The 71,461-nt window shown below is 45.9% G+C and overlaps 3 protein-coding genes across 6 annotated transcripts; 2 read left to right on the top strand and 1 right to left on the bottom strand.

Moving 5' to 3' along the window:
- Positions 1-15,870: 15,870 nt before the first annotated feature.
- LOC119337784 (26S proteasome non-ATPase regulatory subunit 13 homolog B-like) lies at positions 15,871-19,584 on the top strand. 2 transcript variants are annotated; one of them, XM_037609972.1, is made up of 7 exons: positions 15,871-15,970; positions 16,154-16,326; positions 16,528-16,974; positions 17,111-17,191; positions 17,847-18,043; positions 18,133-18,232; positions 19,048-19,584. In XM_037609972.1, the coding sequence occupies exons 2-7, from the start codon at positions 16,180-16,182 to the stop codon at positions 19,231-19,233; spliced, it is 1,158 nt and encodes a 385-aa protein (XP_037465869.1). In that variant the 5' UTR covers positions 15,871-15,970; positions 16,154-16,179; the 3' UTR covers positions 19,234-19,584. The 2 variants fall into 2 exon arrangements, with proteins under 2 accessions (XP_037465869.1, XP_037465878.1); XM_037609981.1 differs by lacking the exon at positions 15,871-15,970 and having other exon boundaries at positions 16,002-16,326.
- Positions 19,585-20,081: 497 nt separating this feature from the next.
- On the top strand, positions 20,082-27,083 carry LOC119337763 (putative pentatricopeptide repeat-containing protein At1g16830). 3 transcript variants are annotated; one of them, XM_037609961.1, is made up of 3 exons: positions 20,082-22,329; positions 22,418-22,583; positions 26,673-27,083. In XM_037609961.1, the coding sequence occupies exon 1, from the start codon at positions 20,257-20,259 to the stop codon at positions 22,138-22,140; it is 1,884 nt and encodes a 627-aa protein (XP_037465858.1). In that variant the 5' UTR covers positions 20,082-20,256; the 3' UTR covers positions 22,141-22,329; positions 22,418-22,583; positions 26,673-27,083. The 3 variants fall into 3 exon arrangements, with proteins under 3 accessions (XP_037465858.1, XP_037465851.1, XP_037465844.1); XM_037609954.1 differs by having other exon boundaries at positions 22,412-22,583; XM_037609947.1 differs by having other exon boundaries at positions 20,082-22,583.
- Positions 23,009-28,110, bottom strand: LOC119337754 (cellulose synthase-like protein D1). Its single transcript, XM_037609935.1, has 5 exons — positions 28,008-28,110; positions 26,715-27,657; positions 25,234-26,050; positions 24,103-25,155; positions 23,009-24,018 (listed from the first exon to the last, which is right to left on the bottom strand). Exons 2-5 carry the CDS (start codon positions 27,575-27,577, stop codon positions 23,311-23,313), a joined length of 3,441 nt encoding a protein of 1,146 aa, XP_037465832.1. The 5' UTR covers positions 27,578-27,657; positions 28,008-28,110; the 3' UTR covers positions 23,009-23,310.
- Between the last annotated feature and the right edge of the window lie 43,351 nt (positions 28,111-71,461).

The raw sequence follows: 71,461 nt of genomic DNA, 5'->3' as shown, positions 1-71,461 counted from the left end.
GTATTGATCTTCTTCCCACTCAACTCCATTGGCGTTGAACTTTCGTTCAAAACCAACACCTTGATTCTTTCGGTGCCTTCCTTGCTTGCGTACAATTTCCTCGAATTGCTTACTCCCGGCAAGGCTCTTGTAAACACCTTTCTCTATAATTCCCTTCAATAAACTATTTTCTTGCTCAAGTGTAACTTGGCTAAGAGAATCATTAGTGGAATCAAGAGAACTACTAGAAGCAACAACATTGGATTTGACATTATTATTGTTACTACTAGAGGAAGTGTCTTTCTTGTACTTGTTACTAGACTTGACTTGAGGCATGTAAGTAGATAAGAGTAAACACTTGGCGATGTAATAAGAATTTTTCTTGCGGAGATCATCATTGATTGCCTTTAAGAACTCATGCTCTTGCTCAAGATTGAGCTTTTCAAAGCGTAACTTCTCATGAGCCCTTAAAAGTTCTCGATGATCTTCGAAGATAGTTTCATGAGCCAACTTAAGAGTGTTTAGTTCTTTAGTTAGAAGCTCAATGTTCTCCTCATCATTGTCATTCGTTTGATTAGCATGATTAATTGACGTTTCATCATAGTATTCATCACTAGAGTTGTCAACAAGTAAATCATCATCCACAAGCAAGTCATCTTCATCACTATTAAAATCAACATACTCGGGATGTGTTACCTTTGGACCTTTGGCCATGAAGCATCTTCCAACACCTTCATTTGGTGAGTCAAATATGTCGTAGGAGTTGGTTGACACAAGTGCTAGACCGGCAACACCTTCATCTTGAGTATGTTCGGAGTCGGAGTGATAGCTTCTCTCGGAGTGATTGTCGGAGTCGGAGCCGGAAACCCATTCACCAACATGAGCTTGATGTCTTCGTTTTGTGTAGCTCCTTGATGACTTGTCCTTTCTTTCTGAATCCTTACTTCTCCGTGAGGGTCTTCATTCATAACGATCATCTCTACTCCTCCTCTCTCTTGGTGGTGATTCTTCTCTTTTGCTTCTTCTTTTTGGAGAATCTTCTCTTCTTTTGTAGTGTGTCGTACACTCATTGGAGTAGTGTCCAGGCCTCCCACAATTGTAGCAATTGCGCTCTCAACTAGAAGATCTCTTGTCATGATAAGACCTTGACTTGGAGCTTCTTTCTTTGCTTCTACTCTTGTAGAATTTGTTGAAGTTCTTCACCACTAAGCTCAATTCTTCATTGAAGGTTTGTTTATCACTTGATTATGTGGGGGCTTCACTTGAGGCTTTGTAAGCACCACTTGACTTGTTGTGAAGTTCCTCCTTATCCTTGAGTGACATCTCATGAGCAACAATCCTTCCAATGACTTCCGTTGGCTTGAGATTTTTGTAGTTTGGCATCATTTGGATCAATGTGCACACGGTATCATATTTTCCATCCAATGCTCTTAGGATTTTCTTGATGATGAATTTGTCGGTCATCTCTTCACTCCCTAAGCCGGCAATCTCATTTGTGATAAGAGCAAGCCTAGAGTACATTTCAGCGACACCTTCACCATCCTTCATTTTGAACTTGTCAAGCTGACTTTGGAGCACATCCAACTTGGATTCCTTGACGGACTCGGTACCTTCATGCATATCAATCAAAGTATCCCAAATTTCCTTTGCATTCTCAAGACGGCTGATTTTGTTAAATTCTTCGGGGCACAATCCGTTGAACATGATGTCACATGCTTGAGCATTATATTGCAGCATCTTCAATTCTTCCGCATTAGCTTCATGGTTCGGTTCTCTCCCATCAAAGAATTCACCTTGCAAGCCAATACAAATAATTTCCCAAATGGCGGGGTTATGTCCAAGAATATGCATTTTCATCTTATGCTTCCAACTATCAAAATTAGTACCATCAAAGTAAGGACCTCTACGGTGATAATTTCCCTCGCTAGACGCCATACTCTCCTAGGTTGTGAAACCAAGGCTATGACCACCAAAAGCTATGGACATCAAAGCAAATGGAGACCAAGGCTCTGATACCACTTGTAGGACCTTGAAGTATGTCTACAGGGGGGTTATTATACTACTTGACCAATAAAAACTTAACCTTTTCCCAATTTTAGAGTTTGGCAGATTTTAGCTATTTTAGGACAAGTCAAGCAATCATCACACAATTCAAGCAAGCATGCAAAGAGTGTATAGGCAGCGGAAATTAAAGCATGCAACTTGAAAGAAAGTAAAGGTAAGGGTTTGGAGGATTCAAACGCAATTGGAGACACGGATGTTTTTGGCGTGGTTCTGATAGCTGGTGCTATCGTACATCCACGTTGATGGAGACTTCAACCCACGAAGGGTAACGGCTGCGCGAGTCCACGGAGGGCTCCACCCACGAAGGGTCCACAAAGAAGCAACCTTGTCTATCCCACCATGACCGTCGCCCACGAAGGACTTGCCTCACTAGCGGTAGATCTTCACGAAGTAGGTGATCTCCTTGCCCTTACAAACTCCTTAGTTCAACTCCACAATCTTGTTGGAGGCTCCCAAGTGACACCTAGCCAATCTAGGAGACACCACTCTCCAAGAAGTAACAAATGGTGCATTGATGATGAACTCCTTGCTCTTGTGCTTCAAATGATAGTCTCCCCAACACTCAACTCTCTCTCATAGGATTTGGATCTGGTGGAAAGAGGGTTTGAGTGGAAAGCAACTTGGGGAAGGCTAGGGATCAAGATTCATATGGTAGGAATGGAATATCTTGGCCTCAACACATGAGTAGGTGGTTCTCTCTCAGAAATGGTAAGTTGGAAGTGTAGGTTCAGTCTGATGGCTCTCTCAACGAATGAAGAGGAGGTGGAGGGGTATATATAGCCTCCACACAAAATCTAACCGTTACACACAATTTACCAAACTCGGTGGGACCTAATCGTTAAACTCGGTCGGACCGATTTAGTAAACCTAGTGACCATTAGTGATTTTTGGTGGGACTGACATGCATCTCGGTCAGACCGATTCGGTTAGGGTTAGGGCATAACGTAATCTCGGTGAGACCGATTACACAAACTCGGTGAAACCGATTTTGGTAATTAGCTTTCCAGAGAGTTGGTTAGGTAAACTCGGTGGGACCGATTTGCTCTTTTCGGTGAGACCGAAATGTTACAAAAGGGAAACTGGGAGTTTACATTGCAATCTCGGTGGGACCGATCGCTCACTTCGGTTAGACCGAAACGTTACAAAGGGAAACGGAGAGATTACAATCCCATCTCGGTGAGACCGAGATCCCTATCGGTAAGACCGATTTGCTTAGGGTTTGTGGCAGTGGCTATGACTTTTGGAATCGGTGGCGCCGGATAGAAAGAATCGGTGTGACCGATTTTGGCTTTAGGTTTAGGTCATTTGTGGATGTGGGAAAGTAGTTGAGGGTTTTGGAGCATATCACTAAGCACATGAAGCAAGAGGCTCATTAAGCAACACCTCGTCCCTCCTTGATAGTATTGGCTTTTCCTATAGACTCAATGTGATCTTGGATCACTAAAATGTAAAATGAAGAGTCTTGAGCTTTTGAGCTTGAGCCAATCCTTTGTCCTTAGTATTTTGAGGGATCCACTTTCATCATCCATGCCATGCCATTCATTGAGCTTTCCTGAAACAATAGTCTTGGAATATCATTAGCTCAATGAGCTATACGTTGTTATGAATTACCAAAACCACCTAGGGATAGTTGCACTTTCACGTACCATGATGTCTCTTATCGAATTACCACTATCGTTCATGGGTTAGGCATTAGAGACAACCGCACTCACTTTAATAGGGCACCACGTAATTCCGTTGAGACGACACCGTTTGAACTATGGCTTGGAGAAACCTAAGTTGTCGTTTCTTAAAAGTTTGGGGCTGCATCGCTTTTGTGAAAAAAATTCAGGATGATAAGCTCGAACCTAAAGCGGATAAAATGCATCTTCATAGGACACCCAAAAACAGTTGGGTATACCTCCTATCTCAGATCCGGAAGCAAAAGTAATTGTTTCTAGAAACGGGTCCTTTCTCGAGGAAAAGTTTCTCTCGAAAGAATTGAGTGGGAGGATGGTGGAGACTTGATGAGGTTATTGAACCATCACTTCAACTAGTGTGTAGCAAGGCACAGGAAGTTGTTCCTGTGGCACCTACACCAATTGAAGTAGAAGCTTATGATAGTGATCATGAAACTTCGGATCAAGTCACTACCGAACCTCGTAGGATGACAAGGACGCGTACTGCTTCGGAGTGGTACGGTATTCCTGTCTTGGAGGTCATGTTGCTAGACAACAATGAACCTACGAGCTATGGAGAAGTGATGGTGGGCCCGGATTCCGACGAATGGCTCGAGGCCATAAATTCCGAGAGAGGATCCATGACTTTGGAAGAAATACTTGATGGTCGTAAGGCCGTTGGGTAAAGATGGATTTTAAAAGGAAGACAGACAATGATGGTAAGTATCACCATTAAGAAAGCTCGACTTGTCGTTAAAGATGTTTTCCAACAAGTTCAAGGAGTTGACTACGGTGAGACTTTCTCACTCATAGCGATGCTAAGAGTCTGTTGGAATTGAATTAGCAATTACTGCATGATTTATGAAATCTTACAGATAGAATGTCAAAACATTGTTTCCTCGACGATATCCTTGAGGAAAGGCTGTATGTGATACAACCAGAAGGTTTTATCAATCCTGAAAGACGCTAATAAGTATGCAAAGCTCCAGCAATCCTTCTAAGGACTGGAGTAAGCATCTCGGAGTTGGAATGTACGCTTTGATGAGATGATCAAAGATTTTGGGTTTATACAAAGTTTATGAGAAACTTGTATTTCCAAAGAAGTGAGTGGGAGCGCTATAGAATTTCTGGTGAGTATATGTTGTTGACATATTGTTGATCGGAAATGATGTAGAATTTCTGGAAAGCATATAGGGTTATTTGAAAAATGTTTTTCAATGGAAAACCTGGATTAAGCTACTTGAACATTGAGCATCAAGATATATGAGGATAGATCAAAAAACGCTCAATGGTACTTCCAAATGAGCACATACCTTGACATGATCTTGAAGGTGTTCAAGATGGATCAGTCAAAGAAGGAGTTCTTGCCTGAGTTGTAAGGTATGAATTTAAGAGTTAAAGCTCGACCACGGCAGAAGAGAGAGAAAGGACGAAGGTCATCCCCTATGCTTCAGACGTAGGCTCTATAGTATGCTATGTTGTGTACCGCACCGGAAGTGTGCCTTGCCATGAGTCAGTCAAGGGGTACAAGAATGATCTAGGAATGGATCATTGGACAGCGGTCAAAAATTGTCCTTGGAGTAAATAAGGACATGTTTCTCGATTATGGAGGTGATAAAGAGTTCGGCGTAAAGGGTTACGTCGATGAAAGCTTTAACACCTATCCGAGTGACTCTGAGTAGCAAACCGGATACGTATAGTGGAGCAACCATTTGGAATAGCTCCAAGTGGAGCGTGGAAGCAGTATTTACAATATAACCTAGAGATTTGCAAAGTACATACGGATCTGAATGTTGCAGACCCGTTGACTAAAACCTCTCTCACAAGCAAAACATGATTAAACCCCAGAACTCATTGAGACTTAACCACATGGTGATGTGAACTAGTTTAGATACTAGTAAACTCTTGGGTGTTGGTCACATGGCGATGTGACCTATCAGTGTTAATCACATGGCGATGTGAACTAGATTATTGACTCTAGTGCAAGTGGGAGACTGTTGGAAATATGCCCTAGAGGCAATAATAAATTAGTTATTATTATTATATTTCCTTGTTCATGATAATCGTTTATTATCCATGCTATAATTGTATTGATAGGAAACTCAGATACATGTGTGGGTACATAGACAACACCATGTCCCTAGTAAGCCTCTAGTTGACTAGCTCGTTGATCAATAGATGGTTACGGTTTCTTGACCATGGACATTGGATGTCGTTGATAACGGGATCACATCATTAGGAGAATGATGTGATGGACAAGACCCAATCCTAAGCCTAGCACAAAAGATCATGTAGTTCGTATGCTAAAGCTTTTCTAATGTCAAGTATCATTTCCTTAGACCATGAGATTGTGCAACTCCCGGATACTGTAGGAATGCTTTGGGTGTACCAAGCGTCACACGTAACTGGGTGGCTATAAAGGTGCACTACAGGTATATCCGAAAGTGTCTGTTGGGTTGGCACGAATCGAGACTGGGATTTGTCACTCCGGTTAACGGAGAGGTATCTCTGGGCCCACTCGGTAGGACATCATCATAATGTGCACAATATGATCAAAGAGTTGATCGCGGGATGATGTGTTATGGAACGAGTAAAGAGACTTGTTGGTAACGAGATTGAACAAGGTATCGGTATACCGACGATCGAACCTCGGGCAAGTACAATACCGCTAGACAAAGGGAATTGAGTACATGATCGATTGAGTCCTTGACATCGTGGTTCATCCGATGAGATCATCGTGGAACATGTGGGAGCCAACATGGGTATCCAGATCCCGCTATTGGTTATTGACCGGAGAACGTCTCGGCCATGTCTGCATGGTTCCCGAACCCGTAGGGTCTACACACTTAAGGTTCGATGACGCTAGGGTTATAAAGGAAGTTTGTATGTGGTTACCGAATGTTGTTCGGAGTCCCGGATGAGATCCCGGACGTCATTGAGGAGTTCCAGAATGGTCCGGAGGTAAATATTTATATATGGGAAGTCCTGTTTTGGTCACCGGAAAAGTTTCGGGTTTTATCGGTAACGTATCGGGACCACCGGGAGGGTCCCGGGGGTCCACCAAGTGGGTCCACCGGCCCCAGAGGGCTGCATGGGCCAAGTGTGGGAGGAGACCAGCCCCAGGTGGGCTGGTGCGCCCCCCTACCAAGGCCCAAGGCGCCTAGGGCTTTGGGGAAACCCTAAAGGGGGGGGGCGCCCCCTTGCCTTGGGGGGCAAGGCAACCCCCCTGGCCACCGCCCCCTCCTCAGATTGGATCTGAGGAGGCCGGCCCCCTCTCCCTTGCCCCTATATATATGGGGGGGTGGGAGGGCAGCCGCACCCAAGTTCTGGCGCAGCCCTCCCCCTCTCCCAAGTCCTCCTCCTCTCCCGCGGTGCTTGGCGAAGCCCTGCTGGATCACCACGCTCCTCCACCACCACGCCGTTGTGCTGCTGCTGGACGGAGTCTTCCTTAAACCTCTCCCTCTCTCCTTGCTGGATCAAGGCATGGGAGACGTCACCGGGCTGTACGTGTGTTGAACGCGGAGGTGTCGTTCGTTCGGCAATGGGATCTCCGGTGATTTGGATCACGACGAGTACGACTCCTTGAACCCCGTTCTCTTGAACGCTTCCGCTTAGCAATCTACAAGGGTATGTAGATGCACTCTCCTTCCCCTCGTTGCTGGTTTCTCCATAGATAGATCTTGGTGACACGTAGGAAAATTTTGAATTTCTGCTACGTTCCCCAACATCTACATCATGTCATCTTGCTTAATGTGTTACTCTGTTTTTATGAACTTAATACTCTAGATGCAGGCAGGAGTCGGTCGATGTGTGGAGTAATAGTAGTAGATGCAGGCAGGAGTCGGTCTACTTGTTCTGGACGTGATGCCTATATACATGATCATGCCTAGATAATCTCATAAATATGTGCTTTTCTATCAATTGCTTGACAGTAATTTGTTCACCCACCGTAATACTTATGCTATCTCGAGAGAAGCCTCTAGTGAAACCTATGGCCCCCGGGTCTATCTCTTATCATATTTGCTTTCAATCTACCTTTATTTGCATCTTTACCTTTTGCATGTATATTATAAAATACCAAAAGTATATTTATCTTATCATACTATCTCTATCAGATCTCACTTTCGTAAGTGGCCGTGAAGGGATTGACAACCCCTTTATTGCGTTGGTTGCGAGTTCTCAGTTTGTTTGTGTAGGTGCGTGGGACTTTTGAGGAGCCTCCTACTGGATTGATACCTTGGTTCTCAAAACTGAGGGAAATACTTACGCTACACTTACTGCATCACCCTCTCCTCTTCGGGGAAAACCAACGCTAGCTCAAGACGTAGCAAGAAGGATTTCTGGCGCCGTTGCTGGGGAGGTCTTAGCTCAAGTCAAGACATACCAAGTACCCATCACAAACCCATCTCCCTCGCATTTACATTATTTGCCTCTCGTTTTCCTCTCCCCCACTTCACCCTTGCCATTTTATTCACCCTCTCTTTCCCAATCTCCTCCTCTCCTTTTCGCTCGCTTTCTTCCACCTTGCTTTTGTTCGCTGCTATGTCTGAAATTGGGGAGATTATCGTCGATATAGACAATAAGGATAACACGGAAAATCCCGAGGCTCCGGCCGATGAACACCTTATTTTGCATACTAAAAGATTTCGAATCGGTAGTGGTAACATCATTGGCAAAGGTGTTATTCAAGATTTCTTTACTTGTGCCGGTGCTTTACCTTCCATGGGTTGTTCTATTCTTCATATAACTAGTAGTCTTGCGGATGCTATCGCTATGCTAGTAGTTGAACTTGAAAGACAATTTATGCATATGCATCCTTGCATACAAAGAATTTTCCTAGAATTCTCTAATATTGAGCATTCTTCTGTTAAGCGCGTTGTTACTATCTTTTTGGCTCATGAGTTTAGATTTATCATTAGAGAGGCCAAACAAATCTTTGCACACTATAGGGTGGATGCCGGTCGTCCTCCCATGGAAGCGATCCTCTATGATCAAGAGGAATTTAGACGTTTTCAATCTTCTGACTATGTCGCTTTTAATGAAAATCTTAGAAAAAAGGTTCCTACCAAAGTCTTGGTTGATTGCATTAATGAACTTAATAATGATTTTGCTCTTCGAAACAATGAGCTAGGATACTCTCTTGAGTATAGGCTCACGAGATTTTGCCAAAAGAATGCTTTTAGTGATGAAATAGTTGTGCACTATGAAGGGCCAAAGGAGGAACCCGTTCCTCCTGTGATCGATCTTGGGGACCTTTGTCCCACTAAATTTAGCCCTTTTGATTACTTTTGCCTGCCTCAAAGAAAACTTGCTGCCAAACATAGAGAATATGAGATGAGCCTTCAAGATCTATCTTATTATTATGGCACTCGTTAGATCTATCCTTGCTTTTATGCCTAGCTAGGGGCGTTAAACAATAGCGCTAGTTGGGAGGCAACCAAATCTTCTTTATGTTTTTTGTTTTTGCTCCTGTTTAGGAATAAATCTTGCAACTACTCTCTGTTTAGATGTGTTTTTATCTTTTAGTTAGTGTTTGTGCCAAGTAGAACCTATAGGATAACCTATGATGATAGTTGATTTGATTCTGCTGAAAAATAGAAACTTTGCACTCACGAGAAAAAAAATCAATAAATCACAGAAATGCGATTTTGCATTGATTATTTTTGCTGCTGATCAATAAACAAATTGTCCAGTACTTTCTATTTTGGTAGGATTTTTAGAGTTCCAGAAGTTTGCGTTAGTTACAGATTGCTACAGACTCTTATGTTTTTGACAGATTCTGTTTTTCGTGTGTTGTTTGCTTATTTCAATGCATCTATGGCTAGTAAATTAGTTTATAAACCATAAGAAAGTTGGAATACAATAGGTTTAACACCAAAATAAATAAAGAATGAGTTCATGGTAGTACCTTATGTGGTGGTTTTGTTTTCTTTCACTAACGGAGCTTATAAGATTTCTTGTTGAGTTTTGTGTTGTGAAGTTTTCAAGTTTTGGGTAAAAGCTTTTATGGACTATGAAATAAGGAGTGGCAAGAGCCTAAGCTTGGGGATGCCCAAGGCACCCCAAGATATTCAAGGATAGCCAAAAGCCTAAGCTTGGGGATGCCCCGGGAAGGCATCCCCTCTTTCGTCTTCGTTCATTGGTAACTTTACTTGGAGCTATATTTTTATTCGCCACATGATATGTGTTTTGCTTGGAGCATCGTGTATTATATTAGTCTTTTCTGTTTAGTTACCACAATCATCCTTGCTATACACACCTTTTGGGAGAAGCCTATTTGATTAGAATTTGCTAGAATACTCTATGTGCTTCACTTATATCTTTTGAGCTTGGTAGTTTATGCTCTAGTGCTTCACTTATATCTTTTAGAGCACGATGGTGGCTTAATTTTGAAGAAATTGCTAGTCTCTCATGCTTCACTTATATTATTTTGAGAGTCTTTTAGAATAGCATGGTATTTGCTATGGTTACAAAGTTGGTCTTAGAATGATGAGCATCCAAGTTGGGTATAATAAAAACTATCATAGAAAAAGAATTGGATGCTATGATCAACTTGATGCTTGATAATTGTTTTGAGATATAAAGGTAGTAATGTTAGGGTCATGCTAGTGGGTAATTATGAAATTGAGAAATACTTTTGTTGAAGTTGGCAAGTCCCGTAGCATGCACGTATGGTAAAAGTTGTGTGACAAATTTGTTGCACGAGGTGCTCTTTTGATTATCTTCCTTATGAGTGGCAGTCGGGGACGAGCGGTGGAATTTTTCCTACCAATCTATCCCTCTTGGGGCATGCGTAGTAGTACTTTGCTTCGAGGGCGAAGTAGACTTTTGTAATAAGTATATGAGTTCTTTTTTGACTAATGTGAGCCCATGGACATATGCACACTTATCCTTTTACTTTGCCAGCCTTTATTATTACCGTGCAACTCTCGCCGGTATTGAACCCTTTATTTACCTTCCTCAAAACAGCCACCATACCTACCTATTATGGCATTTCCATAGCCATTCCGAGATATATTGCCATGCAACTTTCCACCGTTTCGTTTATTATGACGCATTCCATCATTGTCATATTGCTCTTTGCATGATCATGTAGTTGACATTGTATTTGTGGCAAGGCCACTTTCATAATTTTCATACATGTCGCTCTTGATTCATTGCATATCCCGGTACACCACCGGAGGCATTCATATAGAGTCATATCTTGTTCTAGCTTTGAGTTGTAATTCTTGAGTTGTAAATCCATAAAAGTGTGATGATATTCATTATTAGAGCATTGTCCTAGTGAGGAAAGGATGATGACGGCTATGATTTCCCCACAAGTCGGGATGAGACTTCGGACTTTACAAAAAGAAAGAAAAAAATGAGAAAAGAAAAAATTGAGAAAGGCCAAAAAGAAAAAAAAAGAGGCCAAAGAAAATAAAAAAATAAAAAAAATAAAATGAGAGAAAAAGAGAGAAGGGAAAATGCTACTATCTCTTTTTCCACACTTGTGCTTCAAAGTAGCACCATGATCTTCATGATAGAGAGTCTCCTATGTTGTCATTTTCATATACTAAGTGGGAATTTTTCATTATAGAACTTGGCTTGTATATTCTAATGATGGGCTTCCTCAAAGTGCCCTAGGTCTCGTGAGCAAGCAAGTTGGATGCACACCCACTTAGTTTCCTTTGTTGAGCTTTCATATATTTATAGCTCTAGTGCATCCGTTGCATGGCAATCCCTACTCACTCACATTGATATCTATTAATGGGCATCTCCATATAGCCCGTTAGTACGCCTACTTGATGTGAGACTATCTTCTCCCTCTTTTTGTCCTCACAACCATCACCACCATAGTGTTATGTCCATGGCTTACGCTCATGTATTGCGTAAGAGTTGAAAAAGCTGAAGCGTTTTAAAAAGTATGAAACAATTGCTCGGCTCGTCATCGGGGTTGTGCATGATGGGAGTATTTTGTGTAATGAAAATGAAGCATGGCCTAACTATATGATTTTGTAGGGATAAGCTTTCTTTGGCTATGCTATTTTGATAGGACATGATTATTTGTTACTATGCTTTGAAGCATTATTATTTTTATGTTTTATAAGTTTTTATCTTGAATCATTTGGATCTGAACATTCATGCCACAATAAAGAAAAATACATTATGAATTATGCTAGGTAGCATTCCACATCAAAAATTTCTTTTTTTATCATTTACCTACTCGAGGACGAGCAGGAATTAAGCTTGGGGATGCTTGATACGTCTCCAACGTATCTATAATTTTTGATTGTTTCATGCTATTATATTACCCCTTTTGGATGTTTATGAGCTTTATTTTACACATTTATATCATTTTTGGGTCTAACCTACTAACCGGACGCCCAACCCGTATTGCTGTTTTTTTGCCTATTTTAGTACTTCGAAGAAAAGGAATATCAAACGGAGTCCAAACGGAACGAAACCTTCGGGAGCGTGATTTTTGGAACGAACGTGATCCGGAGAGCTTGGAGTGCAAGTCAAGAAGCTCCCGAGGACCCGGCGAGATAGGGGGCCGCCCCCCCCCCCCTTGTAGGGCGCGCCCCCTTGTCTCGTGGGCCCCTCGGGCGTCCACCGACGTACTTCTTCCTCCTATAGATACCTACGGACCCCGAAAACATCCAGGAGCACCACGAAACACAATTTCCACCGCTGTAACCTTCTGTATCCGCGAGATCCCATCTTGGAGCCTTCGCCGACACTCTGCCAGAGGGGGAATCGACCACGGAGGGCCTCTACATCAACACCCTTGCCCCTCCGATGAGTTGTGAGTAGTTTACCACAGACCTACGGGTCCATAGTTATTAGCTAGATGGCTTCTTCTCTCTTTTTGGATCTCAATACAATGTTCTCCCCCTCTCTTGTGGAGATCTATTCGATGTAATCTCTTTTTGCGGTGTGTTTGTCGAGATCCGATGAATTGTGGGTTTATGATCAAGTTTATCTATGAATAATATTTGAATCTTCTCTGAATTCTTTTATGTATGATTGAGTTATCTTTGCAAGTCTCTTCGAATTATCAGTTTGGTTTGGCCTACTAGATCGGTCTTTCTTGCCATGGGAGAAGTGCTTAGCTTTGGGTTCAATCTTGCGGTGTTCTTACCCAGTGACAGAAAGGGTTGCAAGACACGTATTATATTGTTGCCATCGAGGATAACAAGATGGGGTTTACATCATATTGCATGAGTTTATCCCTCTACATCATGTCATCTTGCTTAATGCGTTACTCTGTTTTTATGAACTTAATACTCTAGATGCAGGCAGGAGTCGGTCGATGTGTGGAGTAATAATAGTAGATGCAGGCAGGAGTCGGTCTACTTGTTATGGACGTGATGCCTATATACATGATCATGCCTAGATAATCTCATAACTATGCGCTTTTCTATCAATTGCTCGACAGTAATTTGTTCACCCACCGTAATACTTATGCTATCTCGAGAGAAGCCTCTAGTGAAACCTATGGCCCCCGGGTCTATCTCTTATCATATTTGCTTTCAATCTACCTTTATTTGCATCTTTACTTTTTGCATCTATATTATAAAATATCAAAAATATATTTATCTTATCATACTATCTCTATGAGATCTCACTTTTGTAAGTGGCCGTGAAGGGATTGACAACCCCTTTATTGCATTGGTTGCGAGTTCTCAGTTTGTTTGTGTAGGTGCGTGGGACTTTTGAGGAGACTCCTACTGGATTGATATCTTGGTTCTCAAAACTGAGGGAAATACTTACGCTACACTTGCTGCATCACCCTCTCCTCTTCGTGGAAAACCAACGCTAGCTCAAGACATAGCATTGCTCCGTACCGAGAGGCATTTTCCTTCCTAATGTCCTCAACCACCACTTTGCAGTCGGAAGCCACATGGATCCTCCGCAGATATAAGTCATCTGATAAAGCAAGAGCTTCTCGAATAGCCAAGGCTTCAAGTGTTTCCGGTTCTGAGATATATCTGAATACCAGGGTTGAGGCTCCCAAGAACACTCCCTCGGCACTCCTGCTTATCGCACCCACGGCACCATCTCTGTGTTGAGGTACCGCAACATCAACATTTACTTTTGCACTGTTCGCTACCAGCGGCTGCCAAACGATAGATCTTGGGGCCTTTGCTACCACCAGCTTCGACGACACTGTATTCAACACTTGTAGCTCGGTCAAATATCGTGTGATGAAGTCGTGGATTGGCAATGGTGACTGGAAAATATCCTCATGGATTGCTTTCCTTCTCGCTCCCCCGATTGCCCATGAAGTGACAACCAGCCGTACAAAATCTTCCTTGCTTAGTATCTCATGTAGTGCAAAAAGCCAATCCTTTGGGCTCTCCTCTTGTCGATCAACCAGATGTTGCACAAGCTGTTCAGGAGCCAACGCCCAAACACTGCTGGACATCGGACAAGTAAGTAGCGCATGCCTCCATGTGTCCCTTGCCCCGCAAAGGTTACATGTATCCTCTGTCGACATATGACGGTGCATCAACAGCTCCCCAGTAGGCATGGACTGCCTAGCTAACCTCCACACAAACATCCTGAGCTTTGAAGGTACTTTAATGTGCCAGATGCTGCTCCATTGCTTGCTTTCATGCTGAACATACGACGACCCCTCAGCCTCATGCAACCACGCCTCTCGATTGAGTTTTGTCCTCAAGATCATACGATATGCCAAGCGAACGCTAAAAATTCCACGTGGTTCCTCATGTCATGCCCAGAAGTCTGATACTACGCGTGTACATAGTGGTATCTTGAGAATTTCCTCAGAGTCAAAAGGGGTGAAGATAGACCGAACTAGTCCTTCATTCCAAGACGCAGTAAGCACTAATCAGTTGAGCAACTCTAGTCGGCGGATGTTGTACCAAAGATGTTATAGGCCTTTTGAAACTCTCCCTCGGGATCCAGTTGTGTTCCCAAATGTCTGTGGTTTCTCCATCTCCAATCCTTCTGATAATGCCCTGCGCCAAAATGTCCCGGCCATCCAAAATAGCCCTCCAAATCTGCGACGGATGAGGTCCCAGCTCAGCATCTAGCAAAGAGCAGTTTGGAAAGTAAACTGATTTGAGGGTCCTTGAGCTTAGTGAGAGTTCTGAGGTCATTGTCCGCCATGCCTGACGCGCCAGAAGTGCCAGGTTACATATCTCCATGTCACGGAAGCCGAGGCCACCCATATGTTTTGTTCTAGTCATCACGTCCCATGCTACCCAACTGGGCTTCCTTCTTCCCTGCTTACTCCCCCACCAAAATTGCCTTATGATTGATGTGATGTTCTCGCAAAGCCCTCGCGGCAATCGGAAGCATGCCATGGAATAAACAGGTATCGCTTGTGCCACAGACTTAATCAATACTTCTTTTCCAGCTGAGGACAACAACTTCTCCATCCAACCTTTAATCTTTTCCCATACTCTATCTCTCAGATATTTAAACGTTCCGTTCTTTGAGTGACCAACATCAGTTGGCATTCCCAGAAAACGATCAGACAAAGACTCATTTTGGACCTGTAGGGAATTCTTCACCTCTGTTCTCGTGGGGCCTGGACACCCTTTGCTGAAAAATATAGAGGATTTATCATGTTTTATCCTTTGCCCTGAAGCGTCACAATATTTCTCTAGCAGGTTTGTCACTGCAACTGCTCCCTCTACACTCACCTTGAAAAGCAACAGACTGTCATTTGCAAATAGAAGGTGGTTAATGGTTGGAGCCGTGGGGGCCACCTTGATACCTGCTAGTGATGACTGAGAACTGGATTTCAGGAGGCACGAAAGACCCTCTGCTGCAATCAAGAATAAGTAGGAGGAGATTGAGTCTCCCTGCTGGATTCCTCTAGTTGGTTTGAAAGAGCCAAGCTTCTCACCATTGAAAAGAACTGAAAATGAGACAGATGATACCATAGCCATGACTGTGTTTATCCACTGTTCTGCAAAGCCAAGTTTAGTCATGATAGCTCTCAAATATGTTCATTCTAACCCATCATAGGCCTTCATCATATTCAACTTTAGTGCACAAAAACTATTTGACTTTGTCGTAAAATGCAAACATTCATAAGCACATCGGGCCGGGCTGCTTGTGCCCTCGTTGGGCTGGGCTGCTTGTGCATTGCCGCATGGCTGGCTGGGCAATATAGTCTGCGATGACGCGTCTCCACCCCTCCTTCTCTTGTTTCTGGCGTCGCCTCCGTCCGGCTCCGCTTCTTCCACCCGTACCCGTAGATTGATTTCCATCCGGGTCCCTTCCGTTCCACGGCAAGTATCCGTCGCACGGTGAGCTACTGCTGCTGCTGCCGCCTAGTCCAATTTCCCTTCTCGTTTATATCGTCCAAAAAAAACTAGGGTTTTACTTTCATCTTCCTCGCCTCGCCTCGCCTCGCCGCATTGCTCTTGTTCTAGTTGGCGGTGGTTGTCGCCCTCTCCCTCCCCAAACCCTAACGGAAAAGGCTTCTCCAGATTCAGGCCCACCCTCGCCGTCGTCCATGGCGCTGCAGTACGTGGAGGCGCAGCGGCAGGCGCGGCCGGACCTCGCCGACTGGTACGCCGACCTCGCCGACCTCTACCAGCGCAAGCTCTGGCACCAGCTCACCCTCAAGCTCGACCAATTCCTCCAGATCCCGGCCGCACAGGTACCTACCCCCTTCCACTACCTTCTCCACTCCCCCCTTCCCTCTAGAACCTAGAACCTAGAACCTAGATTTAGATGCAGGCTCCAGATGCGCCGTTAATTGGCATGTGAGCAACTCATGCGTCTCACATGCTCCAATTCGATTTCGAGCGCTATTTTGTGTCTGATTTGGTCACCACGGCAATTGCTGTTTATTCTGCAGACTGGCGACACGCTCATACAGCTCTACAACAACTTCATCTCCGATTTTGAAACAAAGATCAATTTGCTCAAACTCGCCCAGTTCGCCGTCATAGCCTCGCGCCAATATCCCGACAAGGACGCCGCCATCACCTTCCTCGAGGGGATAATCACCAAGCTTCGCGAAACCAGGGAGCTGCGGATCAATGAGCCTATCCTTCACGTCAAGATGCAGATCGCGGCAATTCACCTCGACAAAGGGAACCACAAGGAGTGCAAGAACCTGCTGGAGGAAGGGAAGACCACCCTGGATGGCATGACTGATGTGGATCCTACGGTCCACGCTAGCTTCTACTGGATATCGTCTCAGTACCATAAGTCGCTCCAAGAGTTTGCTGAGTTCTATAAGAACGCACTTCTCTATCTGGCCTACACAACCGTAGGGTCTCTCTCAGAGTCATTCAAGCTGGTAAGTTTTGCAGTTAACAATTTCATCGATTGTGCAGCAGAAGAATGTGTTTTATTCAGTCTTTTCTTTTATATAGCCTGAAATGGGCCATGGATGTTATTTCTATGTATATTTGATACCTATTGTCTTGAAACAGGACTTGGCATTTGACCTTTCCCTTGCAGCCTTGCTGGGGGACAACATCTACAACTTCGGGGAATTGTTAGCTCACCCTATTGTAAGTATTGCTTGTCCTTTTGTCGAATTAAGTGTTGCTTGTTCGTGCACGACTGTATTGTTCCCAGCCCTGAATTGACGCATTTGTAGTTTGTTTTTTGCATAGTGCGTATGTCATCTATTCCACTTGCTTCTGGATGCTGTTACATGCATCTTTCCACATACTTGATCGTCCTGATTGCTAAATGACAATTTCTTTTGAATTCTACACTGCAAGTATCAAAGGGATGGATTTTGTAGTACCCACTGAAACAGAGTGCCTTTCACAGTATCAAACACAAATATAGCAGTATTAATTGTTGAACTCTCATTGGCAACTATGTTAGTTGGTGTATGCAGTTATAGGCGAGTGATCAAAATTAAGCTATGCAAAAGTTTGACAGAATAGTTATGAAGCCTTTTGTATACAAAGGCATGCACTATATTTACTCATTGGTTGTGAGCACAGATGATTCTTTTGGTTAACATAAATATAGCAAACTACCTTTTAGTTGGACAAGTAATTTGGGCGTACTACTACTAATATCACTACTAATATCTGTTTAAGACAAGCTGACTAGTAGCACATGAACGTCGTTCCTTCTGGATTTGAGTTAAACCTATTTGAAACTTCTCATTCCTGAAGTAGTGAAATTACTCTTGTTTGTACCTTATAGATCAATAGTCTTATTGGGACCAAGGTGGAGTGGGTCTATCACATGTTACAAGCGTTCAACACCGGCAACCTAGCTCTCTACCAAGAGCTTTGTGGGGTTCACAATGCTGCTCTTAGTGCACAGCCTGCATTGGTGCAGAATGAACAGAAACTGCTTGAGAAGATCAATATTCTGTGTCTGATGGAGATAATCTTCAGGTACCATTTTTGGGCTATTACTTTCCAATATCACCTCCATTTCCTGTCGTGTTTTTTCCTAATATTTTTTGTTGTGTTGCATTCTTTAGCCGGCCATCAGAAGATAGAACCATCCCATTAAGTGTTATTGCCAAGCAGACTAAGCTTTCAACCAGCGAAGTGGAATGTCTTCTTATGAAGAGCCTCTCGGTAACTTCATTTCCTACATTCTTCCGCCATAAGATTTCCGTTTCATGTTCATAGAAACTTGTGTATTTTGTTGTATGCCTCTTGTTTTATGCTTGCAGTATTTTATGTTATGGCTTGGGAATCAGAACCCAGCACATATTTAGACAGTGGGTTGTTATGGAACAACAATTTTTAATAATTCGTGATGTGTTACTGAATTGATATTCAGATCCTTTCTGTTCACTTGTGGCGTACTACTGTTTAGGTGCTATTTAAAAACTATTGGGTTTTGATTGCAAATCCAACTGTTGTTGTGTGAGGTATATACAAATGCCCGTATCTTGTTTTTTTTACGTCTACTGTTTGTGTTGTCTGTCCATTGTGTCATTACTTCCCATCTGTTTCAGAATGCTGGGTGCTACTCCCTCCTTCTGGTTTATTGGTCTCCCTCGTATTTTGGGTCAAACTTTGGCCATCTGTAAACCTAACAAAATATAAATTATATGAAACAAAAAATATATATTGTTGGATTTGTATTTAAGAGAGGTTTCCCATAATATAATTTTTACGACATGTAGTTTACATTTTATTAGCTATAAATTTATGGTCAAACTTTAGCCCAAAATAAGAGGGTCCTTGTAAGCCCGGACGGTGGTAGTACTTCAGATCTGTTTCAGTTTCCTTCCAGATTTTGTGCATCAGTTCCAGTAGTAGTAATGCTGTCCCTGAATGTTCTTGGGAGCCAAAATCGTGCTTCCCCTATAGTTGAAGCAGTAGTGGAGTTCCCTGAATTGCATATCTATTTGAAACACTCACATATTTCCTGTACATTGCAGGTTCATCTCATAGAAGGAATCATCGATGAAGTCGACAGCATGGTTCATGTTTCGTGGGTCCAGCCTAGAGTACTTGGCATCCCACAGGTGAAGGCGTTGCGTGAGCGCCTGGACTCGTGGGTCGGCAAAGTGCATACCACACTGTTGTCCATCGAGGCAGAGACCCCCGATCTCGTGGCGGCTTAGCTTGTTGGCCAAAAATGATTCTGAATAGGCTTTGGTTGTGAGCAAGGCGGCGGTGTAAAACGAGAGACCATCTGGCTGTGCTGCGCGTGCTAGCTGCTCTTTTCTTGATAACGAAAACTTGTTGCCTCGGGTGTCCTATTGGTCTGGACTTGTAACTTGCTTCTATCATCACGGATCGAAACAGAGAAATCATACCGGCAGAGGGCGTCACTAGTTTTTTTCCTGTCGAACTTTATAATCTGTAATCCAGCGATTTGACATTTCTTCTTCTTCCATTGTGCTATCGACATGGACACGCAGGAAAATCTTGCTCATTTTCTTATGTTTGTGCCAGACAATGAGCCTTTTGAATTCTGGCTGCGTACGGTTTCTAACCATACAACGCATGGGCCTCGTTTTTAATTGCATAAAAGAGCTTCATATTGTTGTTTCTCCCTCTGAAAGCTGCACCCTTGGCTATTGCTTGTAATGCATCATTGCTAAGCATGCATCAATTTCGATCGCGTGATAAATAAACCCAAAATGCAGTATCATACTCTATCTACTTGTGAAACCTCAAGATAAAGCAATACGACTTTGACAGAATTAGTAACGACAGCAACAAAGCATTTAGTTTCAACTTGAACTTGGATAGAGGTGAAACCATAAGATCTCGTAAGGCCTGGACTGAATTATCTTCACTGGAGGCCTGCACTGAGTATACCTGCGACGATGTTGGATAAGCTTCTTTGACAGATTTAATATACATCAAATATCATGTGAAATGATCCATCAATGTTACTATGTCCAGACAGGCAAAAGAAAATGTTACTATGTCCAGTACTCGTATTTGGGAATTGGGAGGTTTGCCTGCCGTTTCAGCCTCCTTCCTCCCCACGTAACGCAGCGCCGCCGCCGTGCCCGTGCCGGCGGCGTTTGCTTGCTCTGCTCTCCATGCAATTAGGCAGATATCACTGAGCTCCTCCCCGCCCGTGTTCGCGCCTGCAATGCCATCCTCGCCGTCCCCGCCCACTCGCTGCTTCTATGCTCCACGCCGCACGGAGGCGGACACCGCCGCTCCCTGCCAGGCTCGCCGCCGCCTTCTTCGCCGCCAAGCCCCAGCCACAGCCCCAGCCGCCCACCCTGTCTCCGCAGATCGTCGAGGCTGCCGTCTCCCGCTGCCCCTCCGACGCCCTCGCGCTCTCCCTCTTCCTCTGGTGCGCCCGCCGCCCCGCCTACTTCCACCCGCCCTCGTCCTTCGACCGCGTCCTCCCCGCCGCCACGCGCCTCGCCTCCCGCCTCGGCACCGCCCCGGCGCTCCTCCGCGAGCTCCAGAGCCTTGGCTGCCCCATCAGGCCCCACACCTTCCTGCTCCTGCTCAGGCTCTACTGGCGCGGGGGCCTGTACCCGCTCGTGCTCCACCTGTTCGACGAAATGCCCCGCTGGGGTTTCCACCACAACGCCTTCGCGCGCAATGTCGTCCTCGACGTCCTGCTCAGGACCGGCTCCGTCGACGACGCGCTGCGCTTCGTGCAGGGCAACCCGTCGCCCAACTACCTCACCTATGCCATTGTCCTGACTCATCTCTCCAGAGCCGGGGATTGGTCAGGGATGCGCGTCTGTTTCACAGCTATGCTGAGCCAAGGTTTTCTCCCCAGCACCACTTCGCTCGCCTCGGTGTTTGCCTGTTGCAGTAAGGCCGGTACCATGCCCGAGCTACTGCAGTTGCTGTCGTATGCGCTTGTCTCGGGCCAGCAGCTCACTGCGGCCATGTGGACGTGTCTCATCGCTCGTATGTGCAGTGAGGGAAGGCTAGACGAGGCCTGTAAAACTCTGGGAAATATGGTGCGTTCTGGCTCTTCACCAACAGTGGTGACTTACACACCGCTTGTCAGAGGTCTCTTCCGAGCTGGGAGGCATGACATTGCCAGTGAGCTCTTGGGATCCATGGCATCCAACGGTTGCACCCCAGACCTTGTTATGTATAATGTTCTGATGGACTGCATGATGAGGGAGAGGAGGTACGATGAGGCCATAGACATCTACCTACATCTTCATGGGAGCCAGATAAAGCCGGATGCATACACTTTGTCTACTTTGGTTCAGGTATTGCAGTTGTCACGGAACATAGATCTTCTCCCTAGGTTAATCCTGGGCTCGGATATCTCTTATGATCTTGTGGCTTGCAATTCTATGCTGAGTGCTCTGTGCAAGTCCGGGTTTCCATCCGAAGCCCTTCAGTTCTACATCGATATGATTGGTTTGGGCATCAGGCCAGACAGCTACAGTTATGTTGGATTGTTGGATAGTTTGTGTCACTTGGGAAGGATAGATCATGCAGTCAACCTCTACCGCAGTGTTGTCACAAGCAATCCTGATTCAGACGCCTACGTCCATGCAGCCATCCTCCGTGGCCTTGTTAGAAGGGGCCAGAACATAATGGCATTTAGGATTCTCAGGGAGGCTGTGCGTCAAAATTATGCACTTGATACCGTGTGCTACACCATTGTTCTGCATGGTCTATTCCGAGGTCATTTTGTTCAAGAGGCTCGTGATTTGTTTGACAAGATGAAGGATTCAGGAGTTGCTTCCAACACTTGTACATACAATGTAATGCTTCGTGGACTGTGTAGAGCCAGGGATATGCTTGCAGTCACGCAGTTACTAACAGAAATGGAAGGCGCCAATGTTCAGATGGATAGTATCTCATTCAACGTGGTAGTTGTGCTCTTAGTGAAATTGCAGCACATTAGTTCGGCAACAGCTTTGATCAGAGAAATGCTCAATCTAGGCATGAAACTAAGCACCAAAACTTGCTGGTTACTTTCTCAATCAATTGGTCATAGATTCGTTTTGGAGGATTCCATCAGTGCTGAAAGTGATGGGTCTGACTCAACATGCGATCTGCTTGTATGCTCAGCTTCATAGTCTACTTTTAGACGGAACAAGCATGCTGTTTCTGGTATCTCCACTTTGTGATGTAATTGATACAAAATATAAACTACTAAAGGCTGGAGAAATTCTAAATGAATTTCTACCGCAAGATCCTTGCTATAACATTTTCCCCTTGAAGCGCCCAACAAAAATTACCATAAATATTGAAGAGATGTTTACCTCGTAGGCACATACCTTTTGAATATCATCCCACCATTATTTTGATAAATTTTAAAATGTATCCGTAACTTTGGGTTCTACTCAGATGCAGGTTGGTGAGACATGTGCAGTTTGATTTAACACCGAGAATGAGGCAGTGTGCTCTTGGCAATATTGAATCTTTCCATGACACGATGCTGATGTACTCTATTTCAAGAGGCTTACACCTAAATGATTTTGCAATGCCGCTCATAAACTAGATTTGAAAGAAATTGCAGGTATACTTTAGTTGTTTCTCCAGCAATTTTCAAATTGTACCTTATGCATTCTCTTCAGAATATAGTTTAACAGTGTATCATCGTTACATAAGTTCCAACTATGCCATGCATGATTTCTTTTTTTAACTATTTGCATTCAGGAATTTCCCAGTCCATTTTTTAGTAATTTGTGTTGATGCATTACTTTTACAAAGAAAATGGCATTTCTGTATCCGTTTTAGCACTATCATGTCTATGTTTTATATGGAATACGCACACACATTTTTTTTCATTTTTTTTCGAGAAACTGGCAGGAGCGCTCCTTTCAATTAGAAGATATCACTATCGGTCTGAATAGGAGTGAGCTCCAACTCTGAATTGTAGAAGTTGTATCCCGAAAGGTCAGGTACTTGTAAGCTATGGTAATCATATTTTGTCAAGAAAGAAAGTAAGAGTTGTGACCAAAGAATGACATTCAGCTCAAATGCGAGAGATTGTGTAATGTAAATTATTGACATACTGACAAAACATTACAACCAAAAATAATGATAATATACTAGAGATATCCTATGCCAATTGTTGTGACGAACTTGATCTGGATTCAGCTGCAGATTAACCCATCATGTAATGCAGAATGTGGTTCATAGAGTGCCCTTTTGGCCTGCTAGGGAACCCAATATTGTACTGTTGTCTTCAGCAATCAGTATGTGAATCCAACAAGAGCTATGAAGCTTCAGCATGAATTGGGTCAAGGGAAAGAGAACGACCCGCCTAACTGTTGATTGGCAGCTGATGACGGAGGATTGATTGCAATCCAGAGCAATGAAATAGTGATGGAAACTAATCCAGCCCAGACATACACGATGGTGGGTGTCCTGCCTCTCCTGCCCATGAGCCCCTTTGCAAATGGATATAAATGGGCAAGCACCCAGAAGCTGAAAAACACTCCACCAAGAAGCTTGCTCCATTGCGGGATTGTGCTGTAAATTGTGCGGCTGAAGCCAACAGCAATGGCAACAAGGTTCACCATGATGATGGTGAGAGGTGGTATCATCAATGAAGTCCACTTTACTTCGTAGAGTTCTGCAAATTCATCATCGATATCATCACCCACCTGCTTTGATGTGAGTGTGAATGAGATCTCAATCCCTGCAATAACTTTCAGTAGACCTTGCATCACAGCAGCTAGGTGAGCACTAGTTCCACCAATAAGCCAGAATTGTTCATTCCGCCACCACTCTTCCAGTGCAATTCCAGACCACTTGATCTCCAGCATGGCCAGGAGACAAAGCGTGATGGTGATGATAAGTAGGTATGTCAGGAAGGTGACATTGAGTGTTTGCACAATGAACTGCCCTGAGAAAAGGGACAGTGCTGGAAGGAAGCAGTAGACAATGAGGAAGATGGATGTGAAGGGATATATGCCAACATTGAGGTATGCGATCCTTTGTAGTACCTGTGAAGCAAAAATGGTTTGTCATATTTTTGGTGAGTCTACTTTAGTAAGGGATGGAAATAGAAAGTCTTGAGGGGCTTGTACCTTCATTTTGGAGCTGGCAAACAATGCATTGTTCCGAGAGAAAAAGATCTCGACAGAACCAGTAGCCCACCGAAGAACCTGGTGAAGACGATCTGTGAGATTGATAGGGGCAGTGCCGCGGAAGGCATCACGCTGTGTGACACAGTACACTGACTTCCATCCACGATTATGCATGCGGTACCCTGTCACAACATCCTCAGTGACAGATCCATAGATCCACCCAACACGAGTGCCCCACTCTGTCTTCTCTTCATACCAACATGAAACTACACTGATTGCTTCTGCCACAATGGATGCATCCAGTATTTCACGTGGAATTGTTAGAGCACCAGGTGGACGCCCATTCTTGACAGATGGATGGTCAGCCAAGGGCCTTCCCTGGAACTCTGCTACTGGGATGGAGTCAATGAGAAAGCTGGAATTCCCAAACTTCTTCGGGAATGTGGCGAGGTTCATGCTGTCCCCGTCAAAATCACCCATACGGAGAGCCATTGTCTCCTCGGGATTAGCATTGGAAGCTGATGCCTTGCGGCGGCGTGGGAGGCAACAACCACAAAAGCCTGGGCTGTGATCCTTGGAACGAGGTGGGTCAAAGCCATATAGGGCGATTCGCCGGAACAGGCATCCAGTGCCGACATACACTGGTCCTTGCAGACCATCAAGAGCACGCATGTTTATATCAAAGAAAACAGTATTGTGGTTAGCATACCGGTCAGAAGGGTCAATGCCTTCAAACCTCTGAGGGAACTGCACATAGCAGAGTCGGTCTCCACCACGGTCCATCATGAAGCACATGCCCTCCCTGAAGGCCTTTGAGTTGTAGACGTAGTGATCACAGTCCAGATTAAGAATGAAGGGACCATTGGACATGATGGCTGATGCACGAACCAATGCATTCATGGCACCTGCTTTCTTGTTGTGATCATATCCTGGACGTTTCTCTCGTGACATGTACACCAGCATTGGAAGTCTTGTATCCACTTCTGAAAAGTCAAGAGGTGACTTTTCAATGTTCCCATACATTGGCATGTCACTTGGTGGTTTCAGCATAACCTGTGATATAGAAGAAACATGTAAATAACTAGGTCTAGACCAGAAATTGTGTTTACGCAATCATCATCGAATCAGTACCTGTATGATTCCTGCATGATCACCACGTGCATGATCTTGTGACGAATGAATCCATGTACCGGGCCAGTGAGTGCTATCAGCCATCCATGTTGCCTTGGGAATCTTCACTGGCTCAAATTGCTCATCACCTCCAGCTTTGATCTTTTCCCTTTGAAGATTCATTGCCTGGATTTCCTCACGGGCATGGTATGCATCAGAGCGGCGCCGGATGGAATCTGGCAAGCCATTAACGCGAACCTTGAACTCGTCATACTCACGCTTGATCCTTCTCCTGTCCTTGACAAAGTCGGCCTTCACCTTATTCTTGAAAGGATCTCTCTTCAGGTTGAAGTAGCTGTCTGGGTTCCTGGGTTCAATGTCATGCTTCCTGCAGAATGGCACCCAGAAATTGGCAAAGCTTGCTGCCTCAGCCATCGCCTCGAAGGTTAGCAGTGCCCCTCCATCATCTGACACATAACATGCAAGCTTATCGACAGGGTAGTCAACTGCAAGGATCGAGAGAATTGTGTTTGCTGTGACCAGGACCGGCTCCTTTTCTGGATCAGCAGTTGACACAAAGATATCGATTCCAGGGAGATCAGATTTGCCTGTTGGATTGCTCGGCGTTGGTGTCTCAAACTTTTCTTTAAGCACAGAGAGATCTGTAGCACGGTTGATAGGGCAAAGCTTTGGAAGCTGGTCCAACACCCATGAAAATGCGAACCAGAGCTCACAAACAATTGACATTCCCCAGAGCCAGATGGCGTCATCATTTTGATGCTTGATACGCCACATGAGGAAGAAGGCCAGTGCAACCAATCGGATTAGGACAAGGAGCCTGCATGCAAGAGACAATTCAGACAAGAGGAAGGTCTCCCAAAATAGCAATGCACCTAGATGTTGTCACGTGTATTAATAAATATCGGTATATTTTCTGTGTAACTGAAATTGGAACCAACAAGTAGTAGAATACTATGCAAGTGTGGGATCTTTGCATTTTCTTTTCAACTGCTATATGTGGATTTTTTTAAAGTTTTGTGACAGAGAACACATTTAACTAGTCTGTGTGCACATGCTATGGTATTTGGAAGAACTGTATAGGCACACTTTTTTACTAGTCTGTACACACTATTATCTTTGGCTGAAATTGACAACTCAGTCACTATATATGCATTTGATTGGTATTGAAACCAATTGGTATAGTAGGGTTATTTACTTGGCTTCCTTGTAGCATTTCTCTTTGCTAGACTACATTTACTTGAAGGTTAACAGCATCTGGCTCTAATCACTTTTTAACACCATCAATTTTATTAGGGGTTGGCCTAATGAGAGGGTAATGCATAACTGCAGTTCCTTTAGTTTAATGTAAAATCAACTGATTCATTATTCTTGTGTTAGTGGGTAAGCCAGCATACTTCTTGTTTAGGCATTAACCCGTACATATAACTTTTGATTGACAGGTAACAGTAATGGCACATGTTTTTAAGGAAAAAAGATGGCACCTGTAAGGACTGATGACAGCAGCTGGAATCTGGAGCTTGCGGGTGAGTGGCCGCCATGGTTTAGACATGAGCTCCTTGGGGTGCCCTGGTACTCCATTTCTGCCATCGTCGTCCACATTGTCGTCTGGCCAAATGGCATTACCATAGCCATATGTCCCCTTGGTCTCAAAGAGCCAGCGGTTATGGTCAAACTCACCGGACTGGTTGTTCATAGTGCCCTGCTTCACCAACGAAAGACGCCTCTCCATCTTGCCCCCTGGCCCATGTGGCAGCGACAGAGCCCGTGTCAGCTCATTGCTGGAGTTGGAGAGAACTTCTTCCCACTCGGTGTGCTTGTAAAGCTCTTTGCACCCGGGGCAGACACCGCCGCCACCCTTGACGGCGTCGGTGAAGCAGTCGACGCAGATTTTGAAGTCACACTCACAGGGGAGGATGTCCTCCCCACGGCCGTTGCGCATGATCTTGCTGTCGCACCCCTCGACCATGCAGATGGAGCCCTTGGGGCCAGATCGACCAATGTCGGAGTCAGGGCCCTGCTTGTCCATGACATGGGCACGGGTGACGCTGTTGAAGCCGCCGGTGAAGAGCGAGCTGGAGACGTACTGCTCGTCGGCCTTGGTGCCGTCCTCCTCCATGGGCTGGTTGTCGGGCGTCATGGGGATGTGGACATGGTAGTCCTGGAAGTCGACGCTGCTGATCTCTGAGTCGAGGTCGTCGCGCGAGTAGCTGATGAAGCGCCCAGACTCAGTTCGCCGGCCGAAGACCACCTGCGGCGCCGATGTTGGTGCCGTGGGTGGCTTGCTGGGGCCGTGCGGCGGCATGCGGCTGGAGCCGCTGTTCTTGAGGATTCCCTTGGACCCCATGGCCTCCTCTGTACGTGCTCTTCACTTTGACTCTCTTCTTCCTCGTGATGTTGTTATTATGCTGTTATCTTGTGGCTGATCTGCAGGATGAATAATATGCCGAAACAAAGGAAAACATTGACATTAGTCTCGCTGTAGATTTATTTTTGCCAAGACATATTTGGAAAGCACAGCATACAGGAAATCAAATCGTAATCGGCAGATCATAACAACCAATAAACGCAGCCTGGGTGACGCAAAAACGAAATTCAAATGGATGCATGCAGGTTGTTTCCCTCTTTTTTTTTCCTCCAGGAAAAGGGGGAGAATAAATGGCAAGTGTATTTTGCTTTGTAAGGAAAGGAAAACGATGAATCAGTAGATTACATAGAGGGTGCATGCAATCAGGAAGGCGAATTGGGAATGTAGAGCAAGAGCAAAGGAAGGTTACCTTTCCCCCCTCATCTGTTGTGGTGCGGCAATGGCGATGGAATGGGGAGAAAGGTAGTAATGAGGAAGCGCGTCCACGGCCATGGCTGTATTTGAATGGTTCCATCCAATCAGCCAACTGGAGTGGAATCGAAGAGGTGCGTCAATACTGGGGAGGCGCCAAGGAGAGGGGCGCACGACTACTCGGTGCTCATGCATGATGCATACACACATATACATACTATTACATGCGATGCAATCATCAGTCCCGTTCATACCGATGGATGCCTGCTTGCTTAGTTATAACTTAATCATCCACACCTGATACCTGCTTTTACTACTAATTCTTTTATACATCTGCCACTACTATCCTTATTTTTTTTTTGAATTTTCACTACTATCCTTATTACTGCAACTTGGTTTTACCTTGTCCATCAGTCAATGATGTCTTTCTCACCTAGACACTGACCGTGTAATTTGTTTTTGTCTTTTTTCTTTGCACCAGAGGGCCCAAGTCTTGCAGTGAAAACTGAGTCAACCCCCCCAACACACGGTGGGTAGCTTCGCGCAACAAACGTCCAGGCTCGTGGTCAAAGCATCAACCAAATGCATCGTGCTCGCTACTCCGACTCCTCACTGACATCATACACCCTGCAATCCAACCGCCAAATTCCGATCATGGACAAATATGTAGAAAAGAAGATATGTATAAATAGATTCATTTTTGATACGCTGTACATGCAAATCATGCAATTTCATGCCTCTCATGACTTTTTTTTTATCCCTACATTATTTTTCCTGTGCCAGACTTGCTTCAGATTTGAGCATTTGTCGTACGTACGCGCTGTTTTGCTTCTCCCATGCCCATACACCTGCAGGTTCAGTCACACGGGTTTGGTTTCCATAAATTTTGATAATATGCATGCACGAGGCCACTTCAGCAACCAACGGACGGATACTCTGAGAAAAGATAACACGTTCCAGAGGTCAACTCCGTCGAATTTTTCAAGTATCAACAACATGCATGGCATTACTTCACATGCATCCTGCGAGTTGCGCACACGACCAGTCTTGTTTCCAACTCACGTTTTATAACATGATCAAATCTATATACGGGCACACTCCACTTGGTCTTCGTATACTGTTGGGACACCCTCGTCCTCCACAGAATGTGATGGTTTCCGAGTCTGAGGAAGTGATCTAGCTCTTCATTGATTTTTCGGGTCAAATTGTGATGCATATGCTTGAGCCAGCACTAGGTGTGCCAACAGAAATACAAGATAACACCCGCAAGAAAGAAGAAGAAGAAGAGATATCTCCCCTCTACCCCCCCGACCCCCGCCGGGACCCAGATAGGATCAAGGGGAATTTGGGACAAGAAATCGAGTAATCAAGGGAATGAGGTAGGGTTTAAGGCCAAGACCAGAGGTGAAAGGGCATGTAGCCGCTAAGTATGGTTTTGGCAATTAATGACTATCTATGGACTAATGCTTTCACTCAGATATATTTGAAGGGATATTACATAGGTGGAGCCTTAAGGATGATTGCCATAAAGATGATTGCCATAAAGATGAAGATTTGCTCTTAGCTTCGGTATTGAATGACAATTCCTATGGAGCATCAATGACATTGTATCCTACATGAAGAAATGTTTCATAGTGATGCATGAAGCATGCTGGATTTATGTGGGAAGAGTTCCATCAAAAGCCTCTCGAAGAAGTCCTCATGGTATCCTCTCTACTTACCCCGTGCGCACGGGGTCCAGGGTAATCTCTCTGCACACCTCGTGCACAAGGGCTTCTTGACCCGGCGCACACGGGGTCGAGTGTTAAACTCTCTGGATACCCCGTGCACACGGGGTTTCTGACCTCCATACCCACGGGGCCTAGGGTCTGACTCTTGGGGTCTCATGCCTAGTGAGAATACTAGTTGGTCTTTAGATGTATCTAATGAAGCCATCAAGATTGATATCAATGTCTAACCAAATATGTTTAAGGTGGAGTCCATTGGAGGATCTCAAAGGTTGACACATTTGGGCTTATAAGGATCAAGGTCTTGAGAGTATAATTGAAGACAAGAATTCAAGCTATGGTATCAAGAGAAGATCATGACGGGCTCATGTGTTGGATCTTGGTTAATCATGTCTTGAAGCAAGCAACTAGAGTGAAGAATTCATCGTACCTCTCAAGAGTTTGTGATGGGGCATTTAGGAGAGCAAGTGATGACCAATATGATGTTCATGGTGAAACTTGATATGGTCATGAAAGAGTCATTGGTGATCTAGTCTTGAAGCAATGAAGTAAAATGATGAGTTCATTATGGCTTTCAAGAAATCAATATAGAGCTTGAAGTAAAGATATTGGTTGACCAAGATGAAGCTCGAAGATTGTATCTAGATGGTCAACACACAAGCACAAACAATGTACCACTTGGGATCAAGGGATCTAGTGGTATGGTAAGTAATTGTGAATTGCATTTTGTGCACTAACCCATGCTATGTGTTTTCTATGTCTATGTGGGTTAGGTGTTTGCCATGGGCTTGCATCAAAAGAAAGATTTCGAGTAGCCTATGTAAGGATGACATCAAGTGGTGATGATCATCGAGTTTGGGGAGTCCAAGTGCAAGATGAGAAGCCGGAGGTTATATGCTTTGAAGCTTGTGGTACACATTTGGTCATGTACATGTGAATATGTGCTTAAGAGAAGGATTCCATCATTGCAATATGGGAAGCAATTCGAATATCTTCACCAAGTGATTGTGGTTAAGAAAAGGATTCCAACTTGAGGCAAGCATTAACGCCATCAACACAATCAAGTGAAATGTGCAAGGGTAAGGTATAACTTAGCTAGGTTTTCCTAGTTTTGCTGGTCTCATGGTGCTTGGCGGGACACCGGATTATAGGTTTGATAACCGTACTATCAAGAGGGACTTTTGGGCAAGTAGCTTGATCACATCGCATGTTGAGAGCTCAAACCTTTGCATAATTTGCATCACTATTTTTTTTGATCTTGGGTGGTTCTCTATGTAAGTACCTTGGGCTTTTCCATAGCTTTAAAATGAGCCCCAGATCATCAAATTCGGAGTTTGTATGCCAAAGTTATGCATGTTTCAGTTTCCTGCTTTGGGTTGTTTCTGGGTACCTCGTGGGCATGAGGTTTTGAGGCCGTGGGCACGCCCCCCTCCCCCGTGCACACGGGCTTGTACTGTGGGCATGGGACCCCGTGGGCACAGGGTGTTCAGGAAGTGTCCGTTGGAGCCCCAACAACTAGTTTTGGGGGTTGGCTATAAAAGAGCTCTTCTTCCCCACCGGTTTGGGTCCTATTGATACACATTACAACAATCATTTTGAGCCACAAACCACCTCCCTCAAACCCCTATCCCCCCTCTAGGTGAAGGGGGATTTTTGAATGGATCTTGGAGTCATTTGTTGATTCCCTCCATTGTATCATCTCTCTTCAACCTCCTACTTTCTTGAGTTGCATCTTATGAGATTGAGAGAGTGTAGGATTGAAAGTAGGTCTAGAGGGGGGGGGGGTGATTAGACTACTTGACCAAATAAAAATCTAGCCTTTTTCCAATGTTAAGTCTTGGCAGATTTAAACAACTTAGCATAAGTCAAGCAATCAACCTACACATGCAATTCTAAGAGTATAGCAGCGGAATGTAAATCATTGCATATGAAGGTAAAGGGAGGGGTTTGGAAAGGCAAATGCAATGTAGACACGGAGATTTTTGGCGTGGTTCCGATAGGTGGTGCTATCGTACATCCACGTTGATGGAGACTTCAACCCACGAAGGGTAACAGTTGCACGAGTCCACGAAGGGCTCCACACGAAGTGTCCACGAAGAAGCAACCTTGTCTATCCCACCATGGCCATGGCCCATGAAGGACTTGCCTCACTTGGGTAGATCTTCATGAAGTAGGTGATCTCCTTGCCCTTACAAACTCCTTGGTTCAACTCCACAATCTTGACGGAGGCTCCCAAGTGACACCTAACCAATCTAGGAGACACCACTCTCCAAAAGGTAATATATGGTGTGTAGATGATGAACTCCTTGCTCTTCTGCTTCAAATGATAGTCTCCCCAACACTCAACTCTCTCTCACATATTTGGCTATGGTGGAAAGATGATTTGAGGGGAAAGCAACTCGGGGAAGGCTAGAGATCAAGATTCTTGTGGTTGGATTGGAATGTCTTGGTCTCAACACATGAGTAGGTGGTTCTCCCTCAGAAAATGAATGCTGGAAGTGTAGGCACGTTCTTATGGCTCTCTCACTAATGGAGAGGAGGGTGGAGGGGTATATATAGCCTCCACACAAAATCTAACTGTTACACACAAAAGAGCCAACTCGGTTAGACCGAATAGGTGAACTTGGTGAGACCGATTTAGTTGAAAATGTGAACATTAAGATTTTTGGTGGGACCGATGTGCTAGGGTTAGGGCAAAACTTGATCTCGGTTTGACCGATTACCTCAACTCGGTGATACCGATTTCAGTAACAAGCAAATAGAGAGTTGGTCAGGCAAACTCCGTGGGACAGATTGCTCCTTTCGGTGATACCAAAACATTACGAAAGAGAAACATAGAGTTTTCACTATGAACGCGGTGGGACCGATCGCTGACCAAAATGTTACGAAGGGAAACAGAGAGTTTGCAGTCCCATCTCGGTGAGACCGAGATCCCTATCGGTGAGACCGAACTGATTAGGGTTTCTGGCTATGGCTATATCAAGTGAACTCGGTGGCACCGGATGAATCAAATCGGTGTGGCCGAGTTTGACTTTAGGTTATGGACATATTTAGAATTGAGAAAGTGGTTGAGGGCTTTGGAGCATATCACTAAGCATTTTGAGCAAGTAGACCATTAAGCAACACCTCATCCCCTTTTAATAGTATTGGCTTTCCTATGGACTCAATGTGATCTTGGATCACTAAAATAGAAATGAAGAGTCTTGAGCTTTTGCCAATATTTGTCCTTAGCATTTTGAGGGGTCCACATCTTTAGTCCATGCCATGCCAACCATTGAACTTTCTGAAATAATCAACTTGAAAGGATATTAGTTCAATGAGCTATATGTTGTTATGAATTACCAATACCACCCAGGGATTAGTTGCACTGTCAATCTCCCCCTTTTTGGTAATTGATGACAACATATAGATCAAAGCTTCGACAAATAATAACAAGAATGAAATATATCGTCGCTTTGAGAAGTATGTGATAAGCAAGAGCCCCCCTCCTAAATTTGTGAATTATTTATGATTTGCTTTTGAATGCAAATGCACAATCGATTAGGCTCATGGGTTACTCTTCCATGTCACATACATCTTGGTGGAGCGCTCAAAATGATAGGATATAAATAGCATGCACTCATCACCAAGACAAATATGATTGATCATACACAAGTGATAGGATAGCATCATCCAAGCACACATAATAAAGCATAATATGATCAACCACATGATCATACGAGTATCTCACACATAAGCACAAATGTTGTAGCAAACACAAGCAAATAAGTAGCAAGAGAGACAAATCAAAAGCAACACACACACTCTCTCTCTTGAAGCCTATGATCTATACACTTTTTCCCCTTTGGCAACAAGTTACCAAAAAGCTCGAAAATGCATAGTGCTATACGACACTCTAAGCACGATCTCCGGGAGCTCCAGAGTGCGAAGATGGCGTGGAGAGAATAGCATCTGCAAAGACTTCGGCTGATGTCTAAGGAACTGCAGGGGTTGCCACTGGAGGGACAACTGAGGTTGTGGCTGCAGGAGCTGAAGTTATGGCTCTAGTGTCACTCACTAGCACTGCTGCAGACCTGTGTGCTCTAGGCACCCTCTGATATGCATCTATAGTAGATCTTTCTCTCCTATCCTCTGCTTCTTCTTGGAGTTTCTCAACAGCAGGCTAAATCTCTATGACCTTCAAGCCAAGATCATAGAATTTTGTTTCAATGATTCTCTCAAGACTCTCTTGGTTTTGAGTCAGGGTAGCTAATCCTTTCTCAATTCTCACTGTGGCTTCAAGCAGATAGGTGAGCTGATCCTGCTTGTTCTTGAGATGTAATGCTAAGGGATCTGGAATCTTTGAAGCCTTTTCTGCCTTAGCCTTCTCTCTCTTCTCTTGAGCCTCAACAGAAGTGGGATTTGAAGCATCCATAACAACTGTGTTATCCTCAAACTTTGGCCTCAAGGGAAGATGCTCTCTATCTAGCAAGTATGTACCTGTGCCCATCTTGGAGTTGATGAGCATCTGAATGTGTGGGGCATAGCCACATGATCTCTTATGATCAGCTACAGTCCTCTTAATTGTTTCAACTATCAAGCTCATCACTTTGAATTTCTATGGCACATCAAACATTTAAAGCAAGTTGATGGAGTGGCTCTGATCATCCTGTGACCTCCTGACTTGGGCAACAATGTGTGCCTCAGTATTGTGTTCATGGTGGCCAATCCAGACAACAGATAGTATACTAAGCCAAGCTTATGAGTTTCCAAGGCTTTGTCAGGTATCTCCTTGTACATATTGCCATGGAGTTGTGGTCTTTCCTAGGCTTTGCATATACATCAGTGTCATCCTCAGCCTCTTCAGGAGCTTTGATTAGCTCAGCCCACTCATCAATGGAAGATTGGTACCTAGTACCCTCTGTCATCCAGACAATCTTGCCATCAGGGTAAAAATGAGCTGTTGAGTAGAACTGCATCACCATCTCATCATTCCATTCGGTCAATTTCTGACCCACAAACTTGTCAACTCCATTCAGTCCGAAGCTCTCATGCACTCCAGGGAAATAGTCTTCATTATCATCAATCAATTTCTAGTTAACCCATCTCATGTCACAAACAATGGGCTTCTTGTCCAGGAGGACTGTCTCATAGAAGTCCTGTTGTTCCTTAGTGTGGAACCTGTAATCCACAACAACCCTTCTCCTTGCAGCATATGGATCTGACTGTCTCCACAGTCTGAGACTTGCATCTTTCCTTTCCTTCATGTTTTCAGCAACATGATGGCTGTCATTATGATCAGATATCTTTGGTTTGAGTTTTCTAAGCACTTGGGGCTCTTCATCTTCCTAAACTTCAGGCACTAGGGCCTTGTTCTTCTCTGCAGCAGGGATGTTCCTGGTACTTCTCTTTGGTGTGAAGGGTTTTGATGCTTGAGCAGCTGGCTTGGGGCAGTCTTGGGCTTAGAAGGAGCAGCCCCTGACTTGATTGCATCACCCATAAGTTTTTGAGACTTTGGTGGAGGTGCAACAGCTTCTTCTTCCTCCTCATCCTCATCTTCAGCTGGGTCTTTCATCATTGAGGATCTGCCAATCACTCTGGCAATGGTCTTCTTGACCCTTTCCTTTCTCTTATTTCCTCCAGCAGCTTCTTCTTCTCTTGGTTCCAGAGAGAATTCCATTGTTTCCTGACTTGAAGCTCTGGCTTTTGACATAGGCTTCCTCTAAGCTGGAGCCTTCTTCTTCATGCCTGGCTTGATGCCAGCAGTAGTAGCAGCAACTTGCTCTTTCTTGATCATCTTCTTCTTGGAAGTGACCTCCTCATCAGCAACATAATCCTCATCTTCAGAATCTGAGGTTTTCTTCTTTCCCTGCCTAGTTGCAGCCTCAAGCAGATGGCTGGGAGTGCTTCTGCTTCCATCATCATAGCTGCTTGAGGGACTAGTGCCCTCACTGAGATTCTTGTGCTCCTCTGACCTGTTCTGGCTGTCACTCTGGTCTGACATTGCTGAAACTGTCCCTGTGAATAGATGGGTATAGATAGAGTAGATGAGCATCACAAAGTACAGCTGTTTTGGCAAAAAGAATGACTCAAAAAACTTAATTTTAGTTTTCTGCAGAAAGCATTTCAGAGCTACCGATATGACAAACTCGGTGACACCGAAGCAACTTTAGAGTCTAAACATGTGAAATCAGTCGGACCGAGACACAGTTCGGTGACTCCGAGATGCTAGGGTTTCACTAAGAAAGTAAACTCGGTCACACTAATTCGTACACTTCGGTCAGACCGAGTAGTACATGTGCAATGTCCTGGGCCAAATTGGTGAGACCGAATCTTTCAAATTGGTCGGACTGAGATGAGTTTGAGGGAAACCTAACCCTAAGTTTTTGGATGAAAACTAGTCTAGAGGAAGTTTTGATTGGATAGAATTATTTCAATCGTGACAAGAATCATGTCATTGTATTTGTGCTAAGAATCGGAGTGTAGAAAGCACAAAGGGTCGAGTTCATACCCTAGCTTGGTGATGAACCTGCTACGGCGACAACGACGGTGAAGATTTCCGTTGATGGCAGAGGACACCTGCGGCAGGAGGTCGCGGGTGATACGTCTCCAACGTATCTATAATTTTTGATTGTTCCATGCTACTCCCTCCGTTCCTAAATATAGGGTGTATAGTTTTTGGCACGGAAATTAAAGAATGCACATGGAGGGAAAATTTCATAAGTTTTGGGCAAGATTACACCTGACTAATTGGCATGAGAAAATAGAGGAGCTTGCCTAATATAAGGAAATGTAATCAAATCCCTAAATAAATAATCCAAATGAGTGGTGCAATGCAATACACCTTATATTTCGGGTTTTTTCTCAAAAATCTATACACCTTATATCAAGGAACGGAGGGAGTATTATATTACCTGTTTTGGATGTTTATGGGCTTTACTAAGCACTTTTATATTATTTTTGGGACTAACCTACTAACCGGAGGCCCAGTCCATATTGCTGTTTTTTTGTCTATTTCAGTGTTTCGCAGAAAAGGAATATCAAACGGAGTCCAAACGGAATGAAAACTTTGGGAGAGTTATTTTTGAAACAAACGCAATCCAGGAGACTTGGAGTGGACGTCAAGAAGCAATCGAGGCGTCCACGAGGGTCCAGGGTGCGCCCTAGGGGGGTGGGTGCACCCCCACCCTTGTGGGCCCCTCGTGGCTTCCCTGACCGACTTCCTTCACCTATATATATCCATATACCCTGAAAACATCCAGGAGCACCACGAAACCCTATTTCCACCTTCGCAACCTTCTGTACCCGTGAGATCCCATCTTGGGGCCTTTTCTGGTGCTCCGCCGGAGGGGGAATTAATCATGGAGGGCTTCTACATCAACGCCATAGCCTCTCCGATGAAGTGTGAGTAGTTTACCACAGACCTTTGATTCCTTAGTTATTAGCTACATAGCTTCTTCTCTCTCTTTGAATCTCAATACAAAGTTCTCCTCGATCTTCTTGGGGATCTATTCGATGTAATTCTTTTGCGGTGTGTTTGTCAAGATCCGATGAATTGTGGGTTTATGGTCAAGATTATCTATGAACAATATTTGAATCTCTTCTAAATTCTTTTATGTATGATTTGTTATCTTTGCAAGTCTCTTCGAATTATCAGTTTGGTTTGGCCTACTAGATTGACCTTTCTTGCAATGGGAGAAGTGCTTAGCTTTGGGTTCAATCTTGCGGTGTCCTTTCCCAGTGACAGTAGGGGCATCAATGCACGTATTGTATTGTAGCCATCGAGGATAAAAAGATGGGGTTTATATCATATTGCTTGAGTTTATCCCTCTACATTATGTCATCTTGCCTAACGCGTTACTCTGTTCTTATGAACTTAATACTCTAGATGCATGCTGGATAGTGGTCGATGTGTGGAGTAATAGTAGTAGATGCAGAATCGTTTCGATCTACTTGTCATGGACGTGATGCCTATATACATGATCATGCCTAGATATTCTCATAACTATGCACTTATCTATCAATTGCTCGACAGTAATTTGTTCACCCACCGTAATACTTATGCTATCTTGAGAGAAGCCACTAGTGAAACCTATGGCCCCCGGGTCTATTTTCCATCATATAAGTTTCCGATCTATTTTATTTTTCAATCTTTACTTTCCAATATATATCATAAAAATACCAAAAATATTATTATCTCTATCATATCTCACTTTTGCAAGTGGCCGTGAAGGGATTGACAACCCCTTTATCGCGTTGGTTGCAAGGTTCTTATTTGTTTGTGTAGGTACGAGGGACTTGGAGTGTAGCCTCCTATTGGATTGATACCTTGGTTCTCAAAACTGAGGGAAATACTTAAGCTACTTTGCTGCATCACCCTTTCCTCTTCAAGGGAAAAACCAACGCATGCTCAAGAGGAAGCAGCGAGCGACGAGGAGACGATCCGGAGACCACGAGTCAGCAGAGCTGGACAGGTGCGAGCGAAGGGTTTAGAGAAATTTCCAAATTTTTGGCCCGTGGGTATATATATCCATACTCTGTCGGTGTGACCGAGTGGAACGACTCGGTGGCACCGAGATGCAGAATCACAAGCGGTTGCTGCAACTCGGTGTGACCGAACTGTTCTAATCGGTTGCATCGAGATTAAAACCTAGATCAACTTAATGAACTCGGTATGACCGAATGGAATGGATCGGTCAGATCGAAATGCACTAAGAGGTTTTGGAGATTAATCCCTTGACGGATCAGTGACTCCGAGTGCTCCTCACCCGGAGGGTCCGAATTCGACTTGTTCAAACTTTGTGATGTAGCATGAATAGAGTTTGAGATGAGAAAATCATAGCTAGCTAGAGGGAGTTCTTAGGCATTCTTGTCCATCCATTTTGCAAAGAAAAAGCCAAACAAACAAAGCAACAAATGGATGTACTTGAATGGGAAAAGTATGCAAACAACATGCTCACACAATAATATGGCAAATGAAATATGTCGCAAAGCATGCACAAACACTCTAGCATCTATCAAGCAATTTGTCGATGACTAGGTCATCTATATATGAGCAAATTGACTTAGGAGTCAAATGAGAACATTTGATCATAGGTCATACTCATCGTTTAAGCACAACTGGGGTTACCACTTTTACACAAAGCATTGTTGTGTTCACACCATTAGAGTTGCTTTAGCTCAACTCTTAGAGTAAAGCTCCCCCTAGATGTGATATCCCCCCTAATAGGGATGAACTAACCATGGGTTTTGTCGATGATGAATTCATGTAGGTGTTGAAGATGTAGATGCTCAATGTTGATGTAGATCATTTGGAGCAATCCATTGGAGTGAGTTGCACTTTTAATGCCTACATGGGTTAGTCCCAAAAGGAACATACAAAGATATCCATATACATAGAGTGAAACACACACATGATGTTGTCCATGAAAGCATTAGATTACCTTGTCCATTGTCTTACCAATAAGAGGGTTTGTGACTCCTTGAACTAGTGCAAGATATGGAAGTTGATTGCACTTTTCCTCGCCAAAATGAATATGAGTGAAGTTTGTTGGCGGAGTCACCCTCAAGAACTCTCTAGTTCTTCTTCTTCGGGATCCACATCATCTTGATGGGAATCCTTGGAGTTGTAGTCATACTTGATGAAGTAGAACTTGATGTAGTCTTGGGAACCCACTTGACCAAGGCCTTAGGAGCTTCTTCAAATGCATCAATCTCCTCTTGAAGCTTGTCCTTGCCTTTTAGCGTGTGGTCTTGTGGTGGAAGATCATCTTGAGCTTTTGTGTTCCTTTGAAAGAAGTGGGATTATACTTCTCTTATTGAGGAACAAACTTCGTCTTGGGGTATTGATCTTCTTCCCACTCAACTTCATTGGCATTGAACTTGCGTTCAAAACCAACACCTTGATTCTTTCGGTGCCTTCCTTGCTTGCGTACAATTTCCTCAAATTGCTTACTCCCGACAAGGCTCTTGTAAACACCTTTCTCTATAATTCCATTTAATAAGCTATTTTCTTGATCAAGTGTAACTTGGCTAAGAGAATCATTAGTGGAATCAAGAGAACTACTAGAAGCAACAATGCTGGATTTAACATGATTGTTGTTACTACTAGAAGAAGAATCTTTCTTACTCTTGTTGCTAGATTTAACTTGTGGCATGTAAGTAGACAAGAGTAAATGCTTGGCAATGTAAGAAGAACTTTTCTTACGAAGATCATCATTGATTGCTTTTAAGAACCCATGCTCTTGCTCAAGATTGAGCTTTTCAAAGCGTAGCTTCTCATGAGTCTTTGAAAGCTCTCGATGATCTTCTAAGGTAGTTTCATGAGCTAACTTAAGAGTGTTTAGTTCTTTAGTTAGACGCTCAATCTCCTTCTTATCATCATCATTCGTTTTATCTTGATTAGCATGATTAATGGCAATTTCATCATAGTTTTCATCACTAGAGTTGTCAACAAGTAAATCATCATCACCTACCAAATCATCTTCATCACTATTGAAATCAACATACTCGGGATGTGTTACCTTTGGACCTTTGGCCATGAAGCATCTTCCAACACCTTCATTTGGTGAGTCAAATATGTCGTAGGAGTTGGTTGACACAAGTGCTAGACCGGCAAAACCTTCATCTTGTGTATGTTCAGAGTCGGAGTGATAGCTTCTCTCGGAGTGATTGTCGGAGTCGGAGCCGGAAACCCATTCTCCAACATGAGCTTGATGTCTTCGTCTTGTGTAGCTCTTTGATGACTTGTCCTTCCTTTCTGAATCCTTGCTTTTGCGAGAGGATCTTCGTTCATAACGATCATCTCTACTCCTTCTTTCTCTTGGTGGTGATTCTTCTCTTTTTCTTCTCCTTTTAGGCGAGTCTTCTCTTCTTTTGTAGGGAGCCGTACAATCACTTGAGTAGTGTCCGAATCTTCCACAATTGTAGCAATTGCGATCACGACTAGAAGATCTTTTGTCATTGTAGGACCTTGACTTGTGACTTCTCTCTTTGCTTCGACTCTTGTAGAACTTGTTGAAGTTCTTCACCATTAGGCTCAATTTTTCATTGATGACTTGTTTCTCACTTTTGATGTCGGAGCATGAGGCTTTGTAAGTACCACTAGACTTGTTTTGAAGCTCTTATTTATCCTTGAGTGACATCTCATGAGCAACAATTCTACCAGTGATTTCTGTTGGCTTGAGATCTTTGTAACTGGGCATCATTTGGATCAATGTGCACACGGTATGATATTTTCCATCCAAGGCTCTTAGGATCTTCTTGATGATGAATCTGTCGGTTATCTCTTCACTTCCTAAGCCGACAATCTCATTTGTGATGGTACATTTTAGTGACACCTTCACCATCCTTTATTTTAAACTTGTCAAGTTGACTTTGAAGCACATCCAATTTGGATTCCTTGACGGACTCGGTACCTTCGTGCATATCAATCAAAGTATCCCAAATTTCCTTTGCATTCTCAAGATGGCTGATTTGTTGAATTCTTCGGGGCATAATCTGTTGAAGAGGATATCGCAAGTTTGAGCATTTATTGCAACGTCTTCAATTCTTCCGCGGATGCTTCACGATTTGGTTCCCTTCCATCGAAGAATTCACCTTGCAAGCCAATACACACAATAGCCCAAACAGCGGGGTTATGTCCAAGAATATGCATTTTCATTTTATGTTTCCAACTAGCAAAATTAGTACCATCAAAGTAAGGACCTCTACGGTGGTAATTTCCCTCATTAGACGCCATACTCTCCTAGGTTGTGAAACCAAGGCTATGATCACCAAAGCTATGGAAATCAAGGCAAATGGAGACCAAAGCTCTGATACCACTTGTAGGATCGAAAGTAGGTCTATAGGGGGGGGGGGGTGATTAGACTACTTGACCAAATAAAAATCTAGCCTTTTCCCAATTTAGGTCTTGGCAGATTTTAACAGCTTAGCACAAGTCAACCAATCAACCTACACATGCAATTCTAAGAGTATAGCAGTGGAATGTAAATAGTTGCATATGAAGGTAAAGGGAGGGGTTTGGAAAGTCAAACACAGTGTAGACACGGAGATTTTTGGTGTGGTTCCGATAGGTGGTGCTATCGTACATCCACATTGATGGAGACTTAAACCCACGAAGGGTAACAGCTGCGCGAGTCCACGGAGGGCTCCACCCACGAAGGGTCCATGAAGAGGCAACCTTGTCTATCCCACCATGGCCATCGCCCACAAAGGACTTGCCTCACTTGGGTAGATCTTCTCGAAGTAGGCGATCTCCTTGCCCTTACAAACTCCTTGGTTCAACTCCACAATCTTGACAGAGGCTCCCAAGTGACACCTAACTAATCTAGGAGACACCACTCTCCAAAAGGTAATGATGGTGTCTTGATGATGAACTCCTTGCTCTTGTGCTTCAAATGATAGTCTCCCCAACATTCAACTCTCTCTCACATATTTGGCTATGGTGGAAAGATGATTTGAGTGGAAAGCAACTTGGGGAAGGCTAGAGATCAAGATTCTTGTGGTTGGATTGGAATGTCTTGGTCTCAACACATGAGTAGGTGGTTCTCTCCCAGAAAATGAATGCTGGAAGTGTAGGCATGTTCTGATGGCTCTCTCACTGATGGAGAGGAGGGTGGAGGGGTTATATAGCCTCCACACAAAATCTAACCATTACACACAAAAGAGCCAACTCGGTCAGACTGAATAGGTGAACTCGGTTAGACCGATTCAGTTCAAAATGTGAACATTAGGATTTTCGGTGGGACCGACATGATCAACTCAGTGGGACCGATGTGCTAGGTGTTGGGGATATAACTACTGAGTATAAACCGCCCAGGAGGGGCCGGGTTATACTCACAAGGAATCATCCGTATTGAAGCCCCTGAAGACAAGGAGTATGGCGCTTTACTACAGAGACTTAAAGGCCCAGAGCCCAAGGGCGGATTAGGGCCCATAGACGTAAACCGCCATGAGATATGTAACTTGTATTGTAAGATAGGAAAAGGTAGAAACCGAGCCGGAGACATGTATGATCCGGCCTCGGTATTCTGTAAACCGCCGGGCGTCAACCTGGGTATATAAAGGGACGACCCGACGATGGTTCAGGGACAAGAAACAACAACTCGAGAGCGAGGTAAAGCGGACTCGCTCCCTGATCATCGAGACCCCATCAATTCCACCACAACTGCATCATAGGCTTTTACCTTCACCGCAAGGGGCCAAACCAGTATAAACTCCATGTGTCCTTTGTCCAGTTTAACCCCTTTAAGCTAATCTCGTTGTGATTGCTCCACGACTAAGTCCTCTCACTAGGACATCTGACGTGTTAATTCCACGACAGTTGGCACCCACCGTGGGGCTATCACACGATGGTTTCGAGTTCTTAAAGGGCAACTTTGAAGGACTCAAGGGAAACACCATGGGCCGGATGACTAAGAGTCGTCACGGCAAGCTCTACATCGACGATGCAGGCTGGGGCCCCGAGGCCGGCTCAATCGAGTACGGGTACCGGGTCCCCTTTGGAAGAATTCACGTCTTCATCGGCAAAATCGGCGAACCGGGCCCTGAGCCGGACATCTGCACCAACCTCGTCGAGATGGCTCAGCGTGCAAGCCCTGCCCGGGTTCAGCCCACCATGAAGCGTGCATTCATAGGATTCATCAATGGTGCAGAGTCTGAACCGGTGTCAGACGGTGAGACGGTCGTTTATTCTGATGGCGAATCATCCACCGGTGAGACCGAGTCACTGTACCAACTACAAGATGGCCGGTTTGGGGGCTGTTCCGATGGCGACAATATTCCGGACCCTCTTGAACCGCCGAACCGGGTTGCGATCTTCATGGCCGGTACACAGCCCATGTTGCAATCTTCAACTGCAGCAGCAATGATTTCCGGATCGGCATCCGGTACAGGAGGCCCCGCGCGCTGGCCGACTCAAGTTCTGTCTGGTTTATTGGACACCTGGACGACACTGTTGACCATGGAGGTTACCCCGGAGACTCAAGATCATCATAACCCAGAGGTCACAAAGCTGTGAGATCAGATAACTCAGGCCAAGAGGACTTGGCGGCTGAGGAAACCAGGATGGCTAATGAGCGGGCCGCTTTAGATGCTCAGGCGCAGCGGATTCAAGCAGAAAATTACCGGCTCATGTTAGATCAGAACGCTTAAAAGGACGTGATGAGGAGGAGGCACCAATCTCGTCTACCGACGGTTTATGAGGCAAGGAATCTCTTCAGCATGCCAGGAGCAGAAACCAGTAACCTGGCAGCGGTAAACTGGTTTGAAGCACCTGGGACAGGAGCGTCGGATCAGCCACGAACAACAGACCCGCCTCGACGAAATCATGACCCGCCTCAGTACATGCCAACCCGCCGGGTCACTTCCCAACCCTGTTGGATAACATGATCGCTGCGGTGTCATGATTGGCAGCTATTCGGATGGACGACGACTCTCTGGTGGCGGTTGAGACACGACGGGCCAGGGATCTCCTTCAAACGGCTATGGTTCAACAATAGGCTTATTCATATAGTCGAGACAGAATTCATTCAAACCCACGCCCGAGCCGGAGTTACAAGAGGCACATTGATGAACCGGCTGTGTTGAGCAGCAAGCAGAACCGTAATTCCCCTCGGAGGCCTAACCCGGCGGGCGGTGGTGCAAATGCTCAAGATGTGGTGGACAACGGCAGAGCACGTCGAGAAGCCGAGTTAGCAGCGCAGCACGTGGACCGTCAGCTCACTCCGGTTCGTCCGACGACTTCAGTGGAACGAGGTGTTACTTTCAGCTCTTGGGGGGTGCCAGGTCTTACTCCGGATCTACGTAATGTGCAGTTACCCAAGGATTTCAAGGGTCCGCGGAAGGTACCCAATTACACTGCAGATTTACCCCCCGAGTCATGGGTTGAAAGCTATGAGATGGCAATGGAGATGCTGGATGTAGATGAAGCGGCATGTGCTAAGTACTTCACCATGATGTTGGATGGAATAGCTCGCACTTGGCTGAAAAGTTTGCCAGCTAACTCCATTGGGTCATGGGCCGAGTTAAAAGCCCGGTTTATAATGAATTTCAAGGACACGTGCAAGCAACCTATGTCAATTGTGGATCTAGCCACCTGTGTTCAAGAAGAAAACGAATCGACAACCCATTGGGTGCGCCAGGTTTCGGAGTTCTTGCATTCATTGGACCGCATCAATGCCGATTCTGCAGTTATAACGTTGGAGGGCAATTGCCGGTTTAAACCTCTAAAGTTGAAATTGGGACGACTCAAGCGTCACTGCAATGACGTGGGAACACTTATGGCAGCTCTGGTTAAGTATGCCGATTCTGATAGTATCAAGGACCCCGAGTCTGAGGATGAAAAGCCGGGAAAGGGAAAGAAGAGCGGCAACAACAAAGGGCAGCAGCATAACCCGGCGGGTCATGGAAACAATGGTAAGTGTAAAGTGGACAATAATTCAGATTTTGTGGCTAACACCAATGCGTAGGATAATGGCCCGCGTCGCAAGAATATACCGGCCCCGAGGAGTGGAGGACCAGGTGGCAATCTTGAGCGTCTGTTAAATCAGCCTTGCCCAAAGCATGGGATGAAAGAAAAGCCAGCTACACACCTCTGGAAGGATTGTTTTATTATGAGGGACTTCAAAAACTTGGATCTCTTACGATATGATCATGGATCGCCCGGTGGTTCAGGACCCGGGTCTCATGGGCCGGGTTATGGTGGAGGCAATTCCGGTTCATGGTTTCAAGGTAATCAAGGTGGACAAGGCAATCAAGGCAGCCAGGGTGGTTATAATCAACAGGGAGGTCAGCAACAGCAACAGTCGGGTTACCAGAGCCACCCGAAGCAATTGAATAGTGGGCAGTATCATGTCTTCACCACTAGCCCGTGCAAGTGCGATCAGAAGCTTCATAAAAGGGCAGTGAACTCTGTTGAATCGGCGGTACCCCGTTACTTGCACTGGTCCGAACAACCCATTGTGTGGAGCAGATAGGATCATCCACCCTGGTTTGACAATCCGGGCCATCTAGCGTTGGTGGTGGCGCCTTAGGTTGGAGGTTACAAGTTTACGAAGGTGCTCATGGACGGAGGGAGCAGTATCAACATCTTGTATTATGAGACCTTCCGTCGTATGGGGTTGACAGACAAGAATCTTAAACCGTCGAACACCATTTTCCATTGCGTGGTACCGGGCAAATCGGCTTATCTAGTCAGTAAGATAGCTCTGGAGGTTGCTTTTGGAGACGATCATGATTCGAGATTAGAGACATTGACCTTTGAAGTGGTGAAAATTCAGAGCCCGTATCATGCCATGTTTGGACGGCCGGCTTATGCTAAGTTCATGGCAAGGCCCTGTTCTGTTTATCTACAAATCAAGATGCCGGGTCATAAGGGGACCATCACAGTACATGGAAGCTGAAAGGTTGCTTTGGAGTGTGAAGAAGGTGATGCAGCCTATGCTGAATTGGTTTGTGCAGCAGAAGAGTTAAAGTTCTACAAGGACAGGGTTGATCCGGCGGATATGACCTCTTTGAAGAAGCCAACTACAGAGCATGATCCGCCCCTGAAGTTTAAACCAGCTAATGAGACTAAGCTGGTTGACTTTGTTCCTGGCGATTCATCCAAGCAGTTTAGTATTAGCACTAACCTGGATCCGAAATAGGAAGGCACGCTCATCGAGTTCATCCGTGAGAACCGGGACATCTTCGCATGGAAACCTTCTGACATGCCGGGTGTACCGAGGAAACTCGCTGAGCACACTCTCAATATTGATCCCAAGTTTAAACCGGTCAAGCAATTTCTTCGCCACTTCAATGAAGAAAGGCGCAAAGCCATCGGTGAGGAGGTAGTCCGTCTCTTGGCAGCAGGGTTTATCATTGAAGTGTTTCATCCAGAGTGGCTGGCTAATCCGGTGCTGGTGCTTAAGAAAAATGGCACTTAGCGCATGTGTGTGGACTACACGGATTTGTACAAGGCTTGTCCAGCTGACCCTTTTGCTCTCCCTCGGATTGATCAAATCATTGATGCTATGACGAGTTGTGAGCGCTTGAGCTTTTTAGATGCTTATTCTGGTTATCATCAGATCAAGATGGCAGTTAAGGACCAGGAGAAGACAACTTTTATAACTCCCTTTGGAGCCTTCTGCTATGTATCTATGCCTTTTGGGCTCAAGAGTGCCTAGGCGACTTATCAGCAGTGTGTGTAGAATTGTCTTCATGATTAGATCGGGCGCAATGTTCATGCTTATGTGGACGATATTGTGGTGAAGTCCAGGAAGAAGGAGACATTAATAGATGATCTGAAGGAAACCTTTGATAACCTCCGAGTTTATAAAATGATGCTTAACCCGGCCAAGTGTGTCTTCAGTGTTCCTGCAGGCAAGCTTTTAGGTCTTCTGGTGTCTAACAGGGGCATTGAATCTACTCCAGAGAAGATCAAAGCTATTACCTCACTAGCTAAACCGGCGTGTATCAACGATGTTCAACGTCTGGCGGGTCATATTGCGGCACTGAGCCGGTTTATCGACTGGTTGGGAGAGAAGGCTATTCCTCTATATCAGCTGATGAAAAAGACAGACAACTTTGTCTGGAGTGATGCTGCTAATGCGGCGTTTGAGGATCTGAAGAAGCAGTTGGCCAAACCGCCTGTTCTTGCTGCCCCCATTGACAAGGAACCATTGCTGTTATATGTGGCTGCTAATGCCCGGGCTGTCAGCGTGGCTATTGTGGTGGAGCGCAAGGAGGCAGGTAAGGAGTATCCGGTTCAGTGGCCGGTTTATTATATTAGTGAGGTGCTTATTGAGTCCAAACAAAGGTACCCACATTGGCAGAAACTGGTGTATGGGGTGTTCATGGCTAGCCGGAAACTCAAGCAGTACTTTCAGGGTCATCCCATCACTATGGTCAGTTCGGCTCCTTTGGGGGATATCATCCAGAACAGGGAAGCTACTGGCCGGGTTGCTAAGTGGGCTATCGAGCTTGGACCTCACGGGGTAAAATATATGCCTCGTACGACCATTAAGTCCCAGTCACTTGTGGATTTCATCAATGACTGGACAGAGTTGCATGTGCTAGAGGATAAACCGGATAACACATACTGGACTATTCACTTCAACGGATCTAGACAATTGGAGGGCTCAGGGGCTGGAGTCGTTCTTACTTCCCCTCGAGGTGAATTTTTTTGTTATGTTCTCCGCTTGATGTTTCCTTGTACTAACAATGCAGCTGAGTATGAGGCCTTGCTCCATGGTGTTCGGATGGCTAAGGAGATGAGCCTAATCCGGGTATGATGCTTTGGGGACTCCGATTTGGTGGCCCAGCAAGTCTCTGGTACTTGGGACTCTAAGGATCCACTCATGGCGGCTTATCGGCGTGAGATAGATGTCATTGCTGGTCACTTCAAGGGTTATCAGGTCGAACACATCGATTGGAGCAAGAATGAGGCAGCGGACGCTTTAAGCCGACTTGGATCTCAGCGTAAACCGGTGCCGCCCAATGTTTTTATTGACGTGTTGCATAATCCGTCGGTCAAAATACCAACGGAGGAGGATATGGCTATCCCTGACCCGGAAGCCCAATTGGTGGCGGTTCTTCATGTTATCCCCAATTGGACGGTGCCCTACTTGGCGTACATGACTCGGGGCGAGTTACCTAAGGACGAAGTTTTGGCCAGACAGATAATCCGGCGGTCCAAGTCCATGACTATTGTTAATGGCAAGTTACATCACCGCAGTGTCTCGGGGGCGTTTCAGCGCTGTGTTTTTCCTGAAGAAGGCTGTGAGATGTTGCGTGAAGTCCACGAAGGGGATTGTGGTCATCATGCGAGTTCAAAATCCCTCATGGCTAAGGCTTTCCGACATGGTTTTTACTGGTTAACAGCTCATGCTGATGCTGAGGATCTGGTCAGGAGGTGTGATGGTTGTCAGAAATTTTCACGCTGAGCCCATGTTCCGGCCCAGGAATTGAGGATGATTCCAATTACCTGGCTGTTTACAACTTGGGGGCTGGATATGGTTGGGCCCTTTAAGAGGTCTAAGGATAAGAAGACCCACCTTTTGGTGGCGGTTGATAAGTTCACCAAGTGGGTGGAGGGAGAGCCAGTCAGCAAGTGTGATGCAGCCACGGCGGTTCAATTCATGAAGAAGGTGATTTTCCGCTTTGGTTTTCCACATAACATTATAACAGATAATGGCACTAACCTATCCAAGGGTGCTATGGAAGAGTTCTGTCAGCGTGAGCACATCCCGCTTGATGTGTCATCAGTGGCTCACCCCCAGTCCAATGGTCAAGTGGAGAGAGCTAATCAAGAAATTCTAAAAGGTATCAAGCCCTGACTTATGGTCCCTTTCCAGAGGACGCCCGGTTGTTGGGTGGAAGAGTTGCCTTCTGTGTTATGGAGCATTAATACCACCCCCAATAGATCTACGGGTTATACACCTTTCTTCATGGTTTATGGGGCAGATGCAGTTCTCCCAAGTGATATTCTCCATGACTTGCCCCGAGTGGCAGCTTATGTTGAAATGGACAATGAAAGAGCACGCCAAGATGCATTGGACCTGTTAGATGAAAAATGGGACATAGCGGCAGCTCGTTCGGTGATTTATCAGCAAGACCTGCGACATTATCACAGCCGCCGGGTTAAAACCAGAGCTTTTCAAGAAGGTGACTTAGTGCTCCGTCTTATCCAAGATCAGACTGACATGCACAAGTTATCCCCACCTTGGGAAGGGCCCTTTGTGGTCAGCAAGAATTTGAACAATGGGTCATACTACCTTATCAATGTTCGAGAGCACAAAGACTCACGCAAGTCGGAGGAGGAGACCCGCCGGCCGTGGAATATCGCTCATCTTCGGCCTTACTACAACTGAGCCATAGGCTCCGATTATGTACATATTTTTGACAATGTATATATTATGATCAATATAATAAACCGGCATCCTTGCTAAAGCGGGGCCTCTGCCATTCTTCAAAAGGTTTCTTGGTTACATGGAGGCTTCTGTTTATAAAGCGGAGCCCTATTTGTCCATTAATTCGGCTTATAAAGAAAAAAGCTTGGGGGCTTCATACCCAAAATTATAAGGAACCAAAGAGAGTTTGTTGCAAAGCACAGCTCAAACATAGGCGCCCACTGAGCACAACTCAAAATGTTACCTGGGGGCTCTTTGCTTGCCAAGCAACAAAGCGTCTTAAACCTTGTAACAGGCTATCAAGCCAGGCTTGGAAGCCAGGTGATTCACCTAAAACCCCGAGTTAACCTGCCTTCATCAAGTAAGCCACTCCGTCCAGGTAATCCTGGTATGACCCGCCGAATGTTTGACAAGTCAACCTTATACAGACCCTGAACTTGTCAAAGTTAAAACGACGATTGGTTAATGTGAGGTCCATCTTAAAAGGCTTTGTAAAATGGTTTAACTTAGTGGCCTGGCAGCCGATGAAAAGCCTCGAATTTGGGCCTGGCAGCCCTTGAAAAGCCTCTCCTACAAGTTTTCATTTGCTTTTATTTGTCAAAGTCTTTTCTCCTTTGATGAGGTTTTGTGATAAACCGGCATCTATTGACCCGACCTGACTATAAGTCATCAATATAACCCGGTGTTTGTTAACCCGGCGTGGCTTTCAACTATATGTTGTTAGTACACAACCAATTATAAACCGGTGTTTGTTAACCCGACCTGGCTTTGACTATAAGTCTCCAGGATGATCATCCGGTGTTTAATATAACCCGGCATGGCTTCATTATAAACCAGCAAAGCATGGTGGGGGTTATCAGCGCTCCAGATTTGGGTTATCACCCTTACTACAAGAAAGTTGGTAAACCAACGATGTGATTCAATATCACATGTATGATATATTTCATATTTTATTATCCTTGCAGCCTTGGTTATAAACCCTGGCTTTATATTGGGTGTTATGAAAATTTTCAGTTTATTATATGCAGAAACAGGATTGCATAAAGATGCTAAGGATCACAAGCATAACCATGACGGATTAACAGTGTTATGCAAAGTGACTATACACGATGGCATAGCAGACCAAGTGTTCAAACTAGCCTATTACAAGGCGCTTCGATGGCCCAAAAGAATAATTGTTTTTCACAAGGATGACAGTGTGCATACGATAAACCGGCCGCCGGATCATGATTCTTCCGCACGCTGATTTGAAGATTGTGGATCGTCCTGCGCCGGTTCACCCTCCTCCTCTCCACCCAGTGGCTGGAACTCAATAGTTGCCCAGTCAATCCCAGTTAAGGCTTGGAAGACGACTTCATCACTTATAAGGGTGGATGGTTCGACATCAGGGGCATAAGTATGCTTACGGATTGGCGGGATAAGATTTTGCACTTCATAAACAGATGCATCAATCCGTTTGTTATCTGCGTCATAAATCGACCGGTGGAAAGACAAATCAGTCTCTTTAGCCAGTTTTCTTGCAAGTGGACGCATTTCCTTCGTCAAAGCCCTGAGGGCATCATTATCAAAGTCTGAACCATCTTCTTTTTGGCTGGGATAGCCATTTCCAATGTCTTCCGGATCAAGATCAGATATCCAGGCTTTGCCCGAGTTAATGCAGACAGAGCACCGACTCTTGCAGATGATCTCTTCACTTCCTCAAGCTGGGCAGGTGTCATGGATAACTTTGCCAATGTTTCTTTGATAAAAGTTAGGGGCGGTTTATTGTATGAGGCTGTGCAGATGACCCGTTGAGTGCCGGTATATAACTGCTCTATCAATGTATAGGCAGCCTTCAGTTTCTTGCGCATATCTGAGCCAAGATGAGTAGCGCGACTCCCTGCAATGATTAAAATATTGTTATTAAACCAACAGTTTCAAGGATGTTTAAGTACAGCTCATGAAAAGGGTATTTACCAAAGACAACAGAAGTCATAGCGTTGATTTGCCGCTTTAGACCAGTCAGCTCTTCGATCACCGGTTTAAAAGCCGCTTCAGCATCTTCTGCCCGCTTTATCAGAGTTGTCCTTTCAACATCCCATTTGGCCGGTTCGCTTTTAAAACCATCCTTCAATTGTTCCATGGCTAATAAAGCGCCGGTCAACTCTTCCTTCACCTTGGAGGTTTCTGCTGGATGGGACTTAATATTTTCTTGAAGGTCAGCGATTTGAGTTTCCTTCTTGTTCAGATCAGCCTGCAACAGACAGTTAATGAGTTGGTAGTGCATCTTTGAAGTCCCAAGCACATAACAAGTTATACACTTGGCACTTGGGGGCTAATGCGGATTGCTTTTTATCAACTGACATTTCAAGTCCCAAGCACACAACAAGTTCTATCCTTGGCACTTGGGGGCTACGCCAGCAGAAATTCAATATTATTCTACTACAAGTCCTGCTTCACAATAATTTTATGAACTGGCCCTTGGGGGCTACTGGAGTTGATAATCTAAGCCAGTTATAAGGAAATAAAATTTGTGCAAAAGGAATGGATATTTACGTCATATCGCTCTTTCATCAGACCTACTAAACGGGCTTCATAATCACGGCTTGTATATAGACGGTTTAAATATCCAGAGTGGATGTCCTAAGCATTGAGGTGAGCATAGCTGGATATATCTGTTTTTGATTTGCCCTTGTCCACAACAGAAAATTCTTCCTTGGCACTGTGCTTTGATAAAGCGACAGGGTTGCGAGGAGCAGTATGACCAGAACCGGTAATCACAACATCATCTGTGGTGCCACCAACAGTTTTGGCTGGGCTTGGCGGTTTATCAGATGATCTTGCCGAGCTTTGCGGATCGGCATATGGGCTTGGCAGATCAGCAGACTGGGTTGTTTGTCGAATTTATCTCTCTCGGTTCAGCAAAAGTGTCCTGAGCCTGAGGTATCGGATCATCCAGGATAATATCAGCATTCTGATCAAGAGCCTCTGAGGTCTTCTCCAGTTTAGTGGCCGAATTATCATCAGTTGGTTTAGTCAGTTTGGCTTTCTTGCTAAGTCTGGCTTTGGCACTAAAAAGAACAGATGCAGAGGTTAGTACAATAAACCAGTACAAGGCATAAAGGGTTAAGTATAATATACTTACCCAGGAACAGTCTTGAGTGGAGGCATTTGTGTGGCTGATGACCCGCCGGATGATGAATGGGAGGTTCCTTGATAATTTGAATCAGACGGATTAAGAGGATATTGGAAGTGACCCGCTTTAGGATAAAGTGTGTCAGGAATATAAGAAACCTCTTGGCGGCATTTTCGAACTGGAGAGTTCGATAAACTGGAGGAGGTCACTAGTTGGCCGCTATGCCGAGTTGTGCGGCGAGCTTCATGCTGCTGTGTCTTCAAAGAAAAGTGCAGATCTGAATAAGCAAGAGGGTGTGAATATTTTACTTTTGGGATTGCTCGATGGAGTTTTTGTACTGGCACATGATTTGAGTCAAAAGATAGAACAATTACCTCTGCGTCACCAGCGCGGCTAGCTTCCGCATCATCCTGATAATAATCATTGTCAATGAGATGTATGAAAAAAGAACCAAGAGAGTCAAGTTCTACCTCTGACTCCAGGTCATCAATCTCTTCATCCTTGGGCAGGTCAGAGGCCTCGGTGGTTTTCTTCTTTGCTGGCCTCTTTGTAACCCTGGTCTTGACGCGAGGCGCTCTCGTCGGTTTATCCTGCGGCTTTGCCGGTTTATCTTATGATTTCTTCTTCCAGAACGGATCACCACCTTGCACAGATGGACAAAGAATTGTAAAGGAGTTTTTAAAAGGGGACGGATTGAGACAAAAATGAGGCCATTCTTACAGCTGGCGGTTTGTTGGACGCACAGAAGGGACTAAGCCCTACTCTGCTACATGCAGCCACCGGTTCATCAAGCATTTTCTTGACAGCTTCGGTGACTTCATCATCAGTGAGCTGGATGTCAATATGACGCTGAGGGTCTTTCAGATCCCCTGTGTATTCACACATTAAATCGGGGCGCCGGCTTAAAGGCAGAATACTCCAAGAAACCCAACATCGAACGAAATCAACGCCTGTCAGACCGTTTGCAACAAAAGCTCTGAGTATTGATAGCCGAGGGGCATATTTTGACCGTTCCTTGGCAGTTAATCGTTGAGGAACCGGATGAGTTTTGGTAAGCCGGTACGCACGATAACCCGGCAGAGGATTTTTGTCATCCGGAGCTGTGTTGCGGTAGTAAAACCAAGTCTGATTCTAGTCCTTGGGGTGGCTATGATGTTTGGCGTGAGGAAAGTCAACATCCTTTCTCTTCTGGATTGAAACACCGCCAAGTTCAGTGTTGGGCCCGTCCGTAAATTCAGTACGGCGGTTGAAGTAAAAGAAGTCCCGGAATAGCTCCAAAGTGGGTTCCTCTTGCAGATAGACTTCACAAAATACTTGAAAATTGCAAATATTGGACACGGAGTTCGGTCCAATATCTTGAGGGCGGATCTGGAAGCTAGCAAGCACATCACGGAAGAATTTTGATCCGGGAGGACTGAACCCTCGATTTAGATGATCAGTAAACACAATCACTTCTCCATTCTGGGGCTCAGGAGGATTTTCTGGACCGGGGACCCTCCAGTGGATGGTTTCTTGGCTCGCTAAAGCGCCAGTTAAAACGTACCCAGACAGTTGCTCTTCAGTAACCCGGGAAGGGACCCAATTGCAAGCATAGAACTGTTTGGACATTTCGATGACAAGCTGGAAAAAAGGATTAAAGCCGGTTTACGATTGATGACTAATATGCATAAACCGGCATCAGGCTGGGGGAAGGAGTTATCGAAACATATGTACAAGATAAACCGGATTCTGACATTAAGGTCGAGTTGGCGGTTTAAGAGAGGGCTAATGGTACTTGGCGGATTATCATTTTCTAAAGGTTAAACCGCATACAATGGTGTGGAAGTTAAAGATCTGAAAAAATTCCTAAGTATTGCACAAACAGGTTTCACAGGTTGGTATTATGATTTTGGATCTACCACAGTTCTAAAAAGGAGAAAATTCCAAAGCCCCAAAATGTGACAGCGGAACAGCTAAAAACCAGATGGGATCTGTTTACTAAAGAAGGGATGCTATGATAAGAAAAAATGGACTGTAGCTACGGCCGCACAGGGAGAATATCAAGTTTATCAAGTTCTAATGTGGTAGCAAGGTACAAGTGAAGAACACTGACGAACACCAAAGAACACCAAAACCCTAGCAGTAGATCTGGGGAAAAGGGAAAGAAAACTTACAGAGGTTGAAGGAGTAGCGGTGAGGCACCGCGTTTCTGTAATCAAAACAGGTTGATGCAGCGGCCATTGTTGGAGCAGAGGTGAAAGTCGATGGCGGCGGCTACACTCGAGTACTGAGGTGACGCGAGGAAGACGACGAAGAGAAGAGGCATGAAAGGAAAAAAGGAAAAAATGACCCCTGGTCCTATTTATAAGGTGAATGGATAAGTGACATGCGCGGGAATCGAGGAACCCGAAAAATGGATATGTGACACAGCTGTCGCCTCGGTCTTCGGAGGTTCATTAATAAAGGGAAGTATTTATAGATAGGTTTTAATAAGTAGGTGACGTCATGGCGATTTATTACGATCTCGGAAGATGATGTCACGGCGGTTTAAAAAGTTCACATGAAGATGATGTCATGGTGGTTTACAAGGTTGACACGAAGATGTTCAAAATGATTTTTTTTCTAATTATTGAAGATTGACATGAACAGGTTCAAATCAATCTGGGAACTAATGTTGGGGATATAACTACTGAGTATAAACCGACCAGGAGGGACCGAGTTATACTCACAAGGAATGATCCGTATTGAAGCCCATGAAGACAAGGAGTATGGCGCTTTACTACGAAGACTTAAAGGCCAGAGCCCAAGGGCGGATTAGGGCCTATAGACGTAAACCGCCATGAGATATGTAACTTGTATTGTAAGATAGGAAAAGGTAGAAACCAAACCGGACACATGTATGAGCCGGCCTCGGGATTCTGTAAACCGCCGGGCATCAACCTGTGTATATAAAGGGACGACCCGGCGACGGTTCAGGGACAAGAAACAACAACTCAAGAGCCAGGTAAAGCGGATTCGCTCCCTGATCATCGAGAACCCATCAATTCCACCACAACTGGATCGTAGGCTTTTACCTTCACCGCAAGGGGTCAAACCAGTATAAACTCCCCATGTCCTTTGTCCAGTTTAACCCCTTTAAGCTAATTCGTTGCAATGGCTCCACGATGAAGTCCTCTCACTAGGACATCTGACGTGTTAATTCCACGACAGTTGGCGCCCACCGTGGAGCTATCGCACGATGGTTTTGAGTTCTTAAAGGGAAACTTTGAAGGACTCAAGGGATACGCCAGGGGGCGGATGACTAAGAGTCATCGCGGCAAGCTCTACATCAACGACGTAGACTGGGGCCCCGAGGCCGGCTCAATCAAGTACGGGTACCGGGTCCCCTTTGGAAGAATTCATGTCTTCATCGGCAAAATCGGCGAACCGGGCCCTGAGCCGGATATCTACACCGACCTCGTCGAGACGGCTCAGTGTGCAAGCCCTGCCCGGGTTCAGCCCGCCATGAAGCGTGCGTTCGTAGGATTCATCAATGGTGCAGAGTCTGAACCGGTGTCCGATGCTGAGATGGTCGTTTATTCTAATGGTGAATCATCCACCGGTGAGACCGAGTCACTGTACCAACTACAAGATGGCCGGTTTGGGGGCTGTTCCGATGGCGACAGTATTCCGGACCCCCTTGAACCGCTGAACTGGGTTACGATCTTCATGGCCTGTAAACAACCCATGTTGCAATCTTCAATTGCAGCGGCGATGATTTCCGGATCGGCAGCCGGGGCAGGAGGCCCCGCGCACCGGCCGGCTCAAGTTATGTCCGGTTTATTGGACTCTTGGATGACACTGTTGACCACGGAGGTTACCCTGGAGACTGAAGATCAGCATAACGCAGAGGTCACAAAGCTGCGAGATCAGATAACTCAGGCTAAAGAGGACTTGGCGGCTGAGGTAACCAGGATGGCTGATGAGCGGGCCGCTTTAGATGCTCAGGCGCAGCGGATTCAAGCAGAAAATTACCGGCTCATGTTGGATCAGAACGCTTCAAACGACGTGATGAGGAGGAGGCACCAATCTTGTCTACGACGGTTTATGAGGCAAGGAATCTCTTCAGCACGCCAGGAGCAGGAACTAGTAACCCGGTAGCGGTAAACTGGGTTGAAGCACCTGGGACAGGAGCGCCGGATCAGCCACAGACAACAGACCCGCCTCGACGAAATCATGACCCGCCTCAGTACATGCCAACACCGCCGGGTCACTTCCCAACCCCGTTGGATAACATGATTGCTGCGACATCACGATTGGAAGCTATTCCGATGGACGGCGACTCTACAGTGGCGGTTGAGACACGATGGGCTAGGGATCTCCTTCAAACGGCTATGGTTCATTAACAGGCTTATTCATTCAACCCCACGCCCGAGCCGGAGTTACAGCAAGCACATTGACGAAACTTCTGTGTTGAGCAGCGAGCGGAACCGTAATGCCCCTCGGAGGCCTAACCCGGCGGGCGGTGGTGCAAATGCTCAGGATGTGGTGGATAACGGCAGAGCGCGTCGAGAAGCCGAGTTAGCAGCACAACACGTGGACCATCAGCTCACTCCGGTTCGTCCGATGACTTCAGTGGAATGAGGTGTTACTTTTAGCTCTTGGGGGGGGGGGTGCCATGTATTACTCCGGATCTACGTAATGTGCGGTTACCCAAGGATTTCAAGGGTCCACAGAAGGTACCTAATTACACTGCAGATTTACCCCCCGAGTCATGGGTTGAAAGCTATGAGATGGCAATGGAGATGCTGGATGTAGATGAAGCGGCATGTGCTAAGTACTTCACCATGATGTTGGATGGAACAACTCGCACTTGGCTGAAAAGTTTGCCAGCTAACTCCATTGGGTCATGGGCCGAGTTAAAAGCCCGGTTTATAATGAATTTCAAGCACACGTGCAAGCAACCTATGTCAATTGTGGATCTAGCCGCCTGTGTTCAAGCAGAAAACGAATCAACAACCCATTGGGTGCGCCAGGTTTCGGAGATCTTGCATTCACCGCAAGGGGTCGAACCAGTATAAACTCCCCGTGTCCTTTTTCCGGTTTAACCCCCTTAAGCTAATCTCATTGCGATGGCTCCTTGACTTAGTCCTCTCACTAGGACATCTGACGTGTTAATTCCACGACACTAGGGTTAGGGCAAAACTTGATCTCGGTTTGACCGATTACTTCAACTCGGTGATACCGATTTTAGTAACAAGCAAACAAAGAGTTAGTCAGGTAAACTCGATGGGACCGATCGCTCCTTTCGGTGACAATGAAATGTTAAGAAAGAGAAACAGAGAGTTTGCACTGCGAACTAGTGGGACCGATCGCTCATTTCGGTGAGACCGAAGTGTTACGAATGAAAACAGAGAGTTTGCAGTCCCATCTTAGTGAGACCGAGATCCCTATCGGTGAGACCGAACTGATTAGGGTTTATGGCTATGGCTATTTCAAGTGAACTTGGTGGCGCGGGATGAATCAAATTGGTGGGGACGAGTTTGACTTTAGGTTATGGACATATTCTGAATTGAGAAAGTGGTCGAGGGCTTTGGAGCATATCACTAAGCATTTTGACCAAGTAGACCATTAAGCAACACCTCATCCCCTTTTAATAGTATTGGCTTTCATATGGACTCAATGTGATGTTGGATCACTAAAATAGAAATGAAGAGTCTTGAGCTTTTGCCAATATTTGTCCTTAGCATTTTGAGGGGTCCACATCTCTAGTCCATGCCATGCCACCCATTGAACTTTCTGAAATAATCAGCTTGAAAGGATATTAGTTCAATGAGCTATATGTTCTCCTTCCTCGAGGGCCAGCGGCTCCGTTGGGCGTAGCGGTTCAGTCGACTCTCCAGGGGGAAAGCGCGCACAAAGCGGTCGCGCTTGTTGTCGGTGTCAAAACCGGCGGATCTCGGGTAGGAGGTCCAAATCTGTGCGTCTAAGGCTAATGGTAACAGGAGGCAAGGGACACAATGTTTACCCAGGTTCGGGCCCTCTCGATGGAGGTAAAACCCTACTTCCTGCTTGATTGATATTGATGATATGGGTGTTACAAGAGTTGATCTACCACGAGATCGTAGAGGCTAAACCCTAGAAGCTATCCTATGATGATTATGAATGTTGTGATCATCCTCATACGAACTAAACCCTCCGTTTTATATAGACACCAGAGGGGGCTAGGGTTTACACGAAGTCGGTTATAAAGAAGGGAATCTAATATCCGGATTGCCAAGCTTGTCTTCCACGCAAAGGAGAGTCCCATCCGGACACGGGACGAAGTCTTGAGTCTTGCATCTTTTCGGTCCAATAGTCTGGCCAAAGTATATAGTCCGGCTGTCCGGATACCCCCTAATCCAGGACTCCCTTAGTAGCCCCTGAACCAGGCTTCAATGACGATGAGTCCGGCGCGTAGTTTGTCTTCGGCATTGCTAGGCGGGTTCCATCTCTGAATACTCCAAAGTAATTATCGAACACTTAAATCATGCCTGGATCTGCAAGACGATCTTCACATACTGCCGTAGAGAGAGCGATATTCCATAAATGTAATCTGCTGATAATTTTTGTATGACGTGTTCCTGTATCGTGGCCCGACCCAATACGAACTGGTTTTTCTCGGTCTGCCTCGATACGTGTTGCGAGGCGGCTTCATTGGCGCACCTTGCCAAAGCAGAGATTGAGTTCCCCTTATCGCGGTATCTTCTATCAATATGGGCGCGCGCAACCCCACGACGCCCGTTAGTATGACTCTGTGTTTTTAGGCAAGTCCCAAGCGGTCACGCTGAGGATGCTTGATATTCACCCCCTTTATAAAGGGGCCGAGGCCTACCCCTCTTTTCCACCACCCTTGCGCCTTTTCGCATCTCGAGTTATAACACCCGGAGCCCCAGCTCAAGTACCTCGGATCCTCAATCATGTCCGAATCCAATCTTCAAGGCTGGTGGGTGGCCTCCTCGGTCAGAGAAGAGGACATTGCGAAGCTTAGGGAGGTCGGATATCTGACTGCCGACATCAAGCATAGGCTTCCTGCTCCAGTGCAGGTCATCTCCACTCCCGAACCCAACGAGAGCGTTGTATTTGTTCTGCACTTCCTGCGCGGCTTAGGCTTCTCCCTTGATCCCTTTGTGAGAGGGCTCATGTTCTCCTACGGGCTAGATTTTCATGATCTAGTCCGGACGCCATGCTTCAAATCTCATCGTTCATCGTTGTGTGCGAAGCCTTACTCCATGTCACCCCGCACTTCGGCTTATGGCCCAAGACCTTTAATGTGAAGCCGAAGATGATTGAGGGGCAACACGCAGAGTGCGGAGGTGGTGTAATAAGCAGGAACGCTGACGCTCCTATGGCCAAAGGGCTCCTTCCCAGAGGTGTCCGATCTATGGCAGCGGAGGTGGTTTTACGTCACGGCTCCCAGAGGCACAAAGTGGGCGGCTGCCCCCGACTTCCGTTCGGGTCCTCCTCCTCAACTGGCGTCATGGACCAATGTAGGACGGGATTGGGGGCCTGCTAATGATGTACCAACACTGCAGAGCCATATCCGGGAGCTTCTTGAGAGGGATATTAGCCTTTCCAGCATAATTCAGGTAACGCTAATCCGACGGATGTTGCCGTGCAAATGTCGGCCTCTCCGGATGTGGGAATTCAATCCGGAAGGACCGCGGACTATTATGCACTTCTCCGGCCTGACACTCGAAGGGATGTGTAAGTTATTCTTCGGATCACAAGCAAAGTGTCCGGACACCATCGAGGATGCGGGCCTGAGCTGCAATCGCCCAGATACCCAAGTAAGTAACCCAGAAACTGAACACTTTGTTTATATTTATCATAACATTATTCTGAAAATCCTCCGCGGCCAGGAATGGCGCAACAAGGCAGAGAGAATCAGGTGTCTGGTGCCACTTCCCGAAGGCTCGCCTAGTCCTGCCATAGCCAAGATGCTTGATTGTGTGCTAAGCAAAATGCCCTCGGGGGAAAGTGAAGGGAAGAACAGAGAAGCCGAACTTCACGCATTGTGCATCCAAACCAGGGGAATTGCTACCTCCCCAAAGGAGGATAGCCGGGGAGGGGAATCTAAGGCCTCCTCCCCTCGCGGGAAGAAAAGGGCCGCCTCCAAAGACTTGGAGACGGAGGTGCCCAGACAAGGGAAGAGAGCTTCACTAGGGGGCCCTGCCCCGAAGGGCGTCCTCACCGCGCCATGCCCGCCAACAAGCCAGCCCTCAACCGAGCTGTAAGTTAACCGTAAATATGAATGTACTACTTCCTTCTCTGAGAACAATAACCAAGATCTATTTTTGCAGTCCGGCTAGCATCTCTTCTCGACAGAGTTCATCTTCGGGGGATCTCCTTTCGGAGATGATGGAGAGTGAGACCCCACCAACCTCCCCGCCTCATGAGGCGGGCGACCCTGAGGTGTCATCACGGAGGAGTCCAGATCTGCCGAAGCCAGAAGCTAGTACTTCGGCCGCCCTGAGCCCGGAGTGTTCGGCTCCCATGGGGGGCGATAAGAAGGGTCCGACACAATTCAGCGCCCGTCCGGACACACTGACGGGACTTCTAGAGCGAGCTGATCTTTCGGAGGAGCACCATTCATTAATGGGCACGGTGCTCAAGAAGATTTCATCCGCCACAAGCGGGTTGAATGAAGCCTTTACGAGCCTGCTCAGAGGCTTAGAGGTATGTAATAAAAAATACATATTTTTTGGTTGTGACGCACACGCTAGGTGTGCTCCATATGGATAGTAGCCCGTGAGACTCTGGTTGTCCGCCCTAGGCGGCAAATGGAGTATCATATTGTGTAAATAACGATCGCGCTGTATTTATGCGCATCCGATAGCCGACCGGTCCATTGAAGTTGCCAAACTGAGGAGGCAGATTGGAGCTATTGATGCCGATATCACACTGGTGAACGAGCGGCTTAACAAGTCACAGGGTATGTACTCTGCTTTCCTTATTATTGTTTGTAGGAAAAACTAAGAGGAGCATAATGCTATTGTTATATGTTTGTACTGCAGATGGAGCTACTACCGTGGAGGCCCTGAGGGCGGAACTTGCCCTGGCCAAGGATCAGGCCTGGGCCAGCGATGCGGCGGCCCTAAAGGCGGCCGAAGAATTGATAGCCGAACGTGCTGCTCGTCGCCGAAGCAAAGACAAAGTAGCCGAGATGGCTGTGGAGCTGAAAAATGCTGCCGATCGGCATGAGCTTCTTGAAAAAGAAAATGAGGCTATTTCGGCTGACCTGAAGAAGGCAATTGATGCGGCCAAGGAGACGCGGTCCGAAATTAGGGACACGCGGGAGGAGCTTCGATAGGCCGGAGAGATCACGTCTGGAAATCCCTACTTGTTGCGGCTGAAGTTTTTAGATCTGAAGTACGCTCCTCTGGATCGATGCTGGAGTCCGGCAGACGCGTATTCGGATTTGGCGAAGAGTACGACTGATTCGGCCAAGTTTTTCGAGGATCAAAAAGATAATGAAGTGGAAAAGTTGTTCTGGTCGCAATTTAGTGCTCCAACGCGCACATTGCCGTTGAGTGAGAAGATGGCTGCTGTGGCCGAGCTCCATAGGCTGTTCGGACTTGCAATGCGGTCTGTGATAGACCATCTATGGCCAAAGGGGCCCAAGCCGGACATTTATTTTGGTTTAGTGCAACAATTCCTTGGTGCCGTATCGCGGATTGATGCCATGAAGAGGTCGGCGTGCATAGACGGTGCACGGATGGCCCTTGCCCGCGTTAAAGCATATTGGACAGATATGGAGGCCACCATCATTGCAACTCAGAATCCGGCGGGAGGCCAAGATCCGTCCGAGCACTACTTGGATCAGGTAGTAGAAGGTGCTCGTTTAATAGAGGCTCAGTGCTCAAAGAATGTCATGTTCGAGTGACAAATCATATCATTGTAAAAACAATGTTATTTTAATTATGGAGCAGATATTTATACTTTTTGCCCGAAAGTATTATTGTGCCTCCCGTGTGACCGTTTTTATGTGTATGTGTAATCTGTAAGTTAGCAGTCGTTGGCTTCAGCCCCCACGCACACAATGCGGGGGTGTTCGCGAGAAGTATGCGTAATCACACTTGATCCAATGTCTTGGTCCATTAAGGAGGTGATCGCACGTCAAACTAGGCAACCAGACTATATAGCTGTAACACTTTCACTTAGCCATAGGAGTTTGACGGTGGGGCTACTATGTAGCCCCTGGTACCTTTGCGTGCATCCGAGTACGGGCGCGTGTGTACATGATCGGGAAACGGTCCTTCGTTAATGCGGATGGATCCTAAAGATTCCGATAGGTCTTCGAGTGGTTGCACAGTCTCTCGCTATATCATGACAGTCAATTTTCGGCTTTCTCTACTGAGGTGCTCATCCGGAATAACCAGGGCACAATTGCAGTAGTTCTCCTTTGGCCGCCTTAGCCGATAAGAACGGAATGTAAGGCAGCGAACCCAGGAGCCGGGCAAACCCAACATTTGACTAAAGACATGATTCAGAGCTGATGCATATAAGGCCAAACTCGCGACGCCGAACACTCCCGAAGGTATTCAGACTTTACTGGGCTGAGTAACGCCCTTTATTGTGAACCCTGTATTCCCAGGTACGTGCATTAGTCTGTCGTGGCGAAAGGCCAATAACGGCAGTATCCTCTGTGGGTGTAGTACCCGTGGGATGTGTAAGCAACAAGAGACAATAAAGAAGGTTTACATAGGGGCTTAATCTAAAGAGAAACCTTTGAGCGTGGCCCTGCTACACATCTGCGCCTTTGCCCCGTTGTGCCGTGTCCTTGGAGGGTGTCGCACGAGTGGTGTCTGTAAAAAGAAAAACTCATGGAGAAGAGTATGACATAAGCGTGCAAAAAGTTAGCTATCACTAATGGATAGTAAAAGTGTTAGACATTGGCCTGTTAATAAGGTTACGCCGAGAATTGGGCTTTATTAATTATCTATAGCCCCTGGTGTCCTCTATGGGATTACATTTGTGGCGCCTAGATCAGATTGATCTGGGCTCCCGAACTCGTCTAACCGTGTCCGTTGTCTTAACGACCAATCATGCTTTCTGGTATTAGAGGCCGCTTAGAGTCCGGCTGCTAGAGCCGTCGCGTATTCCTCCATGCGTAAGGAACGCTCTGTACTTCCGTTAACGGTGATGATGCCGCGTGGACCGGGCATCTTGAGTTTAAGCTAGGCATAGTGCAGTACTGCATTGAAGCGGGCAAAGGCCATTCTCCCCAGTAATGCATGATAACCACTTTGGAGGGGGGCGATGGCAAAGAGTAGTTTTTCGCTTCTGAAGTTGCCTGGGGAGCCGAATATCACCTCTAGTACGAGGGAGCCCCTGCAGTGGGCTTCGACGCCTGGTATCACCCCTTCAAAAGTGGTGTTACTGTGGTTGATTCTGGATGGGTCTATCCCCATCCTGCGGACAGTGTCCTGGCATATTAGATTAAGACTACTGCCGCCGTCCATGAGGACGTGAGTAAGATGGTATCCGTCTATTATTGGGTCGAGCACCAAGGCAGCTAATCCTCCGTGCCGCATACCAGTCGGGTAGTCCCTGCGATCGAAAGTGATCGAGCAGGCCGACCAGTGGTTAAGTTTGGGGGCCACGGGCTCTATAGCATATGCGTCTCTGAGTGCACGTTCGCACCTTCTTGTGGTTATGTGAGTCGCGTGGATCATGTTGACTGTTTTTACTTCTGGTGGGAATTTTTTCTGTCCCCCAGTGTTCTGCTGGCAAGGCTCATCCTCGTCTTCACTTGGTGTTTCCCCTTCCCTGTGTTCGGTGTTTAATTTGCCGGCCTTCTTAAAGACCCAGCACTCTCTATGAGTGTGGTTCATAGGTTTCTCGGGGGTGCCATGGATTTGGCACAGTCTGTCCAGGACTTTATTCAGGCCGGATGGTCCTTCTTTGATGGCTTTAAGTGGCTTCTTTTGTTGACCGGGTCAAGAGCCCATGAATCCGGCGTTGACTGTTGTGTTGTCCGGACTTTCTTCCTTGTTTTGACGTTTGTTTTTATGGCGTCGTGGCTTCCGGTTACCATCCCTTATTTCGGATGTACTTGGGTCGCTGGTGCCTCGACGGGCCAACCAACTGTCTTCACCCGCGCAAAAGCGGGTCATAAGGCTTGTTAGGGCTGCTAGTGTCCTCGACTTTTCTTGGCCGAGGTGTCTGGTGAGCCACTCGCCCCGGATACTGTGCTTGAAGGCTGCTAGGGCTTCGGCATCCGGACAATCGACAATTTGATTCTTCTTAGTGAGGAATCTGTTCCAAAGCTTGCGGGCGGACTCTCTGGGCTATTGAATTATGTGACTTAAATCATCAGCGTCCAGAGATCGGACATAGGTCCCTTGAAAATTTGCCCTAAAAGCGTCCTCGAGTTCCTCCCAACTTCCGATTGAATTTTTGGGGAGGCTTTTCAACCAGTGCCGAGCTGGTCCCTTCAACTTGAGAGGAAGGTATTTAATGGCATGGAGGTCGTCCCCACGAGCCATGTGGATATGAAGGATAAAATCCTCAATCTAGACCCCGAGGTTTGTCGTTCCGTCGTATGCCTCTATGTTCACAGGTTTAAAACCTTGTGGAAATTCGTGGTCCAGTACCTCTTCGGTGAAGCACAAAGGGTGAGCAGCCCCTCTGTTTCTGGACATGTTATGGCATGCCGTCGGCAGTTGATGTGTCCGGTACTGATTCCGGACTGGTACTCGATCAGTTTGATCGTTTTGGTGACCATAGTCCTGTGCCGGGGCGTGTCCTCGAGATCCATAGATGGACCTGGTCGCGCCAGCCTTTTTATCTAGGAGCTCACGTAAATCATGTGCGTCGTCGGTAGTTGCTCCATTGTGGTTTCGAAGTGGTTTTTTCGGCCTATTGACCGTATTGTTCTTCGGTGGAACGGCCTCGTCATTGAATTCTGGTAGCAGTTTGCGCTTTGGATAGCTCTTTGTTTGGCGATCGTCGCCGTACTTTTCTTCAGTGTCTAGTACTTTATTCCATCTGCGATTGAGCGTTTCCTGTGCGGCTTTTATCTTTGCTTCTGCTTCTTCAGACTTCTGGCAGTGGACATAAGCCTTCTGTGGAGGTTGTCTCGTTCCAGGCATGTCTCCGGGATGATGAATGCATCGTCATCCGGACTGTGCTCTTGTCCCGGGGCGGTTTGATGAGTTCGTCCCTTGGGATCATTGTGATTGGGCGTCTGCTCCGAGCTGTGTTCGGCATGACCTGGTTCATCCTGCTCCATTGCTGGGTCCGTATGGTCGTTGTTGCCTTAGGGGTTGACTGTGGTGTCGATCTTTCTAGCGCTGCTATCGCTATTTTTACTATTGCTGGACTTGGAGCGGCGCCTGCGATGTTGTTTTGGCTTTTGTCCGAGGGTTTTATCCTCCGGTTTGTTGCCGTCTTCCTCCTTAGGCGTATCCACCATGTATATATCGTATGATGAGGTGGCAGTCCAGCGCCCTGTGAGCGGTGGTTCTGAATCGTCCCCTGCGCCGACGTCCATACCGTCGGTGTCATCAGAGTTGAATTCAAGCATGTCTGTCACGTCGTCGACAGTGGCTATGATGTGGGTGGTGGGTGGGCAGTGAATTCCTTCGTCGTCTGCTTCCCGCTCGAGCCGGACATAGTTCGGCCAAGAGTATCTTGACAATGGGAGAGACTTTAACGAGTTTAGCACGTCACCAAAGGGCGAGTGCTGGAAGATATCCGCAGTGGTGAACTCCATTACCGGAGCCCACCCGGATTCGGCGGGCTCGGGAGTGCGCGGACTAGAACCTACAACCGGATACGAGTCCGGGGGTCTGGTGTCACAGGCTTCTTTGGGGGTGAAGTCTGTGTTCGGCTCTACCGCCGATGGGTGTACGGCCTCCGGGGCGGGGTCCATCCACCTGCCCTCGGGCGACGCAATCTCCCTCGGATTTAGGTCCGGGGCTCCTGCAGGGGCGATATCCCAAGCATTGTCCAACAACAGGTCTAAGCCGTGCTCACCGTGACTGTCCGGCGCTCCTGGCATAGGCTGGAATCCTTTGAAGATCAAGTCTCCATGGATATCGGCTGTGTAGTTTAGGTTTTCGGACCTGACCTGATGGCCAGGGGCATAGCTGTCGATCTGCTCCAGATGGCTAAGCGAATTGGCCGGCAGTGCGAAGCCACCGAACACGAAGATCTGTCCGGGGAGAAAAGTCTCACCCTGGACTGTGTTGTTGTTGACGATTAAAGGAGCCATCGAGCCTTGCAGCGACAACACATAGGAACTCTCTATGAAAGCACCAATGTCGGTGTCAAAACCGGCGGATCTCGGGTAGGGGGTCCCGATCTGTGCGTCTAAGGCTAATGGTAATAGGAGGCAAGGGACACAATGTTTACCCAGGTTCGGGCCCTCTCGATGGAGGTAAAACCCTACTTCCTGCTTGATTGATATTGATGATATGGATGTTACAAGAGTTGATCTACCACGAGATCATAGAGGCTAAACCCTAGAAGCTAGCCTATGATGATTATGAATGTTGTGATCGTCCTCATACGGACTAAACCCTCTGGTTTATATAGACACCGGAGGGGGCTAGGGTTTACACGGAGTCGGTTACAAAGAAGGGAATCTAATATCCGGATCGCCAAGATTGTCTCCCACGCAAAGGAGAGTCCCATCCGGACACAGGACGAAGTCTTGAGTCTTGCATCTTTTCGGTCCAACAGTCCGGCTAAAGTATATAGTCTGGCTGTCCGGATACCCCCTAATCCAGGACTCCCTCACCTGTGACAGGGGCGGCCGGAGGGCGGAGGTTCGCCCTAGACCGAGTGCCATCACTGTGGCTGTGCCCGTCGGAGAGCGGAGCGTGGCTGTGGAGGTGTTGCTAATGCTGCTCTCCTCCGGTGTCTCCTGCTCCTGCGTTGGCTGTGGGGGAAGTGGCGGCGGTGCCGCCTGCTCCAACCACGTCCCCAATAGTGTTCACGTCCTCGCGCGTCTCCGCGCCCCCCGTAGCGTCGGAGGCCGCGGGTGGCGGAGCCTTCGAGGTGGATGGATGAGCTGAAGAAACGGGTTTCTTCTTGGGCGCCATGGTCGATGGCGTCGTCGAAGATGCAGATGGCAACGAAGGTGATGCGCTGCTCACGTCTTCATGTTCGCGCAAGCACTCCTCCTACCCGACGCTCCAAAGATGTCGGGAGAAACCACGACCACCTATGGGACCAGGAGGCCCCTTTGCTGATTTGGCAGGGGGACGTCGCGTTGCACAAAGAGCAGACTAACATGGGGCAGCACGACAGAGATCACACGGGCAGCTTTACCCAGGTTCGGGCCGCCACGAGGCGTAAAACCCTACTCCTGGTTTGGTGGAGTGGTGGACAGGGCGCATTTAATGCTATCACACCTAACTCTGCACGCCGACAGGTTGCATTTAATGCGCCGCTTAACGTCACGTTGTTGGTTGCCCGACAAGGCTTGTCGGGCGATCTTGCTAGCATCATGCCTGCTCGTCTAACACATCGTAGGACGGGTGTCATCTGTGGGTTTTCTGGTAGACAGGGGCCGCCATGTGGCGAATCGCTGCCACTTAATCACTCTGTGACTTGACACCACACTGATCAATGACATGAGTCGTGGTGGAGTGGTTGGTGAGGTGTTTTAGCCTTCGCAAGTCCCGGCAAGCCCTTCCGGGACGCCTTGGTTGCCTTCTTCTGGGGATGGCCTCGTCCCTTGCCGGGCGCGCCTGCCCGGCAAAGGAGGTCTTTATCTTGATGATGTCTTGCTCCTCTGGCTTGGTCTTGGTCCCTCCGATCTGCTTGTTGGTCCTTCAAATCTCTTTATTTCTCGTACTCTGTCTTGGGTTGGTGCTTCCATCTTGATCTCGTGCCTGTGCACAGTCAGGGCAGCAGACCCAGGGTTTGTTGCACCGACACCCAGGAGGAGTTTAGTATTCCTAGTCTTTGTGTTTAGAGTATTTTTGTTAAAGTTAATTTTTAGTTTTTGTTTTTCAAATTTTTAGTTTTAGTTTAAGTCTTATTTTTTTGCAAGTCTTTTTAGTTGAAAAAACCAAAACGTTACTATGGCTCATAATCTTGGGAGTTTTGCTATTCCTAGCAACAATTTCATGCATGAACCAATAACACATCCTGATGTTGCAGCTGCAGAATATGAGATCAAACTGAACCTAGTTTCCATGGTTCAACGGGACCAATTTGGAGGCTCTGCTTTTGAAGTTGCAGGTATGCATTTACATAATTTTACTGAATTGTGCAACATGACACACATAAAGGATTATGACCCAGATGCTTTGAAACTTCGCTTATTTCCTTTCTCTTTGGGAGGAAAAGCTAAGGAGTGGATTTGAGATTTTCTTAAAGGTTGTATTACTTCTTGGGATACTTTTTGTAGTAATTTTTATCTAAGTTTTGTCCACCTGCAAAAGTTATGCAATTACGTTCTCAAATTACAGGTTTCAAGCAAGAGGAATGTGAGCCACTTGCGCTTGCATGTGATAGAATGAAAGAAGCTATAAGAAACTGCCCTAATCATGGAATGGAGGAGTTCTTATTCCTTTATAGGTTTTATAATGGCTTGAATCACATGCCAAAAACTATGCTTGATAAAGCCGCAGGAGGAACAAATCATGGGAAAACCCATAGAAGATGTCAAGAAGATACTAGATGATATGCAAGAGAACCATGCCCAATGGCATGTCGAGAGAACCACCACCAACAAGGTGAATGTCATAGAAGAAAATAGCTCAGAATTAACAAGCAAGGTAGAAGAACTTATCTCTTTAATGAAAGGTAAAGAATAGGTAAATGTCAATGCCATCACTGATGAAGATACTAGTGATGTGAATTTTATTGCCTGTAATAGCTATAATCCCAAATGGAAAAATAATATTTATGCTCTTAAACTTCCTTATCCTAATAATGGAGGAGCATCAAATAATTTTAATGGATCTAATGGTAGCAATAATAGAAATACTCTTGAGGAAACCCTTAAAAGTTTTGTTGCTAGCCAGACTGAGCAAAATGAAAACTTCAAGAATATCTCAAAGAATCATGATAACATACTTGGTCAATTGATCAGTAAGGTTGTTGGACTAACAAATGATGTGTAGATACTTGAAGCCAAATGGAAGAACATGGTGGCACAAGTGGCAAAGATAGCAGAGAGCCAAACCTTGATTTTGGTCAAGTTTGTAGGTAAACCAGAGCCTAACTCAGTTGAAGAAGTTAAAATGGTAACAAGTAACAAAGAGAAAACTGAGGTACTTGACACAAGTCATGTGCCAGAGTACAATTACACCGTTGCATATTTTTATCAAGATGATATCCATGAAGTATCCACTACCGGAGATAACTAACGATGAGGCATATAATGTCTTTGTTGAACAAGTTGCAGACAAGGTACATGAACTTGATGATGAAAGAAAAAAGTTATTGAGTAAGTTACCGGCTAAGCAAGAGGATGCTTTTGAACCTACTATAGGGATTGGGATAGGATTTAATAAGTTCAGTGCTTTATGTGATCTAGGGTCAAGTGTTTCCACTATCCCCAAATCTTTTTATGATAGTCTCAATCTTGCTCCTTATGCTAATAGTGAGATTATATTGAATATGGCTGACTCTACTTTTACTCAGGCAGTAGGCATTAAGCATGGAGTTATATTTCAAATTAATGATTGCCCTGTCATGATTGATCTTGTTATAGTAGGTATGCCTGAAGATCCAGTTGCTCCTATAATTCTCGGTAGACCTTTTCTGAGAACTATCAAAGCTGTGATAAATGTGTTTGAGGGAAATGTTCGTTTTGATTTACCAGCCAAAGACCCCTTTATAAGGCATTTCCGCAAGAAGAAGAAATTGAAGACCTACACAAGAGGTGGCATCATTTTGAATGCCAGAGGATATGGTCTCGGTGTTCTAGCACCACCTTGATCACCACTACGGTCGAGCTAGCCGACCGAAAATAAGCTCTTTGTGAGAGGCAACCCACGTGAATAAAGTAGACAAGTAAGTTTTTATTTTTGTTTTCAATAAAAGAGCGATTGAAGTTGCATGTGAAGAAGCGAGTTTGGAAGAGTTGTTCTAAGAAGGCCTAGCCTTGTGCAAGATAATTTTTATGATTGATGTTTGAATGCCTGGAAATATGTCTATGTATTGCCATGGAACTAACACCGCAGAAAAAAAACAAAAATCAAATTTCAAAAGATAGACCAAAAGGCGGCCCTTCCCGTGACTGCAGCGGTCATAGGAGCGCTCATTTGACCTGCAGGAGGTTCCAGCGCAAAATAGCTAGAGGCAACAGAGGAAGGATGGTGTATCAAATGGGCGCACACGCTCATTTTTGTGGTTGTTTTGATTCTCTGCAGAAACTATCGATGAGTCCAGAGTGTTCGACGGTGTTCCAAATAGGCACATGCGCCCGTTCGAGCGGTCGCTTGACATCTTCAATCAGGAGCACAAAAAGAACAGAATGAATGATGACGTTTAAAATGGCTGCATCCGTTTCAGCGGTCGTTTCATCTACACACAGACAAAGGCGAGTTAAACTGAGTTAAAGACGGTGTTCCATGCACGCGCTTGCACCTGTATGAGCGATCGTTTTGCGTGTTGGCGGCTCCAATAAGCTCGAGGAAGGAGGTATTTTGCCCCATCTATCTCTTTTCTTCTTCTTCCTCCAAACCTCTCCGAACCCTAGCAAAACTTCGCCCAATCTCTCTACTCGTTCGCTTTCAATTCGAATCCTTTCGTGTGATCGATCTACGGTATGATT

This window comes from Triticum dicoccoides, chromosome 1B (assembly GCF_002162155.2).
Source record: "Triticum dicoccoides isolate Atlit2015 ecotype Zavitan chromosome 1B, WEW_v2.0, whole genome shotgun sequence".
Classification (NCBI taxonomy): domain Eukaryota; kingdom Viridiplantae; phylum Streptophyta; class Magnoliopsida; order Poales; family Poaceae; genus Triticum; species Triticum dicoccoides.
Note: the sequence above shows the minus strand (reverse complement) of the source record. Positions and strands in the feature narration are given on the sequence as shown.

Bases quoted from the DNA above. Each gene is read 5' to 3' on its own strand.
- LOC119337763 (XM_037609961.1), top strand. From the start codon at position 20,257: ATGCTCCACGCCGCACGGAGGCGGACACCGCCGCTCCCTGCCAGGCTC.
- LOC119337784 (XM_037609972.1), top strand. From the start codon at position 16,180: ATGGCGCTGCAGTACGTGGAGGCGCAGCGGCAGGCGCGGCCGGACCTC. The intron at 16,975-17,110 runs GTAAGTTTTGCA...GTCTTGAAACAG, and splicing joins TCTCAGAGTCATTCAAGCTG to GACTTGGCATTTGACCTTTC. The intron at 18,044-18,132 runs GTACCATTTTTG...TGCATTCTTTAG, and splicing joins CTGATGGAGATAATCTTCAG to CCGGCCATCAGAAGATAGAA.
- LOC119337754 (XM_037609935.1), bottom strand. From the start codon at position 27,577: ATGGGGTCCAAGGGAATCCTCAAGAACAGCGGCTCCAGCCGCATGCCG. The intron at 25,156-25,233 runs GTACTGATTCGA...TCTATATCACAG, and splicing joins ATCATGCAGGAATCATACAG to GTTATGCTGAAACCACCAAG. The intron at 24,019-24,102 runs GTACAAGCCCCT...TTTGCTTCACAG, and splicing joins TTGCCAGCTCCAAAATGAAG to GTACTACAAAGGATCGCATA.